Below are 60,948 nucleotides of genomic sequence, written 5' to 3'. Positions count from 1 at the left end.
TAGGGAATAATGTTAGTAGACGGATGCTTTAGCTACTACCTTCAATTCATCACCAACTCCACACTGTCGCTGTCTCTGTATCACTGTGTGATACAGTAATGGATCTATGCATACAGTAGGTCAGTAGCTTCCTTCGCTGGTTGATTTCTGAACTGATAAGTCCGGCTGGTACTGATTTGTTGTGAAAGAAAAACATTATTGGCTAACTGATAAGCCCTGACTGAAACCAACAAGCGAACATGCTGAATATATAAATGGACAGATGAGAGATGACAAAGGCTACAAGCAGTTACAAGCCAGTAATGTCATAGCGAGAAGCAAAAGCACAAACTAAGGCAGACTGATAACATACACCCGGCGGCCATGCAGCCAGCTAGTAGTTTGCTCTTGCATGCACTTCACTTTACTGGTAATAAACAAACAACACCATCCTTTCTCATGCTGCCTGTTATATATATAATGGTGACATGGTTTTTTTGTGATCAGTCAATGCTCTGATGGAATGTTAGTTAATTCAGATTGCCTCACATATTATACTAGTGAAATGAGTAGGATACAACCGAGGGTTTTTTTGGGGCTGCTCTTTTGGTTCCAGTCGCTTTGTTAGGATTGAAAAAGGCACTGTGTAGGGTCTGAGTAGTAGGAAAGCATAGGTGGAGGGGGAATGGAGTATGGAGCCGTCACTCTTCCTATAAACAACAGGAGAAAAAATCTCTCTGGAATTAGGAACGGAAAATGCCACATGCCATCTCCCCATTATTGTCGTGTCCCCAGCTGCATTCTTCTTTTGCATGAAAGGGATAAGATCATAAGAGGCAGCAGTTCCATTTAAGAAGCCTGATTAATTATAGGTATATTTATTACATACACTCTCAGCTCGTCCTCTAATGCTCTCATTCAAGTGCAATTACCCTGTCACAATTGAAATAAATCACATTCACAACCATGGGGCATGGGTTGGTCATTGCCTGCTACAGGATGCAAGTCACTAGCAGGTTTGGTTTCCAGCGGCCAGCGCCCATACACGGCAAGAATTCTGCCAACTTTTGGACATATCGATGAGGCGTTCAAGCCTGCCTGGATGCCTGGTAGCCTGATCTATGCTGTGACCTTGCAGGAACAAGCAACCGGCATATTCTTGTGGCGGCCTGACACCTTGGATCATGGGCAACGAGCAGCATACAGTACTACATGCATGCATGAATCTGATCGCAGGCACGTACTACCTGCAACTGCAATGCAACACACTGTTCTTAAAGAGAGGCCTGCGCCTTTCTCCACTCCAATGAAATGTTGGTGCCTCATCAGACCAGATATATTTCTCTCCTGCACTTGATGGCGTGGTGCCCATGACCATTCTTTGGGTGATGGAACACACATGCATGCAGCTGCAGCATGGCCATGTATGTACGTATGGAGACGTAGTACTACTTTGCATCGACCAGATTCTTCTCCTTTCTCAACCACACACCTTTCTTTAATTTATTGGAGAAGATTTTGTTGTTTCTGGTCCCCTGCTGCTAACTACGCTAGCTAGGACTTGTTTGTTTATGCTATGCGTGCACATGCTGCTGCACATTTCATTCATCATTCCCGTTTGCATCATCGGAATCCTGAAATTTTCAGCAATCGGCACAACAACACAGATGGAGAGCTCATCTCGCTACTGTACCACGATATATACCCTTGTTTGCTATGTATATTTATTTCTCTGCCTTTTAATTTCTCTCCTGCCTTCTTGGACAAAGATCGAGAGATGTCGTTAACAATGGCTGGATCGGATCGGAGACGACGTCGACCGGGGCATAGCACAGCCGGTTGATCTTCAGAGCTATCGACGAATCATCGCAGATCGATTGATGGAATGCCTGATGATGCATGGACCAGCAGCAGACAGCTACCGTTAATGAGCTAGCTTTACAATTGCTTCCGATCCTCTCCATCCCAGCCCAGCAGATCCGGCAGAGGTATCGCTGTCTGGAGTGATTGTTTGGGATTGGACACCTTATTAGCTTCCAGAGCTGTGGCTATACAATATGCAATCAGGATTCAGCTATAGCTAACTAGCGCTGCACTACTAAATCTTTTTTATGCTATATGTATTTGTCATTCCATCAATCAATGCTTCTTGGATAGCTTATGTGTGTTAATAATCGCCCGGCATGATTAATTCCGACGTTTGTTCCTCTGATCCAATGATAAGCTCTTTTAAATTCCCTTTTCCCTGCCTTGTACCGGTGTTGCACATGACGTGATCACCTGGTCTATCCGAGCGAGTTAGTTAGTTATCCCAATTCCAACCGCCATTGAATGGAAACTCCAGCCAGCTTACCCTTTTACTATTCCTGAATCAAGTTTAACTACCACATACGTGTATACTACTACTTGCAACTAGCGAGCTTTAGACCCTGTTTAGTTCCCAAAAAATTTCACCCCAAATTAAGTGTCACGTCGAATCTTGCGGCACATGCATGGAGTACTAAATGTAGACGAAAAAAAAACTAATTGCACAGTTGGGTGAGAAATCGCGAGACGAAACTTTCGAACCTAATTAGTCCATAATTAGACACTAATTCCCAAATACAAACGAAAGTGCTACAGTAGCCAAAACAAAAAAAATTCGCCATCTAAACGCGCCCTTAACTAACAACCGTAACTTGAACAGGATATGCATGTTTATTATGCTGATTAATATCCTAATGCAGTACCCTACCAACTTGCATCACCGACCCTTGCCTACTTAATTCCGATACTCCGGCTTGATTTGTACTTGGATATATGGCCAGTACATGCATATATGTATATGTGCATATATCAACTTGCAGGTAGGTAGCTTCAACTGAATTCTTTCCCTTGCTGCCGGAATTGGATATTTATCTGCACAGATAGATGGCCGGAATTGAGCGAGTACTGCAAATTAATTAACCTTTCTCGAGGGGATCGGACGATGTTAAGCTCCAACAACCATATATATATGTACGTCTGGCTGTATGTATGCATGTACTCGGGTCGTACTATGATGAACACTGATCACTGGGACACGTACTGTACGTGATCGCCCTTCCTTGTATTCTGACGGATATGTCGGGTGCCACTGTTGTGGGATAGCAACATGCAACGGCAAAGCAAGCTGCCCTAAATCCTCTCCGATCCTTTATTTGTACTGCACCGTACCCGCTGCATTGATGATGGCGCTTCAATTCCGCGTGCAATTAATCCAACTGCTGGCCGGCGTGATGGATCGACTAGCAGGAAGAACCAAGAACACACATGTGCTAACACGCCGGCGAGAGAAATGCGAACTAGCTTTCTGTTATTAGGGGATCGCCAGTGCAAACTTTATCAGATTTTTGTTGAATTTGAAATATTCAAATTGGAATTACACATTAGCTTATGGAGCAAGAGCTAGCCAAGAGGATATCTCCATCGGTAGTACGTACTACATTCTGAATTATTGCTGCTGCTGCTGACAGCATGCATATTGCTACTTGCAACAAGCTAGCTAGCGAGGTTCCTTTGTTCATGCGCCCTCTTAGAGGTTATACATTCCAATTAATCATCTTCTCGATCCATCGATCGTTTCCCATATATACTCTTTGAAGTAGAAGGAAATTCCTCCTGGTAGCTAGGATTGTTTTATTTATTTAATTTGTCTTTCCTATCCTTTTCATCGCCCGTTTGAACATGCGTCCAAAACCGCAGTATAATCGGTAGACGCCAAGTCCGTAGATCTTTAATTCCGGTATATCCAGTCAGTCAGACTATCTTGAAAAGAACAAGAGTATAGATATGTACGTGGAGAGAAAGGATCACAGACGGGGAGGCTAGCTAGCTGGTCACTGTCAAGCTGCTGGACCTCATCATATCACAGACGGGGAGGCTAGCTAGCTGATCACAGACGTGGAGAGAAAGGATAACCGAGTATTAATAAAAGATATGATGAGGTCCAGCTGCTGGTCACTGTCATTTCTACTCGCGTGTGTTTGGATATTCGTCTATAGACGAATATCCAAACACACGCGAGTAGAAATGACAGTGACCAGCAGCTGGACCTCATCATATCTTTTATTAATACTCAGCAATATATATAATCTAGTACAAAGATGATTTGCTTAAGTTACACTTCTAGTAATTGACCGGCTAACTGTAATACCGTGTGATTTAAATCTATCCTCCCAAAATAAGTAACTTCAACCGCATCTTGATATTTTTGTTGGCTTTGCATAGTTACCATAATTTAATTTGTGTTGCCAGCATTTTAGGGTGTATCATTTAGTATAGCTTCTCTCCCAGCTTCACAAATATGTTTTCAGCTTCTCCTAATACCAAACAGGTTTGTATGAAACAACTTCTCACTAGAAGCTGATTTTTAGCTCCTCTCACATTCACAGTTCTCTAGGTGAAGTTGGATGGAGTTAAAAATACTAGCTTCTCCTAGCTTTCTCTCTGCTATTTTTCCTGAGAAGTTGTTTTACCAAACATTTATAAAACTGATTCAGCTCTACTGGTAAAACTGCTTTTAGAGCTACAACCAACAAAGGCTGATTTAATAGTGAAGTTGAGTTATACCAAATAGCCCCTTAGTTTAGTAACATAGTATCTCTCCGAGTGAATCTAACAAGCACACTTTGCTAAGCAGATTTAAGTATTTAACTGATAGGAAGCCAGAGCATCATCCAACTCCGATCGTACGTTGCAGGGCATATGCCTCCATGTGCATTCACTGTTAGATATACACACATAATGTACACATACCCCCATGTATATCTAACAACGATGTATTTGGGCCATATGCTACTATAGAAAAGCTTTGTAGAGGCAGCTGGGATGTCTCTATAGAGGTTGCGGCCTGGCCGCCTCTAGAAATCAGATCTCTAGGGACCTCTATAAATCGATTTGTAGATGCGGCTATATTTCAAGCCACCTCTATGAATCATTGCTCAAAAATCACAAATTTAGACAAAAAAATAGCAAAAAAATCTCAAAGAGACCCCACCAGTAAGTCACAAAGTCACAACTTTTTGCGTGCTTCTCGGTCGTGGGGGCTTAACCACTCCACCTATAAAGACACATGTGTCCAATTGGGATATCTCTCCTCCTCATTTTATCTTCATCCAATTTTGAAATGAGTATTTGGGATCCTAAACGAATTTAAATAAAAAAGTTGTCAACTACAAAAGCTCCATAACTTTTCGAGATCAACAACTTTGGTTTTGGTTGTTTCTCCATCCGTGGTCATTTTTCCATCCGAGGTGGTTTAAAAATTTGGAATTTTAAATGTGAGAAATTCAAATGTAATTTTTCTCGCATAGATGATTTTAGATGAAAAATTATCAACTACAAAGTTGCATAACTCTTCGAGGTCTATAAATTTTGCTTTATCTTTTCTCTATCCAAGGTCGTTTATTTTTTTTTACTGTGCAACTTGTATTTTTAGAGGCGGCTCTCTTTCTAGAAACGACTGGAAATAGAGCTGCCTCTGTAAACCGAGTTCTAGAGGCGGCTGAAAATAGAGCCGTCTCTATAAATCAATTTTTAGAGAGCCTCCTTTAAAAAATGATTTGTAGAGATGGCTAAAAATAGAGCTGTCTCTATAAATACATTTATGGAGATAGTTGGGTTCACACGTCACTGTAGAGGCGTCTGAAGATTGAATCGTCTCTATAAAAAAAAGTTTCTGTTAGTAAAAATTAATTTTGTAGTAGCGATATGCCCTTGAGGATTAGCAACCATGTTTGCATGATGGGAGATTGAGAGTGGCCAGATGGGGAGGATCAGCAACCATGTATGCCAAATGTGTTCTCTAGTGACAGTGCAATATATGCTGCCGTTGGCTGCACATCCTATCTATCATCGTGTGCACATCAAGTGGTGGGGGACTGGGGGCGGCAGCTAGTTTCTCTTTCTCCAGCCAACAACAAGTTTCTTGCGAGCCTGGGTCTCCTCCTCTCCTCCCCTCGATCGGTCCCTTCTCTTCTAGAGCTCCACCACTTCTTCCTCCTCCTTCCCCGCCCACCTATCGGCTGTCGCTCGAGTTCTTGCTGCGCAAGCATCCCATCGGCGAATGCGACAGGCGCGCACGCACGCACGCGTCCCCTCCCCTCTTCTCCTCTCCCTCCCCATCTCCGGCCCCGCCGCCCCCTGCGTCCGGCGCGCGGCGACAGCGACGTCAATCAAGGAACAACAGTGCGCGCGTCTGATCTCTCTCCTCCCTCTCCGCCGTATATAGCTGTAGACCGATATGATGGAACCATGTAGCTCTCGCCGTCGACCCCGGCGGCGTCGTCTTCTCCCTTATTAGCTTCTCATCCTGCATCGTACGTACACATCGGTCGATCACTCGATCCGAGAGATCACACCGACGGCGTATGTCGGCCGATCGAGCTAGCTAGCGGGTAGCCATAGGTACCAAGCTATTGATCGCTAGCTTCACGCCGGGCCTCCTCTCTTCTCCGTCCTCAATCTCGGCCCCTGGCCCGGCCCGGCCCTGTAGTACTAGACCAGTACCAGTACCACTCTCGGATCTCCGTCGTCCGGCCCTTTGATGTTGCTTGCTTCCCTACACTTCTTGTTTATTTCTTTCTCTTCCTCTCTATATATCTAATAGCTAGCAACATATAATGATTAAATAGTCCCGGCACCAAGCTATATATACTCCCATCCTTCCTACCAGCCAGAGGCCACACAAACTCATCCGGCTACAGCAAGCAGCAACCATAGTAGTAGTAGATGTGTGCAGCGCAGCCAATTCTTTCTTACTCCTCATCTGTCCCCTCTCTCTTATCACTCTCCTCCTCTCTTCAGATCGACGTGCTGCAGCCTGCATATATAGGTTCATTTGTCTCATCCATATAGTTCGTCGTTCTTCCAGCTCCATACATAAAGATTACTGTGCAGACATAGTCAAGTTAGTTAGGAGGAGAACGAATTGAAGATATATATAGGTAGACAGGAAATTAATAAGCTAGGTAAGAGCAGGAGCTAGGTAGCTAGCTAGCCATGGGGCTGAGGGACATCGAGCTGACGCTGCCGCCGGGGTTCCGGTTCTACCCCAGCGACGAGGAGCTGGTGTGCCACTACCTGCACGGCAAGGTGGCCAACGAGCGGCTCGCCGGCGCCGGCGCAGCCATGGTGGAGGTGGATCTGCACACCCACGAGCCGTGGGAGCTCCCTGGTACGTACTTGGTAATTTATTGGTTAATTTAGTTAGTCCCTCTCTCCCTCTCCCTCTCTAGCAAGCAAGCTGCTGCTGCCTTCTGCTGGGTTGGCTAATTTTAACTCGATTCCGTGTCATGGAATGAGTAATTACTCACGCAACCTCGGTTTATTGGTTCAGACATATATATATATATGCATGTTTGTTTTGTTCTTGTTTGTTTATTAGTTATTGGAAGAAGATGCTGCTCATGCATGATCATATCAATTCTTCACGCATATTTATGATCGTCTCTGAGACAGACGTAGCAGTTAGCTTACGTTAATCTCATCCCAACAGTGTTTCTTACTTCTAATACAAGTCTTCATCCTAGCTAGTTTCAACTTCGATAATCTAGAGGGGGGCTAATAGCCTAATACGACTAATATTGGATTCAGTCATTGGATCCACGTGTTCAATTCGAGGGTAAATCAACAGGGAGTGCTAAAATTGTCATGTGTACGTGTGATTGTTTCTTAGCTTTGAGGAAAAGAGAAGCTAGGAAGAAACGGCTGCTGCTTCTAATCCCTACCAGCATTTTCCCCCTTTCCATATACTTCACCCCTCTCTAATTTGGTTTGCATCTCATCAAAATTACAAATTAATTTCCAGCCCCTCTTAAGCTAAGTTCACAACCGATAAATTGCTCTATATATTTGAATTTGAAGTTGTTTTTACTGATGAATCCATGCAATTATATTGCAGACGTTGCGAAGCTGAGCACGAACGAGTGGTACTTCTTCAGCTTCCGCGACCGCAAGTACGCGACGGGGCTGCGCACCAACCGCGCCACCAAATCCGGCTACTGGAAGGCCACCGGCAAGGACCGCGTCATCCACAACCCCAGGGGCGCCGTCGCCGGCCACCACCGCGCCATCGTCGGCATGCGCAAGACCCTCGTCTTCTACCGCGGCCGCGCCCCCAACGGCATCAAGACCAGCTGGGTGATGCATGAATTCCGGATGGAGAATCCCCACACCCCGCCCAAGGAGGACTGGGTTCTGTGCAGGGTTTTCTACAAGAAGAAGGCCGACGCCATGGACTACGCCATGGCCGACAGCGAGCAAGACGTCGGCATGCATATGCCTCGTGGCGGCGGCGGCGACGGTGCTGACCCGAGCAGCTACTCGCCTCCTCCGTTCCCCGCGCTCGGCAGCAGCCACTTCCACCACCATCTGACACCGCTGGCAGACCACCACGGCACGGCCGCTGGCAGCGGCTCCCTCAACGACTTCCCCGGCTTGGCGCTGCTGCAGCAGCACAACGGCATGTTCGACCCCCACGTCCTGCAGCCTCACCTTCACGACAGCGTCGTCCTTGCTGGGCCGGCTGCTGCCGCGGCGGCGCCGGGGTCAAGAGACGGCGGCGACCAGTGTGGCAGCGGCGTCCTCATGGACCTAGGACTCGACGAGCACTACACCTACAACAGCTACAACAGCCTGCTGCAGATGTGAAAGTATATGGATATATCAGTAGTGCTGCAAGCTACCTTGCGTTACGTTGCTAATGACCATGCAGCTTCGATCTCGTCATCTGATTTTATTATTCGTTCGTGATCTCTCTCTGCGCAGATCAATTCTGTTTGTGCTTGACTGCTTGTGCATGTGTGCTGCACTCGTACGTGTAGTTAATCTACATATCAGTAGTGCTGTCAATTTGTGTAGTGTTCGATTTAAATTTGCTGGATTGATCATTAGGATGTGGTTGAGGTGCTGTGACTAATGTACATCTATGTATTTGTGGATCAGTTTCTGTTGCTGGGGAGCTGAAAGTTTGGAACCTTTTTGTTGTTGTTTTTACATATCTCAGTATATACATGTTATTGTTACCTGTTGTAATCATATATATCATTCAGAATTAACACTGTATATACTACTTTCTCCATTATTACTAACTATAAGTCCTCTCCAAATTCTTGTCAATCAAACATGCATGTTTAGCTTTGACAATACAATCAAATATAAAAAGTTTGGTATATATGTAAAGATCGTTGTTACTACGAATATATAGATATATACAAAGGGCATGCAAGCGAAGGTTATTCTCTCCCCATGCCGATGTGTCCTGATAATAATTAATTAAACGACGACCTATATTTGTTTTCATAGGGGCATGCAGTATATAGTTACCATACATGTGATCAGCCACCTTGCATCTGTCATCTAGTAACAGTTTGAGACGACAGTGACAAGTGACGACGATGCCTAAAAAAAAGTAACTGTCTTGTAAGATACCAGCTAGTACACTTTTCTGTTTTGCACGCACGCGTCGTCCACGCGTGAATGAATGATTGATGTCACCATGCGTAAAAATCTAGCTGACAGAACAATGCAAATTAAAGCAGGATGGTTACGTACGTTAAAGTGTTAAACACGGTGATACGTACTCTTGCTATCTGCCAAAACCAGATTAGGGGCAGTAACTTGTTTAGTTGTTTTGCCGCAGTCGTTGCAGTCATATTTTTACACTAGCCACTGTTGCATAACTAATAATTGTCTCGGCCTTGAGAATGTGGTATATGACTATGTGTCCGGATACCTGATCACACAACATTCCTTCCACACACACAATAATGCTGACATGCATGTAAGTATGATGCTGCAAACATGAGTGCAGATACTTAATTATATATGACTAGGTCAAATAACCCATCATCCGATCCATAGCTAGCCACTACCCCAGCCATGTTTTTTTGTGACGGCCTGTTCCGTCAGGAGAAGTGTCAAAAACCATCAGGGATGATCATTCGTGACGGTTGCCGTCAGGGATAGACTGACAGGGAAAGCCACTTTCCCTGACGGAAAACCATCACGGAATGATTCCTGACGGTTGCTACGGTCAGGAGAGAGTTTCCCCATCGGTTTTTCCTTATCCGTCAAGAGAGAGTTTCCCCGTCAGTTACAACACCGTCAGGGAAGGTTCAAACTTTCCCTGTCAGTTACAACTCCGACATGAAAGGTTCAACCATTCTGTGTCAGTCAACAACCGTCAGGAAAACCTCATTTTTAATATCCATAAAAGCTCATTTAACTATTCAAAAAATTCATTAGCCGATCCTTCTAACTACACCAGCAAGCATTAAATGTTACACTCAATTGTCTGATACATGTAACTCAAATACTCAATTGTCTAATACATATCATCATTCAAATTGTTCATACATTAGATAGTTCAATGGTTAACAAATCTTTAGCCATTCTAAAGGCCTTGCAAAATAAAGTAAGCAAACCCAAGTTATAGTGATATAGTTCATGTAGCTAACATATAGGAAATAGAAGTTTAGTAATTGCTACTTCCTACAAGCCCTTTGACAGCAATACGCAACAGCTGCTACACATCCATTCATCTCCATATCCTTCAGTCAAAACAAGAAAAATAACAATTCATGATAAATCTGGTTAAATATGCAGTAAAATAATATAGCTGATTGGATGTCCAATGTCTTTGAATTAAAAGAGTGACCATAGAGAGCACTACAATATATTGGCAAAGCACTATGATGTTTTTACATATTCTTGTTGGCAGATATAGTTACTCCTTAATGTTCATAATGTACTTCACTTGTAAGTAATAGTCTTGGTTTTACAAAATTTGTTGTCCAGTGATTCAGTCAAAAGAGATCTAGATGGCATGTACATATAGCTAAATTCATCCACTATGTAGATTCTAAATAGAAAACAACAACAAAATAAACAATTATCTAACATTTGATCTGCAATGCAACTTGGTTCTACTGACTTTATTTTGACAAGTGATTCGGTCATCACAAGATATCTAGATGGCAGGTACATTCTAAATCCATGCTAAGAACTAAACATCGTGTTCTTCAGGTATAAGCAAACTTGGCACTAGTTGACAACTAGACTATATATGTTCACAGCTTGCACAGCACAAGAACAAATTATGCAAAAACTAGAATGTGAGATTTCAACAATGCTACTCCATCCAATGTATCGAGGAAACGTAAAATAGGCATATTAGGCAATGAGCATATTAGCATATCAGCTAAAAATCCAAACAACACTACCATTGTAATTCTGTAACTCAGATAGATTCAGACAATGACCTATACAAATATAGAAGAGGCAATGACTCGCATTTAGCAGTGCTAGTATAGCAGGCATTCAGGCAAGAGGCAATATTAGCATATTAGCAGTACAAAGGAGGCAAGCTAATACAAGATTCCCTTATATGCATATTAGTTGATGAATATTTTTTACCTAATATATCTGCAAAGTGTCTTTCCCACAGAAGCAGTTTTATCCTTTTTACCTGCATGCATGAAAAGGATTCCCTTATATGCATATGGTGAAAGAAAACATTAAAGTAGCATATGCCCCAAATGTACAACTCATGTCACAACAAACATAACCATAAGGCAAAAAGAATCCCAAGATATATGTTTAGATTTAATCCCCATGAGTATATAAGAAAACTGCTCATTGTAAATAACAGCTTGGCACTAGTTGTCTTCTAGTAGGTTCAGTGCCAAGAACACTGAGTTGGTAAAATCAGAGTTTTATAACTTGCAGATACAAGCAAGAAGAGCTAGGGATGGGAGGGTATAGGGTGATGCTCACCACCCTTGATGCACCACGCGCTATTAGTGAAGAACCCTGAAGCTGCCATGCTGCCTCAGCACATCTAGAGCTGCCAACCAACCTGCTACTGCACATCTGGACCCTGCAACCATAAGCAGGAAAGATACATCACTTGCATATGACATAAACAAATCAACACGCCACATGCCTCACATTTATAAAGCAAAAAAAATCAAGAGGAGCTTTCTGTACAAATAAGATTGTTGTCACACAACATTAGCACTGATACAAAACTTAAGTGGGAGCACTTACAACTATCCTTCACAAAGTTTAGTTTCACAAATCATAAGTCAGGATTAAAAGTGACTAATCTGAAATTATACATACTTGATGTTGGATTCAAGAAAAAATTACAAACAAATAAGCATCATTGCAGTAAAAAACTAAAGAAAACAACAATATTAAGATATAGCAGGTAGCAATGACAACTATCCGCAAGCATGTCAGGTGGTATGACTACTTGTACCTTGTGGTATGTCTGGCTATCTCATATAGTGCTATATCAAGCAAGTACATTTCATTTTATCATATTTATCTCCAAAAGGCTCCTAGTGCAGTTCTTTCAGTTTGCAATGATGCACTGAACCTGGGAAAAAAGGTTAACATTGAGCAGGGACATTGTATGCACATCATATTTGTATATAGAGAAATCAATCAGATTTGTATGCACATATTATAACTAAATGTTCATCCCTCCATTAATCAGTGAACCGCGAGCAGGCCTACTAAAAAACTAATATTTACATGCAGTGTCGTGTCAAACACTAAACCGGTCCTACTAAAATACTAAACTACTAAGTTCTATCTACTGTGTTGTAAAAAGAATGGAACTGATATTTTTCAGATGCAAATCAATGAACAATTTGTCATCAGAACTCTAATTGTAATGCATAGTTAATATGAGAAATCATTATTAAGCATTAATACTACTTCCCTGCTGCGTACAGCTAAAAAATTCAGAGAGGTAACTAACCAGATGCAGTGGACATAGAGTACAGCAAAAAAATCAGAGATAACTAACCGGCACAATGTTTAGGATTTGAGGATTGCATGATGGAAGCTTGCACTACTGTTATGGTGGATGGTCAAGAAATTATCCGTGACATACTTCCCCTCTCCCAACTAGTGTAAATTAAAGAATACAATTTGATTTAGACCAAAAATAAAAAAAATAAAATTTTCCCATGCATAAAAGAACAACTTTCGTCAGAGACCATCAATGTTGCGGATCCATCATCTTGCGTGCGCCGGCAGCAACCAATTTTGTGGTGGTCACACCAAAAGCCTAGGCAACAAACCCTACTGGCTGCAATTGATGCCAGCTGGGCTCCACAGTCCACATGTGTATAGTTCCATGCATTCGGAGAACCTGTTGTTTGTACATGCAGCGATGATCTAATTTCTCTGAATGAACAGTTGTCAGTCAACGCCCGAATCTAATTTGGGTTAAGCAGCAGTGAGTGGAACGAAGGGTCTTCTTGCACTGCCTCCTCCATTTTTGAGACATTGCCGGCTTCATTTTGAGACACTGCATTGCTCATAGCCGCTCGCTCGTTCGATCTGATCGGTGCTGCACCAATGGCCATTAATTGCTACTAGTATCGTATATCATCACTGTCAGGTAGAGACAGTCGATGCTTCAGCAATGGCCATTGAGTGACAGTGTATTATATATCGTCACTGTCAGGTAGTAGATGAGACCAAGATAGGACAGCTAGGTTTGGCTGGTTAACTCAGAGGGGAAAGAGAGAGATCAGATCATGCAGCCAGCCTGTTCGCTTGTTGGTTTCAGCCAGCTCAAACCAACCAGCCAACAGTGTTTTCTTCTTATAAAAAACCAGCACCAGCCAGCCCAAACCAGCACCAGCCCTGTGCGTACGCATCATGGTCGCATGCATGTCAGCAAGTGCATGTGCCTTGCTGCCGCCTGATCGATGCTGCTGCATGGCCATATACGCGATTACCAGTCGTCGGTTAGGCTGTGTTTAGTTGGGTGAAATTTGGAAATTTGGCTACTGTAGTATTTTCGTTTTTATTTGGCAATTAGTATTTAATTATGTACTAATTAGGTTCAAAACGTTCTTCTCGCGATTTCTAATCAAACTGTGCAATTAGTTTTTTTTCATCCACATTTAATGCTCCATGCATATATCGCAAGATTTGATGTGATAACTACTGTAGCATTTTTAGGAAAACTTTTTAGAACTAGACGTGGCCTTATGGGTTATGCTGAATCTGAATATGCCCAGGCCCCCCCACCCCCCACAAACACAAAGCTAGGGCCGCTAGGCCCTGCTCCGATCCCTTTTCCCTCGTCCTTGTTGCATACTTGCAATGCTCCTGTTCTCATCTGCCTTTTCCCCGCCCGGCCCCCAGCCCTACAGACCCTACGACACCGCAAGATCCATGACCACGCTTTTCTGATGAAACACTGACCTACCGATCCATGCATAGCTGCTAGGACTAGGAACTAGCACGATGAGTCGATGAGACCTTTAGTTCGTCGTCTACTGCCACGTCAATTAGCTTTGAAAATCTGAATCAAATTAATCAATGTTCAGTTCAGCAAAAAGGTTATTAGTTTTACCATGACATTATTCCTGCATTTACCCGAAGGAAAACAAGATCGGAATTGTTGCTATATTTCAAGTGTCTAAACTTTTAGGAATTTTCATGCAACAAACTTACACAATCAACTAGTACACTGAAAAGAACAACTCATAAGAGATAATTCATAAATTTTTTTGCTATAGCTAAACAATGACAAAATTATATGTTGTCTGACCAACAATAAAAGATGACACAATTACATTTTTTGACCGAAGTCCGCAGGGAAACCCCAACCTATTTTTTATGTTTTTTTTATTTCAGGTCTGTTTAAATTCGCTTCCACGGGGAGTCGAACACAGATTTGCTGGATGCTACTCAGGTGCTCTAACCATTAGGCTAGAGGCCCTTTCGCGACGACACAATTACATGTTGCCTTACAACAAAAATCAGGCACCTGAACTATACATAGAAGTGAAAAGGAAAAGGTCTTGCACTGTATGTACCAAAAAAAAATTGAAGTTACTGTTTCTAAAAAATTGGAAGTTAGTAAGCCAGCAGTAGCACTGCCGTGATCTTTTGCGTTGCTGTAGCTAGAGCCAGGACCATGGATGGCTGCTAGCTTGCCTTTTTTTTTCATCACGCGTTGCCCTCGTTCGCTCTCCCATTGATCAATCAGGACCGTACGTACACCTTTTTTTTTTTGCCTCACACTGCTTCTCATTTTAGTCCTATTATTAGGACCACTGTTATGCACATGTTGCAGTTCGGAAGATTATTTGTGAGTTCGTTTATTTAATTTTCTTCATATATTTATTATTAGACACTCAATTCCTATGGAATCTGGCTTATCATGCAGCTTTACGTTTGTTCGCCATCATAGAGACTGGTCCCTGACGTTGACTCCACTGTTGTTTCACTGATTGATTTTGGAGACTGATTGATCAAACATATTTAGGCCATCAGAGAGAACGACTATAATTCTGCTGTTAGACAGAAGCCTACATGCATACGTACACAACAGTTTCTTGTGTGCTGTTGTAATCTCTGAAGTCTTTGGAGATTGTGATGGAAGGATTATTGTTTTGAGTAAACATATATGTGGCCAACAAACCAGCATGATTATTCGCAAAAGTAAAAATAAACTACCTGGATATATATCCATTTTCTAATTAATTTGCTTTCATGACATGGAGTACAGTAATGCAAGTATATATGTAAGTTATTTTTATTTGTACTGCACACCTCATAAATATTATATGCCTGAAATTTAGGGTTTATATTTAGGAAGGCCCGCAGGGGAGTCCCCTGCATATTTCTTGCATTAAATAATAAATATAAAAAAGATTTTTTTTGAAAACGTGCTTGGCTCTTGCTTCATTAAGAGAGGTTAGAGTTGATACAGACACGGTTTTGCGGTGAACAACGGTGAGTTTGCCGAGGGCACCACACAGACACACACTTACACAGATCACCGGCTTGACGGTGAAGCTAAAACAACGTACTAAGTAAAGAAACAAATTTTGCGACGAGGGGAGAGCAAGCAAGCATGCAGACAGGATGACCCGCTAGTCAAGGCGCATGCGCCGCCGCCCGCGAGCACCAGTCATGGGGAAGAGCTCCTGCATTGCCTCGCGCTTGGACGACGACAACGGCTCTCGGAACGTCTCGTGGAACCGAGCGGCGATGGTCGCGTCAGGCGTCGCCGGTGCTGACCGCGGGGCGCTCGCCAATGGCTGCCATTTGCCGAGCAAGACTCACTTGGCCTGCTTCTCCAGGTTTGGGTCACGGAAGGCGGACATGGCAGCAAGTCTCTCACTGCGGCGCGGCACCAGGTTCTCAACCCGCGCACGCGAGACACGAAGGCGTGGCGGCGACTGGATCAGCGGCATCTCAAGCGGCATCTTTAGACCGGCGATGAAGTCCTCGACAGAAGGAGGAGAGTCCGTCCCGTGTACCGGCGTCAAAGGGCCGTCGTCGGTGGGCTGATCGGATAGCCCATCATGGGAGTCGTCGTCGGCCCCGACAAAGGGCTACTGAGGCTGCGCTTCGTGGGCTTGGCCGGTAGCTCCGACGGAAAGCATAAGCTCATGCTCGTCGGCCACCGACCCCGATGCCCAGGACGCCGGCGGAGGGCTTCTTTGCGGTGCCAAGTCCGGCTCCAAGACCTGTGGGCGGTGCTCCGTGGGCGCGGACCTTGGGTGGTGGCGAACAGTGGCCTCCAAGTTAGAGACACAAAGCAACGGATCCATCCAAGGGGATGGTGGTTGAGGCCGCGACAGAATTTGAATTTTGAGCTCTTGGGAGGCCTCAAGCGACGCGGGCTGTTGACGTTGCACACCTAGCAACATGAGGCACTGCCTGCGTGGCCCAGATGACGAGTGACCGAGACCCTGTTGGGCTGGGCAGAGAATCTCTCCCACAAGGACAGGTGGCGCATGCTGGAGCGTTGGGCCCCTCCCAGGCCCAAGCTGTGACTCCGGTGCGCCGTCGGCGTCCTAGCCGTCGCCGGCATCGTGAAGACGATGACGGCGCGGACGCGAACTAGGTCGACCATGGTTGCCATCGGGAACACGGCGACGGGGACCGCGCTTTGGAGGCTCCCGCCGCCTGTCCGAGGAAAGGCGTGGGGGCGAACGACCGTGCTTGCAGTTCCTGGCACGGTGCCCCGTGCTAAGGCAGAGAAGGCAGCAGGATGGGAAGACGCACCGGGTGGTACACAAAAGGCACGATCAAGCTAAGGCCCAAGAGACAAAATAAAATATGAAACTCCATAAAGCTCCTAGCATCCGCGCGACGAGAGCGCTTCAGCTACTGTACAGTTACTGTTTACGAATCGGACGCATCCACGTGCCTCGTGCGTGTGTCCGCCTCCTTTTCCTGTCTCCCAGTCCATTCAACGATCCGCGGGCGCCTCTAGCCAAAAAAAAAAAAACATCACGCCTCGACGCCTCCGCTTTGTCCCTCTTCCCCTCCCTCAGCACCCATCAAAAGAAAAACGCCTCACGCCTCGACGCCTCCGCTTTGTCCCCATCGGCCGCCGCGCTCCCGCATGCCGCCAGCTGCCTCTCTGTTGCCTTCCTTCCACAGATCCGCTTCACCTCCTCCCGTTCCCCCGCCGGGTGCCTGGCGGCCTTCTCGGAAGGAGGAGGGATCGGCTGAGGGAGGCAGAGGTGATGGGGGGCGACGTGGCGGCCGGTGCCGGCTCTCGCGCCGCGTAGGCCGCGCCTGCTACGGAGGCCGTCGTCGTCCCGTCGCCGCTATTTCAAGACGCGGTCGCTCGCCTCGGCCTCGGCCTCGGCCCCGGCCCCAGGATCTCGTGGCGGCGTGGCCGGTCGCCTCCCACGCCTCGGTCTCAGCCTCGCCTGCTGTGACTCCGCCGCAGCCCGTCTCCCGGGCGCTCCCAGCTCCCGGAGTCTCGCCTCCATACGCGCATGGCACAGCCATACACCGGTGGCCACGGCGTCGTGGTCTTATGTTCTTCGGTTGGGTGTGCGAGCCGTGCCCGTGGCCGTACACGTGCGCACAGCGGATCGGCAGCGCGAGCAGCGCCCGGGTGTGCGTGCCGGCCCAGCGAGCGGCGCACGACGGATAGGCTCCAGTGCGCGTATACGCCACCGACGCTGTAGACTACACCATGACGTGACCTGGGCTCATCCGCGATGATGAAACTGGAGGCGGGTACAGTGGTGAGTGTTTTTTCTCTCTCCTCTCTTGTGGTTGTTTGCTTTTGCTCATAGCTGAAGGCATGTACATGTACTACTGGGATTATGATTCTGGAACACTAATTTGATAATTGATCACAATTTGTACAAGTCAGCATTTGATACAAGGAAGTGAGCATTTTGATTTATGGTTGGCATGATTTAGATAACAATTACAGCAATTTCTTCTGGTTTTTAGTTTTTTTAGTTTCGTTACAATCATATATGCTTTACTATGCTGAATTGATCTATTATGAAATTCCCGCTCCTCTTTTTCCAATGCGTTTCAATTCTGCTTTAGTAGCAATTGTTTAAACTAGATTCAAAGCTGCAAAACATTTTTGTTGCCATGGTGTATAGGAAGTAAATAGAATATGACACTTTTATCTAATGCATACTTCAGTTTGGTTGTTATGGATTTAATCTTAAATGAGCAGTAAAGGTTTGCAGTGTGAACATCATACCTGAATTTCTCATGCTGTTAGTTACGACTTCACAATTTTCTCTATCTATTACATATGCACAGACCTTTCACGCTCATTGGTTCCTTTCAGGGCCATGCTATAAATTTTTCTACATTTTATTTGTATTTAATGCAAGGCATGATGTTTTCTTTTGTGATCTTTAGTATTCAAAACCATTAAATCTAGCTTGATTATAAGCTTTCTCAATGTGATGAGTCATGACTGATATAAAGTGTCATATATTATGCATGTGTTGGTCACCAGGTTTGCCATATGCTATGCTGAACCTGTATTTTCTTGGCCATTCATAATGATCAGCAACAGCTAGCAATGGCCTGCACCGTACCTGACATTTGCATAAATTATTTTATATGATTTGTTATGTCAAACCTAAAAAATGTGTTTCTTTCTTTAACTGAGATAGTTTGTTTCTTATGCCAAGATCCTATCACAACTGCCACAGCCGCAGACCAGCCAATGCTCCCGCAGCTCGCTTCACTACATCACCTGTAATCGGGACTCCCAGATCTGGTCAGTACACCAATTGCATCTCTTTCTTTGAGCGACCAATCAATATGCTTCTTAGACCTTTTAAATTCTGGGGTTGGGACAACCTAATGTGGTTAGGTGAGCAGATTGCAGGTTATTTCATATAATTCTTCCGTTCATCGCCTTGAATCATGCCTGATCTAGCCATTTGCCTGATTTGGCCAATACAAATAGATTTGATACCGCTCATGCTGCTTCATGGTATGCACGGAACTGAACCATGTACAAAATTCATCATATCCATTTTTTTCACCGGTCTTCGGACTTGCAGGGGGTGCAATCGAGCGGGGATTAGGTCCAATAAAATTGATGCCTTCTGTTTCACGTCACTCCTGCCTTGGCCTGCTTTGTGCTTCAGTCCATATATCATTGTTTTCAGTGTACCTGTCCTAAAATGATCTGGCAAATCCCTGTCTACATAAGAATGCAGTTCGCAGATTGAAGGTACGCCAATAGAGACCGGCTGTTTTGCTTGGGGTATATGTTTGTGGTGCTAATTCTTCTCTAACATTTTTTTTGAAGCGTACAAGTTAAGGAACGATCTTACAACTGGGAGGTACACATTTTGCAAACTGATCAAACCGCAGTATATATATATATATATATATATTTTTTTTTTAAAAACTCACAAGATCTTAAGTGAGTTAGATGAGTAGAAAATGGGACAGAAACTGAAAGTGAATTTAACTGGGATATAATTTTCCTTCTGTAATTTCTGTTGTTATATGTTTTTTTTTTTTTGCCTACAATATGAACCCCCATATGAAATGCATACAATATGTGAAAATATGAACAGATACATTGATTTATTCATCTTTGCTGAAAAGTGTCATGTGAGGTTCTAACATGAATCCATTGTCCTGCACTCCTGCTACTCATCATAGGCTGAAATAACTAACTACTGACAAAGTTCTCTTAAGATATTTTTTTTGTTTAGGCAATAAATATACTCGGTACAGAATAAGCAGATAGTTAATCTCCTCCAATAGGTGATACATTCATTTATTCTTATTTGCTAAAATGTTTCATGTAACAGTTTTTAGCCCTATTGATATTGATAGTTGCTCTGCTCTTATCATGAACCCTACAGGTACCGAAATTATTGTCAAAGATCTTGAGCTGCTCATCTGAACTCTGTATGACCATGAATGTTTGGTTGTTTAAAAAATCTGCATGTTCTCAAGTGTACCTGAATTTGCCGATGGAAAAAAAGAATGTTGCAGAGAGAACATTGGGACAACAACAAAGAAATGCAATAGTTTCTGCACTAGCTAACTAATTAATTCTAACATGAGGTTCCAATAAGCAGCATGAGCAGTTGTACTTTTGTATACGTGTTTGGATTGTTTGTGTGACAATAATATGATGCTACCTCATTTACAACTATTTTCCCTTCCTCTAAGAGCCTGTACATTTGTGTGGCAATATCTGACTTATAACTAATGCAATTTTTTTTGTATCAATAACTAATGTAATTTTGAGTTAATATAAAACAGCACTTCACTCTGTTGTTCATATGTAAGTTAATAAAATACTATAGCCAACATTTTACTATATCTAAACCGCATAGGCCACCAGCTCACCCTATACAGGCGCGGCGAAGCGCGCCTACCTGCCTAGTACATTAGAAGCGATCTACCCAATTAGCTTAGAGGTTTTAATGTACACTTTTCTTTGCCTTAACCAAGGAAAGTTCTCGCAAGATTTCAAGGTAGCAATCGACAAAGTGCCATTGTCAAAGGAAGATTTCAGTAGATAGGGGAATAATATCAACATCAATGGTAGTGACTGGTTAGGGTTTAGGTCGATGGAATCATGGAGGCAGACGGTGGAGAATGACGGTTCAGTGCGGTGGAGGATTACAGGGATTTGGAAAATGGAGTGTAGTACGGTGGGATGGTTGGCAAGAGTAGACCCGACTTGGGAAATTCGAAGCTAGCTAGAGGAGGACAGAAGGTAGGGGCGAGCAGAGCAGCCGAGCACGCCTGAAGACGAGCGAGACCAAGAGCAAGTTGTGCCTCTGGCAGAAGGGTTGAAGACTCCAGATCATATGGCTCTCGATTGTCACCTAAAAAGGGAGAAACAAAAACATGGGCTTGTAGCCATAGCACATCCTTAGTTTGTGTTATATATATATATATAGTTCTATATATAGGGAGAGGCTATTCAGCAGCCGGCTATAAAATAAGTTATTCTGTAGCCACCTCTATTTACCATAATTTTATATACTAATTTACCATAATGTCAATACATATTTACGATAGTTGGGTTACTATAACACATGGGAATATTTACTAACGTTATAGTAAACCACTTAGTAAGGAGTTACTATAATCTCGTAAATTAACATAGTAATTATCATAACTTAAAGTGGCTACAGAATAAGTTATTCTATGACCAGCTACAGAACAGTAGTTCTATATATATATATATATATATATATATATATATATATATATATATATATATATATATATATATATAGCTATAATACACCTGGGTACATCCTGTATATAGAATGCACCCAGGCCGGCGGCCGCACCAACTTAGAGCAACCAGCGCGCCCAAGCGAACATGCAGTGCATGCTCCCCTAAGTTAAGTTGTATCTTCCACCTACCACGTAAAGCCACCTAGCATACATATCCCACTAGACTGCATACATGCATGCATGGAATTTTTTGTTGGTTCGAATCTTTGAAACAAATTTTCTCCTAAACCGTAACCCCGATTGACAAACCGTTTGTTGCATCCGACTCAAAAAAAATATTCTAAGCAAAACTAGATCCAATATGGATATATTTTTTTATCCTTTAAGCGAGTTGCAACTAGTTATAACTTTGTGTATTATATACATCTGGTCACTATAATCACGTCAAGTTGCAATTCTGAGTTGCAACATATCTGAGTAGCAACTATGTTGCAATTGAGTAGTAACTAGTTGCAATCAGTAGTAATTGGTTTGCAATCGGGTAGTAACTTGTTGCAACCAGTAGTAATTGTGTAGTAACGAGTTGCAACCAGTACTAACTGGGGTTGCAGCTGGACAGATGCATCTACCAACTAGGTTGCAAGTGAGTACTTGATAGCTGCAATTGAGAACTAACTGGTTACATTTCTATTCAGTAGGAGTTGCAAGCAAACCTGGTTACAATCAGAGTAATAACTGGGTTGCAACTAAGTAGTGAATACTTACAACCAGAAGTAACAAGGTTACTGTCGACGAAATATGGTCGGCAGTCCACCGAGGGGGGTGCCCGTGGTGGTAGATTATCGGTAGACGGTGCGTGTAATCAGGAACCAGATGGTTACAGAGGCACAAGACACAAGATTTATACAGGTTCAGCCGCCGTGTTGGCATAATACCTACGTCATGTGTCTCATTATTCTGTATTGATTGAAGTGATCCATTGTAGATGTCTTCTGAGGGGGACCCCTGCCTCTCCTTATATAGTCTGGAGGAGGAGGGTTACAAGTAAAGTATCCTATTTGGTACTATTACAATATCTAGTACAACTTGTAATCTTGCCGTGCACGTCTCGATCTTATGGATCGGGCCACCTCTGATGGTGCGGCCCATGTCTTGTCTTGAGGATACCGGAGGCCATACCCCCACAGTTACACTAGATTATAATTAGTTGCAACCAGTGCTAAATACGCTACAACCAAGTTGCAATTGTGTTGTAGAAGTGCTTGCAACTCATAGTACAACATATTGCAATTACGTATTTGAAAAAAAAAACTTCATCAAATACAGCCTTCATGGATCTCGTTTTGTTAAGCATATTTTTTTCAACAACCTACTTCAAACATATCTAAAATCGGATCTGTGGTTTAGAAGATATCGTATTTTTTCGTTTGGAATCAACAAAAGATTCCCTGCATGTGGGTGGGTTAAGCTATTAGGTGGCATCACGTAGTTGGTTGTCTCCATTTAGTTTTGCATGCAGGAGCGTGGACTTACCTCGCGCTCGCCGCTCACCGCGCTCCGCGCGTCTCGCGTGTCGGGTGCACTCGCTTCACAGAATGCACCCAGGTGCATTTTAGCATCGTCCTATATATATATATATACAGAGAGAGAGAGAGAGAGCATATTCCGTAGCCAGCTACAAAATAAGTTAGTCTGTAGTCACCTTCATTTACGATAATTTTATATACTAATTTATGATAATGTCAATACATATTTACGATAGTTGGGTTACTATAACACGTGGGGATATTTACCATAACGTTATAGTAAACCACTTAATAACGAGTTACTATAATCTCGTAAATTAACATAGTAATTATCGTAACTCAAAGTGGCTACAGAATAAGTTATTTTATAGCCAGCTACAGAGATGGCTACAGAATAACTTATTTTATAGCTCCCTACTGAATATACTCTCTCTCTCTCTCTCTCTCTCTCTCTCTATATATATATATATATATATATATATATATAGGGAGAGGCTATTCAGCAGCCGGCTACAAAATAAGTTATTCTGTAGCCACCTCTATTTACCATAATTTTATATACTAATTTACCATAATGTCAATACATATTTACGATAGTTGGGTTACTATAACACATGTGAATATTTACCATAACGTTATAGTAAACCACTTAGTAAGGAGTTACTATAATCTCGTAAATTAACATAATAATTATCGTAACTCAAAGTGGCTACAGAATAAGTTATTCTATGGCCAGCTACAGAACAGTAGTTCTATATATATATATTGTTGCAACATGCACTAAAGTACGGTGCTAAATATGCTCTCTTCTGTATTTGTTCCATTTGTGTTCTTATAAGTGTGTTTGTAAACAAAAATAATGTTGACAAATGATAATTAATATTAGAATATACAGAGAGAAGTGCATAGAGCCCATTAAGTTAAAACCCTTTTAGTTATTAGTTATTTGCACCTGACATATAGGTGGTATATATACAATATATGTTGTCCATAAACCTACACAAGTCAAAAGCTCTTCCACGAGAATGTACTCACGTCGTACATGCCCACTTTTATTGAATTGCCTTGATAATTATTTACCACCTAACTCAATCCAGGAGATATGGTAAAGTATAGTGCTTAGCAATGGCCCAACAATTAACTAATTATATATAGCGACAACATGATTTTTCTAGCTTTCCTAGCTCAGCTCATTCCTAGCCAGCGAAATGAATGAATGGTAATCCAGCTTACAATATATATACATAACGTGTTCTGGGCTACTCAAGTACTCCCTTCGTCCCTAGATAAATCAATTCTTAGAATCCGTGCCAATTAATAAACTTTATAGAAAAAGAGTAACAATTTCTGTGACACAAAATGAGCATCTTATGAAATTATATTCTACGATAAATCTAATGATACTAATTTGATACCACAAATATTAGCGTTTTTTTTTTCTAGAAATTCGGTTAAAGTTTAAAGAGTTTGACTTAAGACAACTCTAGTAATCTATTTATTTAGGAACAGAGGGAGTAGTATACTAGGAGTACTATACAGAGCAAGTGTGTCTTTTTTAATGGTTGGAGATTAATCAGGTAAACGACAGGGTTGTCCCGAAGCAACTAACCTGGATACGATTGGACGATACTGCAATGCAATTAGGGCCTGTTTCGTCTAGTAGCTACTAAATTTAGTAGTTTTTAGTTATTTTAGTAACTTTTTAACCAAACGCTATGACTAAAAGGGCTTTAGTCCTCTCTAGTAACTCTGGAGTTACTAAAAATGACTAAACCGTTTAGAGTAGCTCGAACCAAACACCCCATTAATCTTGTGACGATCGAACCTACCAACATTTTTCCAAACGCCCGTGCGGCATGTCATCTTTATATTTACATACAAAAACGCCGACAGAATGTCAGATGACGTCATCGTGCATGCACCCTAGCTATTTCCTACCGTTTGCTTATTCATTCGCCTGGCACTGCTGACACTATTTGCCCCGGCCGTTTGGTTTAGGGCACATTAATTCAATATTAATCTGTGCGTGTCTATTGTATATGACTATATATGCTAGTGGGCTACAGAGGATTATGTTTTCTATGAGCTGCTTCCATATCGAAGGTTTTACTTCTTGTCGTGTCTATCCATCTCTCGAACTTTACTACTTTTGTAATGAAATGAGTTCAATTTGAGTAGTTACGTTGCACATTGTTTTTAATTTTGCTCGTTTTTTTTATCTATTGTTTCTCTGCTATGGCTTTCATCAGACTGTGCAATGGCGGCAAGTCAGTGAAGTTGTTTAGGCATGCATTATCCTGCTGTTGCTTACCAGAGATGGACGGATGCACAGTACCTGCAGGGCTACTTTTGGCAGCCATAGGGTAATTAACCCACGGAAGTAATCGGAGGGGAGGGATTTTTTTGGACAGCCGAATCCCCGTCCAACCACAGGGGAGATATCCACGCATGGAGAATTTCCATTATGTTGTTTGGAAGCGAAGGGCAGGTGGCCTCGGAGGAGTCGAGGGCTTGAGGCGAGGCGGAGGGGCGACGACGGAGAAGTCGAGTCGAGTCGAGGGAAATGGACAGGAATGATGCCCCGTGTTAGGAGGCGCAGGATTCCCCGTGAAAACCCGGCTCCCGCGGGGCCGAGATACCCGTGTCAAGAGCTTCCAAATTGACCCGAGCCGCGGCGCGTAGAAAATCGCCGTGTGGGTTTCCAGCCCTGGGAAAACGGCGGGATCCCGACGGGGAAAGCTGCTGCCAAAGTAGCCCGAAATGGGCAGTTTTTCATATACAGGTAGTACCGTAGCAAACGCTGAGGTGTACTGTTGCCAACATGTAGGTACGTGCACCTGTTCGATTGGCTGGTTCGTATCGTTGCTGGTTCGTGAAGAAGTACTCCTGGCTGATTTGTGTAAGAGAAAAAGACTTCCGGCTGAAAATTTAGGATCGTTTACGACGAGCCATAGCCAAACGAACAGCCTATGCGTGTGCATGTTTCTATGTTCACTACGTAGTGACAGCCACGCACAGAGAAATGCACGCCCCCCATGAACATATCTGGCGACTGACTGACCGATGAGATTGTGATTTAATTATGAGTGACACACACGTACGTACGTGCCTTGATTGCGTGGACACCGTGCATAGAGAGAGAAATGCATGCATCGATCTTATTAGTTCGCCTACCTTGCACGTAAGAATCTTTGAACGAGATCTCGATCGATCACTGCCCTATAATCGGGCTAGTAGAGTTTTTTTTACCAGGCAGAGCACGACACGAGAACACACACGTACGGTCTAGACGTCTAGTGACAGAGAGAGACATGAGATGAGACTACGATGCATGAGAGCTAGCGCTGGCTGGCTGGCTGGCTTAGATTATTGACTCCTCGATCCAGTAGCAAAGCCAGCTCCGGAACCGACCGAATATTACATTACAACAGCAACACGTTCCGCGGAAAACCGTGCTGATGCTTCACATCGCATCACATCTATCTCGGAAGATCCGGCCGGTTTGTATCGGATGGACAGGTCGCTTCAGGACGTGCAGGAGCCCCTTTGGGTTTCTCTTTCTCTGCCGCCGCGCGCATGCACGGTGGCGTGGCGGGGGAGCTCCGGCGTCTTTGACTGGCCGGCCCCGGGCCCCGGGACCCCGGCCACACGTACGTACTCGCGCGCGCGCATGCACAGCACACCACAGTGGCTTGTAGTAAAGCGCACCGCCCTTTTGGGTTTTTTGGCCCTGCATGGTGCATGCGCTACCTGCCTTTTGGACCGGCGCACCGCCACGGCCAAAGGCGCGTGGTCACCCAGCAAATAAACGTAACACTGATGCTTCAAGGTACACACTGTTGGCCCTCCCTGTCCCTGCGGCAGCCTAGTACTGTTCTGCCTTTTCACCTTGGCTTGACCACCGTCCTCCCCCGGCCTAGTAAAGCTGCCAGTTTGACCGGCGCGCCGCCATTGTTAGTACGTCATCAAAAGCCGCTATCAATAATTAGCCTGCTCGCTTAGTCGTATTTGGCTTATAAGCCATGGCTTATCAGCTAATAAACAGTATTTTTTTCTCACACTAAACCAGCCAACCGTACTTTTCATAGCTTATAAGCCAAACTATCCAAACAAACAGCGCGAATTTTTGGTCTGTGATCGATCGAAGGCAGCCGGCGTAAATTCCACCTAGCCCTCCTGTGTGTCGCTGTACAATGTCCTTTGTCTTTTTACCTCTCTCCTCTTGGATTATCTCTACTCCTTCCTCTCTCTCTCTCCGCCGTGGGTCCCCGGCTAGGATCTAGGATGGATAACGAACCACTTACAATTTTTTTTCGAGTTTTCTTAAAAATTGACATAATCATATTTATTATTGTTTCCTGAATTGTTTAAAACTTAACTTTAAGCTGAGCTTAATTAACGAGCATAGCCAAAGCCAAAGCCAAAGCCAAAAGTCAAGTGAAATCATTTTTTTTATTTTTTTTAAAAGAGTTTAGTCAGAACATTTTTGAAACGAGCCTCCAAGCCAGCTCAACCAGCTTTTTATTTAGCACTCCATCTTTGGCACTTGGCACCAGCACCTTTCCCTTCCCTTCCCTTCCCAGTCAAATACGCACGTAGGCAGAGACTAGAGCACTAGACCCGAGCATTTTTTAGGCCGGACAAAAAACCTCAATTTATTTTGGATCAAAAATTTATTAGCGTCCCATGGGTAACTTGTTTTCAGGATGGAACGTCCGCAAATTTTTAATATAAAAATATTAAATTAATACATGGGCTAGGCTTGGCCTAAGAAGTTTTTTGGGCTCGCGCATTGCTAGTTCAGGCCCTATCTAGTAAGGTGTGCATTTTTTCTCGAATTACGTAAAAGGTTTGCACGTCTTTGTATTAAGATAGAGGGAAAATTTAATACAACATGTCTTAACGACGCCTTAGGTGGTTAAGAGATGTACATGAACGCTTGGACCCTACCTAGTGTAAGGTGTGCATTGCGGGGTTGGACCTAAAATACATGGGCTAGACAGAGAGGTTAGGATAAGGAGACAGAGGCATCGCTGGATCGACGGGCGAGCCGACTGCAGATTAGATCCATGACTAGTGTAGATGAGTCCAAGGCAGAACATTACAATCAACGATGCATGCGTGGGCTTGTCCGGTCCATTTTCTTTATTTTATACATACTCTAGAGAGCCACTCCGGCTCTCCATCTTTCGCCAACGAGAAATCTATGATAGAGGGATGACAATATTTAGAAATCTAATTAAAAGAAGTTATTGGTGAATTTGTTTTCTTGAAGTCTCTAATCCTATCAGTTAACAAGGATATAAAGAGACTCTCGAAGTTGTTTTGATGGTTGGTTCTGTGATAGCTAATTTTAACTCTACTTTTAGCTTATCCATGTGGATCTTCAAATGGCTGAAAAACAGCTGCTAATTTGTTAGTCCATGGGATCAAACATAACCGTACGCGCAAATGCTTTAGCTAGTACTAGTACATGTAACGCAACAATCAGCACGACTAAGCTCGAAGGAGGCAGACATATATAACTAGCAGGAACCCCAGAGCGTTGCCGCGGGCACAACAGAGGAAGATAAAAAAAATTGCTAGTTATATGGTAGAACTGTAAATTGCATCACGTATCAACAATCTGATTCAAATATGGTAGTGTCCAATCAACAGATATAATATAGCAGCAAGATTGGCCACTGGGACCTGAGACCAATAAGTTGGGAACATTAAAGTTATTTCTGAAACCTGACATTATAGAGGCAAAGTAATTTCAAAGCACACATATGTATTGGATCGGGAAAAGACATTAAACTATCATACTGTTCAAGTAATGTCATGATATTAACCCCAAAGGTTGCTCTATGCCATCTGCTCGATATTTGGATCGTGTAGGATTTATATCTGTATATAAGAAAAAGATGGTAAAGACCTTAGCGCTTTTATTTGTGAATCCTGATGAAGGGGCAGTACATGTTCGATCCAACACCACTAATCCTGTGTCACTCATCTTTTGCCGTCAATCCACCGTGCTGAAACAATTTAAACATAGAATTAGACAATTTAATTCCATTTGAAAGTTAGAACAAAGAACTTGATACATGTTCCTTTTGGCAACAGAGAAATCAGGAGGTAATGAAATCCATCCCAATCCCTTGTCAGGCAACGTCTTGTGGATGAATATCTCTTGTCAGTTGCTGGTGCGTGCGTAGGTATAATTAGATCATGGAATACACTGGTTAACTTAAAAATGCATAGAAAAATATATAGAGAACGGTACCTGCAATATTTTGTCAAAAAATTTCAATCCTTTAGCTCGGGCTCGCAGTTCGTCTTTCCTGACACTGCTGTCTTGAAGCACCTGATATTGATAAAGATAATTAAAACCAGTGTCAGACTAACAACGACGAAATATCATATGTAAGATATCTTTTGGAAAACCTGGAAATATAGACACGATATGAAAACAGACCATTTTAAAACATGTGACAGGGTCGCCTCTATATCAGCAACATTAAGCTTCCATAAGGAATCCAGCATAACACTCTTATGTGTTAGCATGTAAGCCTCCGGTTCATCTTCGCTTTAGTGGCACTCAGCAATGAGATGGTTTCTCAAGTCTTCCAGTTCACCTTCTCTTTAGTGGCACTCAGCACTGAGATGGTTTCTCAAGTCTTCCAGCAGCTGCATAAGAGCTATTGCACGTGTGGATACATAAGAAAATCAAATCTCATGAGAAAATTACAGATCTATGCTAGCATCAAAGAATTTAGTGAACAAAATAAGTTTACCTGTTGCAGCTGTTAGTTGGGATTTAATAAAATGTTCTTTGTTTGTGGACCATTCAGCAATAAACGGAACAGCAAGATATATAGCTTTCTTTCTAAGCTCCTTAGCAGCTTGTCTTGAACAGACATAACCAATAGTAGTATAGCACTTCAGCATATCAACAACATTTGCTGCAAAATAAGCAAAACGAAACCAGAAAAGAACCTAGAGTCAATATTTAATTGTACTCAGAATGGGATCATAAAAACAAAAGGAAGTGATATTGGATGTTGGTTTATTGCCGGAATCATAAGGGTACATAGGGATAGAAGGGCAAACAAAGGATTTAGAGCTACCAAGCAGGGCTAAAAGTAGGAAATACATACAGAACCCATGAATTGCGTGGACATACAGCTTAGCAAGTGATTAAAGGGCTATCATTAATATTTTAAGGAGGTGAAGGAATGGTTGTCATGAACACACATTTGCATTAGGGAGTCTAGTAACCTCAGGTTCAGCATACCGATGGATTGAGGAGAGAAACTGCCAAGAAAGAGGCCATGAATATATACAGAAGAGCAGTTTATTACTTGGGAGGACTGGATATGCAATAGGCATATAATTTCTTAGGGATTCATTCCATCAGGTGAAATGCACACAATTTCAATCAATCATGTTTACCATTCCAAAAAAAAATACATGGAGGAAGATAGAAGATTTGTACCATGCTTATCAGAAGCCGCCTACAATCCCTGAAAATATTCAGGCAACATATCCATGGGTAGAAGAGCATCTGTAAATTAAATCATCGAGTAATTGGAGCCTACATTTGTAAGGCTACACAACGCAGGTACCTTTGCAGTCGAAACGCGGGTTAGCAAAACAATTGGTGCTGACCATATCTCATAGGGGCAATCCATCGAGCACATGGTATGCAACTCTGGATTCATTCAAAGCCAAGCATGACCAGACAATTGGTGTAAGCAAATTGAGAAGCAGCTTAAAAATTTAATAACAAACAAAAAGTAGGGAGTAATGGAACACACAAAGGTAGAACAAAATCGATCTGGAACCGTAGCTGAAGAACTTGCCTCGAAGAAGGAAATGTGTAGCAACTGGAAACAACAGGACCTCCATATCCATGCGTACCTTCTGCGTGGCTTCTGTGCAGGGGGAGGCTGAAGAGGAAGAGGAATCGAGAAAAGGCGAGGAGCGAGCGTACCTTGCTGCATCTCCTGCGCTCGCCGGCGCCGCCAACGGATTGATTCGAAGGAGGCAGAGCCTCGCCGATGCTGGGGCTTCCGCGTCGGGCGGGGGCAGGGGCGCCGGTCCGCCCTACCTGGGGCTGTCGCGCCGGGGGCTTCCTCCAGGTCCGCGCCGGGCGCGGTGCTGAGCGGAGGCAGCGAGCGATGCATGCGGGAGGCCCTGAAGGTCGGAGTCGAGCGAACGGCGGCCGACAGCGCGTCACTGCCGGTGGCAGCGCCGGAGGAGGGGCGATGGCGGAGGCAGGTGCGTTGCCCGGGCTGGGGCGGAGCGGCCGAGGCCCGAGGGTATATACCCCCGTCCCCGTGCTTCGCACGGGGCGCCGGATTCGGAGATGTTGCACACTCTATGGTTAAACATGGAAGCAATGGAAGGAGAAGGTTGGCTAAATTAGGTATAGATGGTTCCATATCTGTTTCGTTTCTAGAAGGGAAGAATTCAATTTCCCTTGCGTAAAGGAAATGCACTGGTCGGGTGAAGTTGTCGAACTGGTAGTATGATCATGAAAAATAGTTAGTGAGAGACAGAAAAGGTCTTTATGGCCCCGTTCGCTTCGCTGAAAAAACAAGCCGAAACGTTGTTCCGGCTGATTTGTTGTGAGAGAAAAACACGATTCCTGCTAAAAAAACAAGCTGAAAAAGACGGGTTATAAGAGAAGCGAACAAGGCATGTTAGGTAAATCACAATTCACATGTATTATAAGTTTGGTATGGGTTCATGTACAAAGTTCCTTGTCAGCACTCTGTAAATTTATAGATGTAGTGGTCTTTGTATAGCACATAATACAAAATATAGAGACCATTGTGTCCAAGAAACTGGAGGTACGTTAACCATGAAAAGTTCGCTGGGAGCGAAAATTGCAGCATCTGAACTAATGTGGCAGCCTTGTGGGACCAATGTAGAATTTACATAGTCATTGGGCTGCACATGAGATTTTTTTTTAATTTTAACATTTTTTGAAAACTAATTTTAAATCTAACACCTCCTATTTTTTTAAAAAAAACTAACACTTTTGGCCGCGCCTATTGTCCTGGCGCGGCCAAATGCCTGTGCTGCGTCATGCATGGTGACGCGGCACAGGGCTGACGTGGCGGCGACCAGGAGCGCTGACCGCTGACGGGGCAGGGCCTGCCGCGCCACCGATCTTGGCGCGGCAGTGCCGCGCCAGGGGTCATGGCGCGTCTGGGTCAAATAAAATCCCGCGGCCGAGCCCCCGGCCGCACACACCCCTACCCGTCCGACCGCGTCGCCAGCCAGCCAGCCGACGCGCCCCGCCGCCGGCCATCGCTCGCCTCTAGCGCCCGCGCCGGCCACGCCACGAACCCCGGCGCGTCAAGGCCGCCCGCTCCTAAGGTACCTCCCTCTCGGTTTAATGTTATTATGATTATTATTGTTTTAGGATAATTAGTTTGTGATATACGTATGTAGTTTTTAGGTTTTAGGTTAGGATTTTGGGTTTAGAGATTGATTAGGTATTTATTATTTAGTTTATAGTTATTTATTTAGTTAGGGATTGTAGCGATGCGGTTGTCACTGCTAGATCCAGTTATTATTTAGTTTATAGTTAGTTATTTAGTTAGGGATTGTAGCGAGCCGGTCGAGGGATCGTATTCCATTCGAACGTTATTAGGAATATTTTACTTTGCAATGGTACATAATGTTAATTTGAATTTTATTAATTTGAGTACTCTAACGCTTTGTTTATAAATTTGTAACAGGATGGCCCATCCCACGCAGCACCCGTTGTACCCCATTCTTGAGGTGGAGTACGACGACCAGCACCGATCACACATCTTGAGTGACAACGACGCAGAGGTGGCCTTGCCTCCTTTGAGGCCCCGCACGCACACCAGGGCGCACCAGTGGGACGAGCGTTACGCGCCGTACATACGGCGTGCCGGCTTCCTCGAGCTTGTCTGTGTTGTCAACCACGGTCTTTCGCCCCTTGACCCAGCACTACTTACCGCAGCTGTAGACAGGTGCGAGTACATTCTTTGTATGTAAACTTTCTTGTAACAAATTTGAGGCAACTAACAGTCGTTCTATTCTTATAACAGGTGGAGGCCTGACACCCACACGTTCCACCTACCTTGTGGCGAGATGACCTTAATGTTGCAGGACGTGAAGGCTATTTTAGGCTTTCGGTTGGGGGGCTTCCAGTGACAGGGATAGTTGACAACGATCACTGGAGGGAGCTGGTGGCTCAGTTTATTGGCTTTCTTCCACCGGACGACGAGGCTTCCAAGAAAAATAAGTGAGGAATTCAAGCCTATTTAATATTTGCATTGCTTTCCTGCAACCATCGGGTCTCATTTTCTTTTGTAAATTTTAGGAAAACTTCTGGTGTTTCGTCGTCCTGGATCACAGAGCGCTTTGATTACTTAGACCCACAGGCTGAGGAGCCTCAGATCGACAGGTTCGCTCGAGTGTGGCTCTGGCACTTTCTTGGTGCTTTCCTCTTTCCAGACGCCTCGGGCAACACCATCAGCTGGATCTTCCTTGACATACTACGCCAGCCATGGGAGAACATAACGGCATATAGCTGGGGCAGCGCTGTCCTGGCATGGACGTATCGACAGCTATGCGTTGCCTGCCGTCGCACCTCAGGGTATGCGAACCTTGGGGTTGCTCGTACCTACTCCAGGTTTCGTGTTGGGAACGATGGCCCGTTGGGAGGCCCCTTAATATGGGTTTACCGGTAAGTACTTGTGTTCATTATATTCTTCGATATGGTTACATATGATGAGTTTATTAATGGCTAATTCATTATCATGTTCAATGCAGCAATAGAACGGGCAAGATACACTCCATATAGCTCTGTTTATCTGGACGAAATCAGAGTTAGTTAGAGGGAATGCGAGGCGCAAGTACAGGGAGTACACGGACGGTCTCGATGTCCTGACACAGTACCAGGTTATGCTCTCTTTACTATCATACATGTGTCTTGTTCGATCTACACTATATCACAGCCTAACTCAATTACGAAATGTTCAGGTGCATTGGTGTCCTTGGGATGCTCCGGAGCTCCAGTACTATCATAGTCCTGTCACTAGGGATGACTCAGAGGAGTAGCGCTGCAATGTCCCTCTTATTCTCTTCCACGTGGTTGAGATTCACTTGCCCGTCAGGGTCTGCAGACAGTTTGGAAGAATGACAGGCTGCCCACCACCGCTTTACTTCACCAACCAAGGATTGCACGGGTGCGTTATTGATTAATAACAGAGCTACAATCCAGAGGTGTGTGTGGTACAACTAACATCGTTTTGTTGCAGGTATGACCGCAGGAAGAGGTACAAGACCAAGGATTGGCGCGTGACACACAGCGTGCACATCCACTTGTGGGAGACCAGGGAACGGCAGTCGGTCCATGCAGGTCCTCTACACGACCAGCACACCTTCGACGAGTACCTGCGCTGGCTTCACAGGTCTACGAGGACACATATCAAGCCCCCGTACACTGAGGAGGCGATTGACGAGGACTCGAAGAAAGATATGATCGAAGATGTGTACAACGTTGCCACTAGAGAGGACACACAGCTACAGAGAGCCCCGCTACAAAAATACGTGGTAAGATACTTGAATGGTATAATTTGTTATCCATTTGGTATTAATTATGTATACTAAAACTGTTCAACCACGTTTCTGAACCCAGGCGACACAATTATCGAGGCTGTCCAACGAAGCAGCGTACCGGCTTCACAAGTCTAGAGGGCAGGGGCCAGGCGTTCTCGAGGCTTTTGTGGAGGTAAACATAAACTAGTCCGTTCCGAAATTATTTTTTTAGTGTATATGCGTTTGTGAAATGCGCTAACTTTAACGTCTATTTATGCAGAAGGTGAAGAAGAGTTGCAGGAAGCTAGCTCAAAAGTTGAGCTGCATGGACACTCCTTATGAGGAACCACCACTCCTAGCGCGGTCGGGTGGTACGTCTTCAGTCTCTTTGAGGACACCAGCCGGCTCTTCTCAGCCGGTGACAGGTGCCACTTCCGCAGTGCTGAAAGGATCTAACAATGCCTAGAGGGGGGTGAATAGGCATATCTAAAAATTTACTGCAAATGCTATGTTTAAATCTGTCAGTCACTGTCGGAAGTCTCGACGTTTGGGTCGGAACTCCCGACGTTGTCAGAAGTTCCGGCGCAAACGTCAGTAGTTCCGTTGCCTACGTGAACTACAAAAGCAGTGCTAAATTTAACTTTGTGAATAAATAATTTTACAACCTCACTTCCTAGTGGTTTGGTGAAGATGTTGGGTCACTCCCTTGACGCCGTAATGCCTCTAAACCGTAGATTGAGACCAAACCCTAAAATAGAGATTTGGGAGACAAAGAGACAAACACATACAAGTAATCTCAAGCAATCACAATAACAACAACAAGCATGCGGGACACAAGGATTTATCCCGAGGTTCGGCAACCCCACAAAGGAGCTCCTACGTCCTCGTTGTTGAGGTGACCACCAAGGTCGGAGTCTATTCCACCTCCTTGCCTCTCTCAAAGCGACCACAAAGGTCACTTGAGTTTTCCACTAAGAAATCGAAGGGTGATACAAACTTTCCAAGGCTCTTCCACAAGATGGAAGCTCTTGGGAAACGCCTAGCCGGCTAGGGGCAAAGCCCCAAGAGTAATAGACGCAAAAATCAATCAGCTTGACGAAGAAATCGAGTGCTCAAGCTTTCCAAAGTGATGCTCTCACTTAATCCACTCTCCTTTCACTCAAAACCCTAAGGGAATCGAAGATTGGAGCAAAGGGGGAAGGAGAGGGGAGCTTTAGTTGCTTGGGAGCTGTTGAGCATAAAGTGGGTCAGCAGTGAATGAGTCCATAATGGTTAGAAGTGAAGAGAGGAGTATTTATACTCCAAGTGAAAATCCAACCGTTCAAATCTACGTCGGGAGTCCCGACACAGATCTCGGGACTTCCGACGTTAACAGAAAACACTGTTCACAATGGGTCAGAAGTCCACGGGTGCAAGTCAGTGTCGAAACTCCCGGCAAACGTTGGGACTTCCGACGGTCGAAACTTCCGACGAACGTCGGGACTTCCGGCGAGCACAGACAGCCAGCCAGAAGCAAAGGTGCCAGGACTCCTGGCTTAGGTCAGGACTTCCGTCCGTCGGGAGTTTCAACTTACGTCGGGACTTCCGACGTCCACAGTCACCGCGCAGGCTAAATAACTGGGAGTCAGAACTACCGGCAAAGGTCATGACTTCCGACTGTCGGAAGTTTCGGCTTACGTCGGGACTTCCGACACCGACAGCCACAGAAAATTATTCTATGTGTTCGTGAAGTGATAGAGTGTCTCCCTTTTGATTTTATTTAAATGCTTGAGCACTCAATCTTCCTCAGGCCAACTAAATTTGCATCCCTCTTTATAGTGCGGCGGATCCTAAACTCAAAAACAAAATTAAAACCTTTGGAGATCGTTTTGAGTTCATCCGCCTTTACAACTTCAAGAATTGAGGGATACCATTTCATCTTTATCAACTCTTTGATTCTTTCACGGGACTAATAGCTGCGACATATCTCATTTAGATCACATTAGTCCCTAATTTAGATGTCATCAATACACCAAAACCCACATAGGGGGCAAATTCACTTTCAAGTGCGTACACCACCACATTATAGCGCTGGGAATGACCCTGCAATCGAGGACGACGAGGACGACGATGACGACAACGACGAGTGGGAAGATTGGCCGCGGGACGAGATCGGCATGTCTCAGCTAGGTGGTGCCCCGCTTGGCACCCAAGGAGCATCACAGGTACTAATAAAGGTAGTTTCTTTAAATACGTAGGCTACATGAACTAACAATCACAAAGAATTCTAAGTAATCGTGCATATCACATACTTGCAGGGTACGAGCCATACGCATCGGCGACGTGACCACACCGACGTTGGCTACACTCCCAATGTGTTGCCAACAAATCCGAAGAGAAAGAGGCATCCGAGGAATCCTTACACTCCTGGATCTTAGTTTGTTAGGTCGAACTATTATTGGGGTCCGAAACTTGTAGGCTTATTTGGTTATGTTATGTCGAACTTAAGTCAAACTTATGTGGCAGCCTGTCAACTTATGTTATTTGTTTCATATTCGTTTCAAAAAACTAGTTCAAAAAACGGCAGTCCCGGGGTATCTCGACACCGGTGGCCGGCGTCTTACGCGAGAGGTCGAGGAAGCCGGGGTCCATGGTCGCGTCGCCGCCGATTAAACCGTCAATTTCTCTATTCGGCCTTGAAAATTTTTAACAATATAGAAACAAATTCACTATTCATTTTACGTCAAACAATACTTACAATAACTCCCACCATCGGCGCGACGCGTTCCGATTAAACCGTCCAGGTACCGCCGGGTTGGCGGCGGGCGTGGCGGGCAGGCTTGCTGCTCGGGCTGGCATGACTGGCCGCGGGGTTTTATTTGGCCCAGACGCGCCATGACCTCTGGCGCGGCACTGCCGCGCCAAGATCGGTGGCGCGGCAGGCCCTGCCCCGTCAACGGTCAATGCTCCTGGTCGCCGCCACGTCAGCCCTGTGCCGCGCCACCATGCATGGCGCGGCACAGGCATTTAGCCGCACCAGGGCAATAGGCGCGGCAAAAAATGTTAGTTTAAAAAAAAACGGAGGTGTTAGATTTAAAATTAGTTTTCAAAAAGTGTTAAAATTAAAAAAAATCGCACATGAAGGCAAACAAATAATTAATGGAGAATGTTAGGGAAAATGATACTCACATTCTTAAAACTGTAGTTTCAGATTTTGGAGGAAGCGAGAGCTATCGGTTTAATGTTTGCCTCCTCCATAGATCTATATGTCTGATGTACAGAAAAGTGTTTGAGGAACATAGAATAAACTTATGCGATTGCTGATGCTTTCGTGAGGATCTCCATATGTCCGATGTACAGAATGAGTGATGAGAGCGTGTCAATGTGAGGCTGTTTGGAGTTACAACATGCGTGAAAATAAATTAGTAGGTAGATGAGGAGGCTTGGTTTGTTGGTTGCTGGCAGGCATTGCAATGCACTTATTATGGGGAAAATGTGAGTCTCTGTTTTTCATAGACGTAAGGGTAAGCACTGCACGGGTAGCAGTAGCAAGCATGGAGCCTTTTTTTTTTTTTTTTGGTAACTTAGAATATTCTATATGGAAGCTTTTTTTTTCTATTATTCTGTATGTAGCACACCACTATATGTCTATATGCAGTAATGAAAAGCCCTTGAATTTGCCATGTTGTTTGGACTGAAGGTAGTGGGCTGCTGTGTGGGTATCCAGAAGCAGGGGTGTGGAAGCATATTGGGAAAAATGATTTGAGGTGAAAAAAGGCCGTGTATTGATAAGAAAATTAGTTACTTTTATGAAATGTGGGGTAAGGTAGCAGTAGCAAGCATGGAGTCTTTTTTTTTGGTAATTTCGAATATTCTATATGGAAGCTTAAGTTTTTCCTATTATTCTGTAGCACAGCACTATATGTCTATATGCAGTAATGAAAGGCACTTGAATTTGCCATGTTGTTTGGACTGAATGTAGTGCCCTGCTATGTGGGTATCCAGAAGCAGACGCAGCTATGGAAACATTTTTGAAAGAATGATTTGAGGGGAAAAAGGCCGTGTATTGATAAGAAAATTTGTTACTTTATGAAATGTGGGGTATGTGCTGGAAAGCATGGAACAGAGGCTATTTGTACAGCATCCATGGAACCTGAAGTAGAAAGAGTTACCATATGGAGTATATAATTAGAGGTAGGCGGTGGTACAGCAAAAATGGGTACGGTGCGAACATTTGACCAGGTTGAGTACGACTATTGGAGGAAAAATTGTTACCTTGTAAGTAGGGCGTCGTTCAGTAGCATGGACCATAGTGTAGAGATGGCATAAGACCTGTGTAATTTTCATATGGACGTAGCAGGAACCATGGAGTGAACCTGAAATAGCGAGAAGTGCATTAGACAAAAAAAAAAAAAAAAAAAAAGATGTTATTGATGGCAGAGAAAATTGAGGGCTGTGAGAAGGCCTTGGCAGTCTGAGTACATCAATTGCTTACCCCCTAAAAAATTTCGGTGTACACGACATTATGGGTGCTGTGTTCATATCCAGGGGGATTATTTTCAATGAGGACCCGCAGGCCTCTTGGAGATGTAACACGCGAGAAAGCAACGTATAATTGACCGTGCGAAAATACAGGGCTTGGTAGGTAGACACCAACCTTGCTTAATGTTTGGCCCTGGCTTTTATTTATTGTCATGGCATATGAAACACGGACGGGGAATTGGCGCCGTTTAATGTTGAATGGCCACTTTGGGTCAGTTGAAACAGCCACTGTTCTTGGAATGTAAGCTAGCGTTCCTTTTGCTTTTCCTGCGATAACCTGTGCTTCTATTATACTCTGAGTAAGTTGTGTCACTATGAGCCTGTTCCATTATATAGGCTGTGGGGGTACGACCTCGGATACCCACGACAGATCACATGGGCTGCGCTCCCAGGGGTGGCCCAATCCACAAGATGAAGCCTTGCGGGTCATGACTCTGCTCGGCGCCTCTCGCAAGACACCGGAAAGATATCATGAAGATACTACGGGATCTGTTAGGATACATATGATCCCAAGATTCCTGTAATCTGTTATTACTTTCCGATTATCTCTCAGATCTAACCGACTTGTAACCCTGCCCCGGACTATATAAGGCGGGCAGGGACCCCCACCAAACTCACGTAATATCATACGATAGCCAATACAAACCAACAGACCACAGGAGTAGGGTATTACGTCGTACTGACGGTCTGAATCTGTCTAACTCGTGTGTGTCTATTGCCTTCTTGTTCTTGATTGCACGCCTCTCTACCAATCAATCTACCTTCGTGGGATACCCCTCGGAGGACTGCCGACAATATTCTATCGATAGTTGGCATGCCATGTAGGGGTGTGCGTGTTGTTTCTATGTCGAACAAGATGGTACGTTCTGCAGGCTCTTTGTCCCTCCCACAGCTCCGCCAGATCTTCATGGTCGGATCGATCTTATGGATCATCAACGCTGAAGGAGTTGGAGAGCTCATCGAGCCGGAGCAGATCCATACTATGCCGATCACCTCAACACCTACGACTGCAGATCCAATCTCGGAACCGCCTCTGAAGTCGCCTTCATCAACGACTCGCCGCCCGCTTCCTCACTACCAGAGAAGACAGATCAACAATGACGATCTGATCGCATCCATCGATCGGGTCGGTCTGAAGCTCGCGGATTGCCTCTCCATCGCCGAGTCGGCCCTGGACACTCTGGTTCAGCGCCGACCACCCTTCGATCCAGATCTATCGGAGGCTGCTCGGAAAACTTCAGGGGTTACGGCCGTACCCTTCGGGTTAACCAACACCGCCGCCGTTTACCAAGATGCCCTAAGGGGCAAATTCGCCGACCAGGTTGGGGATGTTCATCCTCTCACCGACTAGATCGCCGACCAGCCTCCGCCGACTGTCAACATGCTGCACGTTGTTTCAATATACATTAAATTATTAGTGAAAATAAGGATATATCTTTAGTTGCTAAGTTAAAGGTTGTTAGTTGAACCCGATAGATGAAAATGATAGTTAGCTTAGTATTTTAGTCACTAGAGCTAGCTTAGTAGCTTAGTATGTGTAGTCTTATTTTAAGAGTTGTTGTTGCTTAAATACTAAATGTTACATCATCATCGCATGCATATAGAGAACGAGTTGGTGGAGTTTGCGATCACCGACGAGGAGGAGTACGAGGAGGTGGTCGAGGAGTACGAGGAGGAATTCCCCATACAGGAGGTAGTCCCAGAGCTGACTGACACAACTGAACCGTGTCTGCCCATGGCAAACCCCGGTGCGCAACCCTTATTTTTTTATAATCACAGTATATCTATACGTTGTGTATTTACGTTGCAGGAAATTTTATGAAAACCACACACACATACACACACACACACACACATATATATATATATACACACACACACACATATGAGTCTTACTAGTGCAGGATCGCGTAGCTGCTATGCTTTAGTTTATCGATAGCGTGAGTAACCTACCGTTACTCATAAGTAGGTGATATTAGTATTACATGGAAAGAAAAATAATGACCGGGCAGGGATATGGTATGGGTATTGGTGGGTGTAACAGGTTGTGTCCCGCGGCCATGGAAAGAAAAATAATGACCGGGCACGTCCGATCTCCAACTAACGGCTCCGGTTGCGCGTGTGCTGCAGATGAACGAATTCAAGGCTTCGCCGGGGACGGCGAGAGGCGGCGATCCTGAGCCCTCGCAGCCCGGGGGATCGGGAGGATGCATAGAGGAGCAGACCGGAGGAGGAGGAGGAGGAGGAGACGCTGGCGGCAAGGCGGAGCGGCCGCGGCGGACGAGGGGAAACAAGGGGTCGGGTGGCAACGAGCCGGCGAAGCGGCGGGACTGCGCGGCCGAGGGGTCGCGGCGCGACCGGCGGGCTGCGAAGGCGGCGGACACGGCGGAGGGCGCCGAGGGGGACGCTGCGGCGGCGCCGAAGCAGCGGCGGAGGAAGCCCCGGGCGGCGTCGGGGGGCAGGTCCAAGTCGTCGTCGGGAGGCGCCGCCGCCTCGGACTCGGAGGCGGCGCGGCCGGCAGGGGCGCCGATGGAGGCCGAGGACGATCGCGACGGCTGCTGAGGCCTGACCGCCTGAGGCGGAGGAAACGCTGGCCGGTGGGAGCGTGTGGCGTGGCGCGGCGGAGCGTGGCCGCGCGCCGTTGCCCGCTGGGGTTCGACTGGTATACTGTACGCGGAGGGAGGGGGGCATCTTCAAATTTGAATTTGGGCTTGGCTGTCTGGAGATCGGAGAGATTTGGGCCTTTTTGTGTTTTCTCTTTTTATTTATTTATTTATTTATTATATGATGGTTTTCGACTGGTCATTTCCATGCACGGATTATTGCTCTTTAGGAGTCGTGCAGCGTAGAGTGGCACGACAAGTGTATCTATAAACACTTGATTATAGAAAGCAATTCTTTCCATGAAAAAGACCACAGTTTATACATACACTGTACCAAATGCTAGTTGGGACTCCTCGTCTTAAAGAAGCCAGGATGAAACTGGCATCCCTCATCTCTCAACTCGACTTCAAACAAGCACACGCGTATAAACCGATGGAAAATCCGCCGGCACGGCAAGATCCACCGCTGGCCCTGGCCGGAGGGCCCGAGGCAGGCAGCGCGAAACAGACCAAAACCCCCAGGGCACGGCACGGCGCGGCGCAAGTGGCGAGGAAAACTGGCCTTTCCGCTACGCTTTCCCACCACCGCTGCTGCCACCGCCAACCCCCCACTATTTACGCCCGCCTCGGCTCCGGCACGCCCTCCCCCACCCCAAGAGCGACCGCCGTAGCGCTGGGCAGCCGCGCGTGCGAGCGAATAAACAACGCCGCGACGAGAAGAGAGCAGAGGGCGGGGCACCGGGCAGCGGGGGCTCGGAGGCCGAGGGAGGCGAGGAAAGCGGCGGGTGCCGGGCCGCTCGCGCCGGTGCCGAGGCCCTCACCCCCCCTTCCGTCTGTCCCCCGCTTGCCGCCACCGCCGCCGCCCGCTCGCGATCCTTCCATTTCCGCTTCCTCTCCCCAGTCCCCTTTTTAACGCCCCGCGTTGTCCTCTCTTCCGTCGCCGCTGCGTTCCGTGCCTGTACTCGCGGGTTCTCCTCGCTCCCCAATCGCTGCGCCTGGGCGCCGCTTTCGCCGCCGGATCTGGGCGCCGGACGGTGCCCCTGCCGAATCGATGGCGCGAGCGGCGCTCCGATTGGGCGCCCGCGCGCTCGCAGGTGATGATTCGTAGCTAGGGCGTCACGAGACATTGTCCAGACCCTCTATGGTAAGCAGGAATGGATCCTGTAGAATTTTCATGGAAAAGAAAAATCTCACATTCCAATGGGCCTAGTAAGAGATGTGAACTGAGGCTAGTTACATTCACAGTAGAATCTGACCATCTAAGTTATGTTTTAGACTTACACGTCAGTCTAAGATTTAAAATTGTTGCTTTTTTAATGCAATTATTCCAAGAATAGGCGGCATTATTTTTTTAGTTAGGATGAAGATAAAATGACAAAATGTAGAGTATATGAAGTATATGTTGTGAAGTGTGTATAGCAACCTTGTCAATCTTAGGGTCTACTTGTCATTCTAAAGAGTATATGAGTTTGTAAAGCTAAAGACTCTGTTTAGAAATGATAGGCATATTTGACATGAGGAAAAGTCAAATTTTACAATTTTTTTTACCAATAATTAGTCAAACTATATGCAAATTTAGGACATAAAACTTACATCTACATATTTATATTCAAAGTGGCTCCAAGATGATATTGATATTTTAATATTTTATATTATATAAGAGAAATTACTGATCAATATCTTTTTTTACGACTTTTCCTGTAGTCAATTAGCTATCATTCCAGGACGAAGGGAGTAGATAAATGTGCTAGCGTGTATGTAAGTATTCCAAAAACAACCATAAGAGATGCTACATGAAGTTTATCTCTCACTCTCACATTGCCTTCATGAGATCATTGCCTTGAACCGGTGTCAAAAGAAATCAATAAAATAATTTATTGTGAGCATTATTTCCTTTTAGGGTGGAGAATATTTGGGAAAGTATATGTTGTTCTTCTAATATGAAGAAGTCATTTTTTTGTCCTTCAATCGAAGTTTAGGTTTTCTCCTTGAACTCCAAAACAGGACAAATTGTCTTCCTCAACTAACAAAATTATTAAGATTCCCTCTCTACCCCCAAGTTAGATGTGGCTTTCAAGGTGGTTTTATTATTTTTTAATTCAAAAAAATCTAGTTACACCTAGTAAGATTTTTAAACCACATAAAAATCACTAAACTTATAAAATCATGAGAAAAATCCAAGAGACATATTAAAACATGATAAACGCAAATAAAATATTTAGAACTCATAAAAATATACCTAGAAGATTTATGAATTAGATTGAGCAATAGAAAATAAGAAAAATATCCTGAAAACTCCAAGAAAAAAATTTTGAAAAAATGTTTTAACCATGTTAAAAAAAATTACTACAAAAATATGCATTCATGCAGGTTGATATTGTGTTTTTACTGTAGAAAGTTTTTTTTAAACATGTGGGCATTGTTAGCTCTAAATATTTTGTTTTGTTTTCTCAAATCCCGATTTATCTCTTTGTTTTTTTCTTGAAAGTTTTAGAATCTCAGAAATATTTGTAGCGGTTGAAAAACTTGATTAGATATTTCCTATAACTTTTAATGATGAACCCGTTTTGAAAACCTACTCTAAGTGGGGCAAGGAGATAACTCATGGTCTCATGGAGTTAAATGCATCAGCGGCTCTTGAACTTGTCAAGAGGTTCCAGTTAGGTTTATGAACTAAAGATATATTTTTAGATCCCTAAATTTATTAAGATGTGCATCGTGCATCCCTAAACTTGTAAAATGGTTGGCGAAAACTTGCCATCAGTTGGTTTCAGGGACCTCTCTTGCATTTAACTCTAATCTAAATAACTTTCAGAGTTAAGGGAAGCAATTTGTCTAGTTTTAGAGTTCAAGAAGGGAACTTATATACTCTGGCAATAATATAAGGAGGCAAATTTTACAATTTTTTCTTCCGCCTTCCCCGTTCACCGTATGACAATTGCGGCCCAAGCTTACCTCCAAACAAGCCCTTCACATCTTGGAATGATGGGCTAACTTCCTTTGGAGGCCGGAGAATGGGCCGAGCGGATGAGTGGGAGTGGCCATCACACTCTTCCACGCGCCGGCGCAACCATGGGGCTCTTGGGCCCAGCGGCTGTCGGTTCCGCTCGCGGCCGGGCTCCTAACCAGCGCCGGAAGGAGCTCCGCGCCTCTCTCCGATCCCTCGGCCGCCGCCGGCCACCCGATTTGACGTCCAATTCAGGCAGCCGGTGGGCCCGGAGGTGTGGCAGCAGGCCGGCGCTTGATCGCCTTGACAGATCGACGCATTTGGCATCGGCAGTTCAGTTCGTTGTCGGCCTTGGCAAGGTATCCACTATCTCTCCGGCAACCCGGACATCCGGTTGCTCCATTCTCGTCGCGATGACAATTAATTCACCCGCTCATGACAAACATGTCTTTGATTACGTGTTAACCTATCTTTTGTTAGTTTCCTGCAGCTGCAAACCCGCAATGGTGGATATCTGAATTCTGACCACTGCAATGCTACTACCCGCCTCGCTCAATCAGTGAAACTCTGAGACCCAAAGCCAGCAGGAATCTTTTTTGCTGCTACTAGTCATGTGCTTGCGCTTATATGGAAAGAGAGCGCGCGCTAAGTCCAGTCGTTTGTATGCTTATGTGTTTCAGGAGGGTGCTCCCGGGAATGGGCCTTATTCTTCTGGTCGACAGAACTTGCCATCAGTTCGGTCGTCATCTTGGGGCTTCTTGCATAGTTGCATTGGTCCAGCTCCGGCCACGACCGAACGAAGCAAGCAAGCATTAGATATGGAAGAGAATCTTCTGCTCGATCTTATCTTTCTTCGCCAATTGAATTGATTGCGATTGCAAGCACAGCGGGATAACAGATACACTCGCGTCACATTTGCACCTCAGCACCTCTGAAAGTAGGGTGCGCAACAAGAAATGCCACCCACTGAATTGAGCCTGAAAAGCTTGAGCAACTTTCAGAAAACAGTGGGGGAAGCGTCGTTTCAGACACATTCCTCCCATGGTGGCGTGGTCTCTTTCTCCACATCATCCACAGTGCACAACGCTACCTAGCGCATCTCACCTGCACTGCACTGCACCTTTTAGTTGTCTTCGGCCTGCAACAGTATTATTTTGCGCTAGCTTAAGCTATATATCCCGGAGAAACGGACAGCTCTATTTGTTCCTGCGTGCCACTGTAGCGTAGCGCCCCACCTCACCCGTGGTCATTGGTCAGGTCAGGAAGTGGACAATCGTGCTGGTGCTTCCTGATCTGGAAGTGAAATGAGCACCAAACTGCATGCTTCCAGAGATGGAGATGGAGATGGAGTGTGTGCAGGGCACTGCAGGCAGCATTAGTTATGGCTTGTTCTTTCCCCCGTCGTTTCGTTTCTACTCTCTAGGTAGATTCTAGCTACCAGCGGGCTGGGAACAATACAACATTGCATGGTTTTTGGTTACTGGATAGGTTAGGACGGTAGAATGCTGGAGTCGTCACGGGAGATTTTTACCTGTCCGCTCTGTAGGTCGTCGCTAGCATATGCAATGGTGAGTTGTTAGTAGAGGTTGCAACTTACAAGAATCTGTAGAATCCCCGATCTGTTAAGTTATAAACTGCGAGTTGCTGTCAGAACAGTGATTCTGACTGGCACAAGTAGCTGTCCCTGGACCACGGACGGCGTCGTCTCTTCTCGCCTCCGTCCGACACGATCCTCCCCGGCCCTGCTGTTGATCGATGCGATGCGATTGCGAGCTGAGTTGCTGTCAAAATTATTGCAAGAAGGTAGCTGAACCACCGTTGTTGTTCCTGTGACCCCGATCGATCGCAACCGCCTTCACTGTCCGGTGTCCCTGGCACCCTGCCAATACATACCATATCCCGTCCAGGCCGGCCGCGATACGATCCCTCTCTGACTCTGAGACCGAGCCCTCAGCTGCCGCCCCCTGCCGCTGGCCACGGCGCCCTGGCGGCAGGCCACAATGCCACATTACCGCGCGAGCGCAACGAACAAGGACAGCACGGCTCGCCGGCCGCGCGGAGCGCGCAGCCGTTGTTGCACGCTGACATGACGCGCCCCAGGCCCCAGGCCGCTGGCTGCGTTGCGCGCCGCGCCGGACAGCAGCGCATTCCGTGAGCGAGCGAGCGTGGGATAGACAGGCAGCGTTGGCGGCATCTGGACCGCGACGTTGCCCGCAACACAACTCCGGCCCGTGAACCGCGCCTTGTTCGTATCATACGTACCCTGCCCGGCTGTTCGGCTGTCCGGCTCCGGCAATCAATCTAGCGTGATGCTCATTGCAGGCCAGCAGAATCCAGATGCTGCTGCTGCTAGCAGCTCCCGACTCTTGGCTGTGAGCTGTGATGGGCGCGGGTTATACTATTGCAGCCCTGCCCCTTGGTAGACGAGGCATGGCCAAGTGCGTGCCCAAGTGGACGGTGGTGACCATGGCGACTAGTGATCACCGCGGGCGCGTGTCCCTGTCGCCGCCTGGTGGGAGTGGGACGAGGCGCGGCGCGGCGCGGCGCGCGGAACTGGACCCCGGACCGGAACCGGACACGACAACGCCTCGGTTGGGTCCGGCTAGGCTCGGCGGGAAGCATGCGCGCGTGCGTCCGGCGGGACGGGACGGGAGAGAGCCCGCGCTCGTCGGCGTCGGCCACTTCCCCGGCTGGCAGTGGCAGCTGCCGTCGTTGTCCTCCTCACTCGATACTGGATACTCAGTCTAGGAGTTCCTTAAAAGCAAAACCGCATTGAATACAGAGGGGGACAAGGGTAAAAGCAGGGCACAGGGACATGCTCTCTCTGTCTGCGACTGGGATCGGTCCAGTCCAATGAGGCCGGCCGGCACTGCACCGATCAGATCACGTCCTTGGGTGACGTTGCGTCCGTCCCAGTAGCAGTAGCAGTGGCAATGCTTCGGTATGTATCTTGCTCCCAGAAGCAACACTGCAAGTGCAACAGCTAGCAGCTAGCGATGGTCGCTACCACCAACAGTAACAGCATGCAATGCACGCATGGCTGCCTCTACCTGCCTGTGGATATCTACTATATCTACACTACGTATCTAGTCCCTTCCTTACTGGGCCAGGCACCACAGCGGGTGCAGCTCCGAAGTCGCCGCGTGCAGGGCTAGGCTAGCTCCATGGGACGGACGGACACGGCCACGCGCGCGTGTACGCGGCGCCGCCCGCCGACACAAGTCTTGGTTCCCGGGCCGGGAGAGTAGCCAACAGTAGAATACGGTGGCAGCCACTGTTGCCGACGACGACGGATTGGATCTAGTCGGAGTCGGAGCAAGGCACAGGCGATCGATCGAGTCCTCTTATCGCGTTCGCGTCGCGGCGGGCCGGGGTCCGATCGTTCGTTCTCTCCGAGCCATCCAGTAGCCATCGCCCACCGGTGGCGCCGTACGTGTGGAGGTGGATGCGTCCAGTGGCCTGGATGCGTCGTCCATGGTGGCCACCGTACGTGGCATGCCGCATGCGTAGGCCGTCCGGGGCGGGCCGGAACGGGAAGCAACATAATGCAAGCAAGAGTCAAGCGCCCGTACAGTACTGAGGACTTACTGTGTCCGGCCAGGGGTGAGCTGAGGACGTACACGTAGACGTACTGAGGACTTGAGGAGGTCGCGTCGCGTCAGTGTCCAGCCCGCCAAGCCGCCGGAGCTTACTTGCAGGCAACCGTTTTCCCACCCGCCCAAGCGACCTCCCTCCCACTCTCACAGCCCCCAGCCCCGCACGTAGCGCAGGCGCGGCCACGCGCACGCCCTGCCTGCCTGCAGATCGCCCGCGGCGAGCGGGGGTCGCTGTCGCCTAGGGAATATATGCTGACGACGTCCCGCCGGGGGGGCCCGGTTGACTGGCCCATCAATCAATCATTGGCGCTTCCGCTGCGGCTGCCACGGCGGCCTCCCAGTCCCACGTCACTGACGCATGCGCGGCATGCCCCGGCCGGAGCCGGAGCAGCTGCTAGCTTGCCTCTGGATCGCGAGCGCCAGGCCGCCACGGCGCATGCGTGCAGACCCCGGCTAGCTCTAGCTAGCTGCCGTAGGGTCACAGGATCACCGGTTCAGATAAATGAATCGCTCATCACTCATCAGTTTTATCGAGCATCTGCTAGCATTGTTGAACATCTAGTCGTGCCGACCACGAATAAGCGTTGTCCGTCCCCACACACTATGACTAGAGCTAGAAGAAAAAGAGAGAACAGAGCATGCACACACAATACAAGACACCAGCGTTGGTCGAAGTCCTGTCTGTAAGATGATAAATCTGAGCTCTCTTTACTGAGTTGTCGTAGTAGTCTATTTATACAACTCTATCCATCTAGTCCTAGTACAGCGCACATACTGTAACAGTAACTAGATAACATACAGGGTTGACTCTGCGTCGGCCACTGCATGTGCCTATAGTGCTGCAGGTGAGCCGTGCGGCGCCTGCACCTGCAGCGACTACAATATCCCAACAGGGGGCCTTTTCGGCGTCGCCTTCCCTGACTGTGTTCACACAAGGTAGCAGTAGATTATCTAACAATCCTCCCTTAATCCTACTGCCAACCCTTGTAACTCCTCCATGCCGATCATCTCCTTCAGCTCCGTGAGTCAAAGTCGTCCGACCTGCTTGGTGAGAACGTCTGCGAGTTGCCGACCAGTTTCGACGAACCCGATGACGATCTGCCCTCCATCGACACAGTCCCTGAGGAAGTGGAACTTCACGTTGATGTATTTGCTCCGGTCGTGTAGAACCGGATTCTTCGCGGAGCGATGGCGGGTTGGTTGTCTACCATCAGTGCTGGTGGATGAGTTTCCACGTCGGTCAGCTCGCCCAGCAGCCGGCGTAGCCACACAACTTGGTACGTCGCTGTGGCCGCTGCTATGTACTCTGCCTCGCACGTAGATAGCGCCACCACCTTCTATTTCAGTGACAGCTATGAAATTGGGGCCGACCTGAGGAAGACGAGCACGCCAGAGGTGCTCCGTCAGCTGTCGATGTCCCCCATCATGTCTGCATCGCTGAACACAGTGAGCTACATCCTACTCCCGCTGGTCCTTGGGAAAATGATCCCATAATCCACCGTCCCCTTGACGTAGCGCAATAGCCGCTTCACCGTAGCCCAGCGATCCTCTCGGGGATCCTCCATGAAGCGACTGACGTAGCCCACGGCGAACGCAATGTTCGGCTTCGTATGGACTAGATAGCGCAGACCGCCGACGATGCTCCAATAGAGTGTCGTATCCACCTTCGCCGCGGTGCTGGCCTTCGTCAGCTTTAGCCGCTCCTCCATCGGAGTCATTAATGGCTTGCACTCAGTCATGTCGCTCCTTTCCAACCGCTTGGAGGCATACGCGCTCTGACCGAGCGTGAGTTCCTCCTTTTCCTGTCTCACCTCGATGCCGAGGTAGTAGGATAGTGTGCCGAGATCGCTTATTCAAAAACGAGCCGTCATCTCGTACTTGAAGCTGTTGATGTCCTCTGTGCATGCGCCGGTGAAGATCAAGTCATCCACATACACGTCGACAACGAGCTCCTTCTTCCCCTGTCGCCTCGTGTAGAGCGCGTGCTCGGTTGCGCACCTCTAAAACCCAAGCTCGCCCTGCGTGGCGTCAAGCTTCGTGGGGCCTGCCGCAGCCCGTAGAGCGCCTTGCGTAGTCGAAGCACCCTGTGCTCCTCTTCCTTGACGGCGAAACCTAGAGGTTGCCTGACGAAGATCGTTTCCACCAGTTCGCCGTTGAGAAAGGCCAATTTAACGTCCAAGTGATGGACGTGCCAGTCCTTTGCTGCTACCAAGGCAAGTAGCAAACGAACCGACTCCATGCGCGCTACTGGCGCAAAGACCTTCTCGAAGTCTATGCCCTCGCGCTAAACAAAGCCTCAGGCGACGAGGCGCGCCTTGTGCTTGACAATGGCACCAAGCTTGTCCCGCTTGACTTTGTACACCCACTTTAGGCTGATCGAACGGCATCCTGGAGGTGGATCGACGAGCTGCCAAGTCTCGTCTTCCTCGATTGCCTTTATCTCCTCCAGCATCGCTCGTCGTCAGTTTCTGTCCCGCTCGACTAGCGTGAACATGGATGGTTTCTTTGCACTGACTAGTAGTAGCTCTGCGTCATTGAGCAGCCGACCAGCCAGTCCTGAGGGTCCTGTGCCACTGACGATGTCATCCAGCCTACGGAACCGCACCTCCTTGCCTTCGTGGAAGGCATCCACGAACTCAGTGATGTCACTTGAAGGTGAGGCGAACTCGATCGGCATCGATGGAGTTCCCTATTTTTGCCAGAGTGCTCGGTACAGTACCTAAAGTGCTCGGCACCCATGGTTCAGTGCTCGGCACTATGTCTGGACTTCTCGTCATAACTCCTGCAGTGTTCGGCCACATTATAGGAGTGCCCAACCTTAATCTTGGAGTGGTCAGCACCACTATAAGACGTCTTGGCTCTGCCACGGGAGTGCACGACACACTTTCTAGAGTGGTCGCCACCACTGTAGAACCTCCCGGCACCACTCTTGGCATGCTCGACATCCCTCTAGGAGTGCTCGACACTCCTCCAGGAGTGCTCGGCATCCCTCCCAAAGTGTTTGGCACTACCCCAGGAGTGCTCGCCTCCCCCGCCGGAGTGCTCGACACCTCTTCCCCAGTGTCTCCATGATCGTGGATGACCAAGTGCTCGATGACGAAGGTGCTGGTGAAGCAACTAGCTTCCCCCATGCTCGGACTGCTCCAGTCCCAAGCTGCCTCCTCATCGAACACGACGTCGCGCGAGACAAGCACCTTGTCTCTGCGTGGGTCGTAGAGCCGGTACGCCTTGATACCCTCCGCGTAGCCCAGGAACACCATGGGTGTGCTCCTGTCCTCTAGCTTGGTGAGGTTCGGCTTTGTCTTCTTGACGTGACCGATGCAACCGAATGTTCGGAGGAAGAACACGCTCGGTTTGCGCTCATACCAAGCTTCGAACGGCGTCTTGCCCGTTAGGGCTTTGGTCGAAGCACGGTTGAGGATGAACACCATCGTGGTCACCGCCTCCCCCCAGAACCTTGCCGACAAGCCTTTGCCCTTCATCATTGATCGGGCCATGTCGACCACCGTCTGGTTCTGCCTCTCCACCACGCCATTCTGTTGTGGCGATTAGGGCGCGGTGTGGTGTTGCCCCACACCCTGATCCGCGCAGTACGTAGCGAACTCCACCGAAGTGAATTCGCCACCACGATCAGTCCTCAGCACGCGGAGCTTCTTGTCGCTCTCGGCCTCCGCGCGTGTCTTGAACTTCTTAATCGCCGTCGCCGCTTCATCCTTGCTCGTCAGGAGTTGTAGCCACATGTAGTGACTATAGTCATGCACGAGCAGGAGGAAGTACCACCGACCACCGTTTGTAGCAGGTGTTATCGGCCCGTAGAGGTCGCCGTGAATGAGCTCGAGAGCTTCCTTCACTCGATACTTGGCCGCCTTTGGGAAAGGTAGCCTCCTCTGCTTCCCAGCCAGACAGCTATCACACAGCTCACCTCCGTGCTTGATGTGGGGTAGACCTCAGACCATCTTCTTCAGCTGACGAAGCGCGTCGAAGCTGAGATGTCTGAACCGGGCATGCCACATCCATAGTTCCTTGAAGTTCCTTGTCGTCCAGCACACCGACTGCTCTACCTTCAGGTCGAGCAGGTATAACCAGTTCAGGGACCTCTTTACCTTAGCAAGAAGTCACTGCTCTCAGTCCCTAGTCCTAAGGACACCGTCCTTGATTAGTACCTCGCTACCGCGCTCATCCAGCTGACTAATGCTGATGATGCTAGAACGCAGCTGTAGGATGTAATATACATTCATTAGCACGTGGTGCTCCCCGTTCTGGCATATGAAGATAATGGTGCCGCGCCCTTGGATAGCCACCCTTGAGCCGTCACCAAACTTCACCGTACCGGTAACATCACCGTCGAGCTCGGAGAAGGATGCCTTGGAGCCTATCATGTGGTTGCTGGTATCGGAGTCCAGATACCACCACTGCTCCTGGTCGGTTCCCACACATCCGAGGTGAACTTGGGTGCGTGGTTCATCGAGGTTGACGATCTTCAGGGCCTTTCCAGGTCCTTCCACCGTCGTCGCCTCTTCCTTCTCCTCGGCCTTGACGTCGTGCAGTGCACAGAACATCACTATCAGGATAGTGGTCTCATCCTCATCATCAGCTTGCGCTAGATGAGCTTCAGCCTTCTTCTTCTGCATGTGGTTTGGGCACTTCCGTGCCCAATGGCTCATCTTTCCGCAACACCAGCAGGCGTTGGGGTCGACCTGCTTATTCTCTAAAAAAGCCTTGCCGCAGCACTTGCCATTGCCACCGTGGCTGGAGGAGGCTGCCTTCCCGGAGTTCCTCTAAGCAGCCCACTCCTCTTCCGCCAGTAGGAGTTTCCCGCTGTCCTTTATTGCTGTCGCCTGCTCTAGGTGCTCGTCCACCGCCCGCAGACGGCCTGTCACATCCTCAATGGTGAGGGTGGACAAGTCCAACATCGTCTCTATGGAGAGAGCGATCTGGATATACTTTACCGGCACGGAGTGGAGGTACTTGGAGACCGCCTCCTCTTTGTCGATGGTGATACCGTGGCTCTTCAGCTTGCTGATGAGCGTCTGCAGGTGGAGGGAGAAGTCCTCCATCGTTTCACCATCCTTGAACTTAAGGTTGGCGTACTCCTGCTTCAGAAGCTGGGCGTCGCCTTCTTTGCGCGGTCAGAACCGACGTGCATCACCGCAATAGCCTCCCACGCCTCCTTAGTAGAGCTCTTCGTTCCCAACGGCTTCCTGTACTCCACCAGTACAGCAGCGAGGATAGCCTCTAGCGCTGACATATCATCTTCTTCATTGTCGGTGCCCTTATCAATAGTATTTTAGAGCCGTCGGGCTCTGAGCTTGACCTTCATGGTCGTCGACCACTCTCCATAGTTGGTGCGAGTCAGCGTCGGGCAACTGGTGCCGCTGACCTCCCGCACCGTGCGAACAATGACCTCCGGTCGTGGTTGGGTAGCCACAACAGTACCACTGCTGTCGCCCATCTCCGAACTGCCCGTCATCGCCAGCGGTTAGTCTAGCGACGGCGCTTGTACGGCTCCGATACCACTTGTTGGCCCACAGGATCATCGGCTCAGGTGAGTGAACCACTCACCGGTGTTGCTGAGCACCCGTTAGTGTTGCCGAGCACCCACTAGCCGTGCCGACCATAAACAAGCGTTGTCCGTCCCCACACACTATGGCTAGAGCTAGAAGAAGAAGAGAGAACAGAGCATGCACACACAATACAAGACACCAGCGTTGGTCGAAGCCCTGTCTGTGAGATGGTTAATCTGAGCTCTCTTTACTGAGTTGTCGTGGTAGTCTATTTATATAACTCTATCCATCTAGTCCTAGTATAGCGTACATGCTCTAACAGTAACTAGATAACATACAGGGCTGACTCTGCTCCGGCACTGCATGTGCCTACAGTGGGTCCGTTCGGCTTGCTGAAACTTGGCTGAAACTGGCTGAAAACACTGTTCTGGCTGAATTGTTGTGAGAGAAAAATACTGTTTCGGCTGAAAAAACAAGCCGAACAAGCCAGTTTCTAGTTAAGCCGAACGGGGCCAGTGCTGCAGGTGAGCTGTGCGGCGCTGCACCTGCAGCGGCTACAGTATCACAGCAGGGGGACTTTTCGACGTGGCCTTCCCTTGCTGTGTTCACACAAGATAGCAGTAGATTATCTAACAGCTGCCACGGTGTGTGTGTGTGTATATATATATATATATATATATGGCTACAAAATAACTTATTCTGTAGCCACTTTGAGTTACGATAATTACTATGTTAATTTACGAGATTATAGTAACTCCATACTAAGTGGTTTACTATAACGTTATGGTAAATATCTCCATGTGTTATAGTAACCCAACTATCGTAAATATGTATTGACACTATCGTAAATTAGTATATAAAATTATCGTAAATGGAGGTGGCTACGAAATAACTTATTTTGTAGCTGGCTACTGAATATACTATATATATATATATATATATATATATATATATATACACACACACTAGTATAGTATAGCATCAAAGCAAATTAAGCTAATCTGCTCCGACCCTTGTTCAGTACACCATGGCATGCAGATCGAGTTTGCTTGCTTGTTTTTCCATATATTAATGATCCATCAACTAGCCAAAACTTGCGTAGGCTGATCCGGGCCATGTTTAGATTGCAAAAAATTTTAACCCGATAAATAGTAGCACTTTCGTCTTATTTGGTAAATATTGTCCAATCATGGACCAACTAAGCTCAAAAGATTCATCTCGTGATTTCCAACTAAACTGTGTAATTAGTTATTTTTTTTACTTACATTTAATGCTCCATGCAAGCGGTTAAAAATTGATGTGATGGAGAGAGAGTGAAAAAACTTAGAATTTGGAGGTGATCTAAACAAGGCCCCGTTGAAAATGACCACACGCCTACTGGTACAGGGAGCTAGCTAGTGCTGCCTCTATGCAGTAGTATGCACGAGCCTGATTTCTGTATATGTATGATATGGGGAACAGATCGAGCCCACTCGCGGAAATGCATGCCTCATGTGTTCATCTATATCCAGCAGCTACATATATATACATGCACCTGCGAGTCGCACCCAGAGCTTGTGTGTGTACTTAGCTTCAGCTGGATCATCATACATATATATCGCGAGCAACAGAACAGTGGACACAGTCGAGAAGGTCTTCTTTCGCACAGGGAATGGCATGATTAACAGAGATCAAGTAGCCTGCTTGTAGGGAATAATGTTAGTAGACGGATGCTTTAGCTACTACCTTCAATTCATCACCAACTCCACACTGTCGCTGTCTCTGTATCACTGTGTGATACAGTAATGGATCTATGCATACAGTAGGTCAGTAGCTTCCTTTGCAAATACACCACCTAATTAAGATCAAAATGGAAATAATCGGCCTATTCGCTGGTTGATTTCTAGACTGATAAGCCCGGCTGGTACTGATTTGTTGTGAAAGAAAAACACTGTTGGTTGCTGATAAGTCCTGGCTGAAACCAACAAGCGAACATGCTGAATATATAAATGGACAGATGAGAGATGACATGGCTACAAGCAGTTACAAGCCAGTAATGTCATAGCGAGAAGCAAAAGCACAAACTAAGGCAGACTGATAACATACACCCGGCGGCCATGCAGCTAGCTAGTAGTTTGCTCTTGCATGCACTTCACTTTACTGGTAACATACAAACAACACCATCCTTTCTCATGCTACCTGTTATATATATAATGGTGACATGGTTTTTTTATGATCAGTCAATGCTCTGATGGAATGTTAGTTAATTCAGATTGCCTCACATATTATACTAGTGAAATGAGTAGGATACAACCGAGGGTTTTTTTTGGGGCTGCTCTTTTGGTTCCAGTCGCTTTGTTAGGATTGAAAAAGGCACTGTGTAGGGTCTGAGTAGTAGGAAAGCATAGGTGGAGGGGGAATGGAGTATGGAGCCGTCACTCTTCCTATAAACAACAGGAGAAAAAATCTCTCTGGAATTAGGAACGGAAAATGCCACATGCCATCTCCCCATTATTGTCGTGTCCCCAGCTGCATTCTTCTTTTGCATGAAAGGGATAAGAGGCAGCAGTTCCATTTAAGAAGCCTGATTAATTGTAGGGTATATTTATTACATACACTCAGCTCATCCTCTAATGCTCTCATTCAAGTGCAATTACCCTGTCACAATTGAAATAAATCACATTCACAACCATGGGGCATGGGTTGGTCATTGCCTGCTACAGGATGCAAGTCACTAGCAGGTTTGGTTTCCAGCGGCCAGCGCCCATACACGGCAAGAATTCTGCCAACCTTTGGATATCAGCCTGTTCGGGAGGCCGTAAACGATCGTGGATTATTTACTGCTGGCTGGTTTGGTGTGAGAGAAAAACACTGTTCTCAACTGGAAATTTACGATCGTTTACGAACAAGCGAACAGGATGGATCGATGAGGCGTTCAAGCCTGCCTGGATGCCTGGTAGCCTGATCCATGCTGTGACCTTGCAGGAACAAGCAACCGGCATATTCTTCTGGCGGCCTGACACCTTGGATCATGGGCAACGAGCAGCATACAGTACTACATGCATGCATGAATCTGATCGCAGGCACGTACTACCTGCAACTGCAATGCAACACACTGTTCTTAAAGAGAGGCCTGCGCATTTCTCCACTCGAATGAAATGTTGGTGCCTCATCAGACCAGATATATTTCTCTCCTGCACTTGATGGCGTGGTGCCCATGACCATTCTTTGGGTGATGGAACACACATGCATGCAGCTGCAGCATGGCCATGTATGTACGTATGGAGACGTAGTACTACTTTGCATCGACCAGATTCTTCTCCTTTCTCAACCACACACCTTTCTTTAATTTATTGGAGAAGATTTTGTTGTTTCTGGTGACCCCTGCTGCTAGCTAAGCTAGCTAGGACTTGTTTGTTTATGCTATGCGTGCACATGCTGCTGCACATTTCATTCATCATTCCCGTTTGCATCATCGGAATCCTGAAATTTTCAGCAATCGGCACAACAACACAGATGGAGAGCTCATCTCGCTACTGTACCACGATATATACCCTTGTTTGCTATGTATATTTATTTCTCTGCCTTTTAATTTCTCTCCTGCCTTCTTGGACAAAGATCGAGAGATGTCGTTAACAATGGATGGATCGGATCGGAGACGACGTCGACCGGGGCATAGCACAGCCGGTTGATCTTCAGAGCTATCGATGAATCATCGCAGATCGATTGATGGAATGCCTGATGATGCATGGACCAGCAGCAGACAGCTACCGTTAATGAGCTAGCTTTACAATTGCTTCCGATCCTCTCCATCCCAGCTAGCCCAGCAGATCCGGCAGAGGTATCGCTGTCTGGAGTGATTGTTTGGGATTGGACACCTTATTAGCTTCCAGAGCTGTGGCTATACAATATGCAATCAGGATTCAGCTATAGCTAACTAGCGCTGCACTATACTAAATCTTTTTTATGCTATATGTATTTGTCATTCCATCAATCAATGCTTCTTGGATAGCTTATGTGTGTTAATAATCGCCCGGCATGATTAATTCCGACGTTTGTTCCTCTGATCCAATGATAAGCTCTTTTAAATTCCCTTTTCCCTGCCTTGTACCGGTGTTGCATGACGTGATCACCTGGTCTATCCGAGCGAGTTAGTTAGTTATCCCAATTCCAACCGCCATTGAATGGAAACTCCAGCCAGCTTACCCTTTTACTATTCCTGAATCAAGTTTAACTACCACATACGTGTATACTACTACTTGCAACTAGCGAGCTTTAGGCCCTGTTTAGTTCCCAAAAAATTTCACCCCAAAGTATCACATCGAATCTTGCGGCACATGCATGGAGTACTAAATGTAGACGAAAAAAAACTAATTGCACAGTTGGGTGAGAAATCGCGAGACGAAACTTTCAAACCTAATTAGTCTATAATTAGACACTAATTGCCAAATACAAACGAAAGTGCTACAGTAGCTAAAACCAAAAAATTTCGCCATCTAAACGCGCCCTTAACTAACAACCGTAACTTGAACAGGATATGCATGTTTATTATGCTGATTAATATCCTAATGCAGTACCCTACCAACTTGCATCACCGACCCTTGCCTACTTAATTCCGATACTCCGGCTTGATTTGTACTTGGATGGCCAGTACATGCATATATGTATATGTGCATATATCAACTTGCAGGTAGGTAGCTTCAACTGAATTCTTTCCCTTGCTGCCGGAATTGGATATTTATCTGCACAGATAGATGGCCGGAATTGAGCGAGTACTGCAAATTAATTAACCTTTCTCGAGGGGATCGGACGATGTTAAGCTCCAACAACCATATATATATGTACGTCTGGCTGTATGTATGCATGTACTCGGGTCGTACTATGATGAACACTGATCACTGGGACACGTACTGTACGTGATCGCCCTTCCTTGTATTCTGACGGATATGTCGGGTGCCACTGTTGTGGGATAGCAACATGCAACGGCAAAGCAAGCTGCCCTAAATCCTCTCCGATCCTTTATTTGTACTGCACCGTACCCGCTGCATTGATGATGGCGCTTCAATTCCGCGTGCAATTAATCCAACTGCTGGCCGGCGTGATGGATCGACTAGCAGGAAGAACCAAGAACACACATGTGCTAACACGCCGGCGAGAGAAATGCGAACTTTCTGTTATTAGGGGATCGCCAGTGCAAACTTTATCAGATTTTTGTTGAATTTGAATTTTTCAAATTGGAATTACACATTAGCTTATGGAGCAAGAGCTAGCCAAGAGGATATCTCCATCGGTAGTACGTACATTCTGAATTATTGCTGCTGCTGCTGACAGCATGCATATTGCTACTTGCAACAAGCTAGCTAGCGAGGTTCCTTTGTTCATGCGCCCTCTTAGAGGTTATACATTCCAATTAATCATCTTCTCGATCCATCGATCGTTTCCCATATATACTCTTTGAAGTAGAAGGAAATTCCTCCTGGTAGCTAGGATTGTTTTATTTATTTAATTTGTCTTTCCTATCCTTTTCATCGCCCGTTTGAACATGCGTCCAAAACCGCAGTATAATCGGTAGACGCCAAGTCCGTAGATCTTTAATTCCGGTATATTCAGTCAGTCAGACTATCTTGAAAAGAACAAGAGTATAGATATGTACGTGGAGAGAGAGGATCACAGACGGGGAGCTAGACGAATATCCAAACACACGCGAGTAGAAATGACAGTGACCAGCAGCTGGACCTCATCATATCTTTTATTAATACTCAGTAATATATATAATCTAGTACAAAGATGATTTGCTTAAGTTACACTTCTAGTAATTGACCGGCTAACTGTAATACCGTGTGATTTAAATCTATCCTCCCAAAATAAGTAACTTCAACCGCATCTTGATATTTTTGTTGGCTTTGCATAATTACCATAATTTAATTTGTGTTGCCAGCATTTTAGGGTGTATCATTTAGTATAGCTTCTCTCCCAGCTTCACAAATATGTTTTCAGCTTCTCCTAATACCAAACAGGTTTGTATGAAACAACTTCTCACTAGAAGCTGATTTTTAGCTCCTCTCACATTCACAGTTCTCTAGGTGAAGTTGGATGGAGTTAAAAATACTAGCTTCTCCTAGCTTTCTCTCTGCTATTTTTTCTGAGAAGTTGTTTTACCAAACATTTATAAAACTGATTCAGCTCTACTGGTAAAACTGCTTTTAGAGCTACAACCAACAAAGGCTGATTTAATAGTGAAGTTGAGTTATACCAAATAGCCCCTTAGTTTAGTAACATAGTATCTCTCCGAGTGAATCTAACAAGCACACTTACTGCTAAGCAGATTCAAGTATTTAACTGATAGGAAGCCAGAGCATCATCCAACTCCGATCGTACGTTGCAGGGCATATGCCTCCATGTGCATTCACTGTTAGATATACACACATAATGTACACATACCCCCATGTATATCTAACAACGATGTATTTGGGCCATATGCTACTATAGAAAAGCTTTGTAGAGGCAGCTGGGATGTCTCTATAGAGGTTGCGGCCTGGCCGCCTCTAGAAATCAGATCTCTAGGGACCTCTATAAATTGATTTGTAGATGCGGCTATATTTCAAGCCACCTCTATGAATCATTGCTCAAAAATCACAAATTTAGACAAAAAAATAGCAAAAAAATCTCAAAGAGACCCCACCAGTAAGTCACAAAGTCACAACTTTTTGCGTGCTTCTCGGTCGTGGGGGCTTAACCACTCCACCTATAAAGACACATGTGTCCAATTGGGATATCTCTCCTCCTCATTTTATCTTCATCCAATTTTGAAATGAGTATTTGGGATCCTAAACGAATTTAAATAAAAAAGTTGTCAACTACAAAAGCTCCATAACTTTTCGAGATCAACAACTTTGGTTTTGGTTGTTTCTCCATCCGTGGTCATTTTTCCATCCGAGGTGGTTTAAAATTTGGAATTTTAAATGTGAGAAATTCAAATATAATTTTTCTCGCATAGATGATTTTAGATGAAAAATTATCAACTACAAAGTTGCATAACTCTTCGAGGTCTATAAATTTTGCTTTATCTTTTCTCTATCCAAGGTCGTTTATTTTTTTTTACTGTGCAACTTGTATTTTTAGAGGCGGCTCTCTTTCTAGAAACGACTGGAAATAGAGCTGCCTCTGTAAGCCGAGTTCTAGAGGCGGCTGAAAATAGAGCCGTCTCTATAAATC

General features: G+C 46.1%; 1 protein-coding gene across 1 annotated transcript; it reads left to right on the top strand.

The window, feature by feature from the left end:
- Nucleotides 1-6,553: 6,553 nt before the first annotated feature.
- On the top strand, nucleotides 6,554-9,069 carry LOC136475151 (NAC domain-containing protein 92-like). The gene is made up of 2 exons (XM_066472706.1): nucleotides 6,554-7,174; nucleotides 7,901-9,069. The coding sequence occupies exons 1-2, from the start codon at nucleotides 7,000-7,002 to the stop codon at nucleotides 8,647-8,649; spliced, it is 924 nt and encodes a 307-aa protein (XP_066328803.1). The 5' UTR covers nucleotides 6,554-6,999; the 3' UTR covers nucleotides 8,650-9,069.
- Nucleotides 9,070-60,948: the final 51,879 nt, after the last annotated feature.

This window comes from Miscanthus floridulus, chromosome 8 (assembly GCF_019320115.1).
Source record: "Miscanthus floridulus cultivar M001 chromosome 8, ASM1932011v1, whole genome shotgun sequence".
Taxonomy (NCBI): domain Eukaryota; kingdom Viridiplantae; phylum Streptophyta; class Magnoliopsida; order Poales; family Poaceae; genus Miscanthus; species Miscanthus floridulus.
Note: the sequence above shows the minus strand (reverse complement) of the source record. Positions and strands in the feature narration are given on the sequence as shown.

Bases quoted from the DNA above. Each gene is read 5' to 3' on its own strand.
- LOC136475151 (XM_066472706.1), top strand. From the start codon at position 7,000: ATGGGGCTGAGGGACATCGAGCTGACGCTGCCGCCGGGGTTCCGGTTC. The intron at 7,175-7,900 runs GTACGTACTTGG...ATTATATTGCAG, and splicing joins CGAGCCGTGGGAGCTCCCTG to ACGTTGCGAAGCTGAGCACG.